This window comes from Branchiostoma belcheri, unplaced genomic scaffold, assembly GCF_001625305.1.
Source record: "Branchiostoma belcheri isolate BF01 breed outbred unplaced genomic scaffold, Haploidv18h27 scaffold183, whole genome shotgun sequence".
In the NCBI taxonomy this organism is placed as follows: Eukaryota; Metazoa; Chordata; class Leptocardii; order Amphioxiformes; family Branchiostomatidae; genus Branchiostoma; species Branchiostoma belcheri.
In genome coordinates, this window is record NW_017803302.1 from 255,623 (window position 1) to 314,028 (window position 58,406).

Here is a 58,406-nt window from a genome sequence, read left to right on the forward strand (position 1 = left end):
AGTGCACTACAGCGGGCGGTCCAGATCCCCCCCCCTAAAAAAAGTAATGGCGGCACCTACACTGTCTACGCAGGTGATTAAATTGTTAGAAGACACACGAACGGAATCGGCTGTTCCAACGACGAACAGCCGGACGCTTCCGTTAGATACGATTATTGTACGAAGATAGTAAGTTCTTAGATTTAAACTTACGACCGTCCGATAGAAATAAATGATGAATGATTCTTACCTCCTTGTCCGCAAATGCCGGATGGCCTTTTCCATCTTCGGAACTTATTACCTTTCTCGTCTCCTCATCCCGTCTTCTCACCTTGAGGGTATGCCTGATGTGACTCCGGTGACTGTCAGGGTGAAGTGTATCTATAAATTGTATTTTTCTTCAGCTGTGATGATTGTGAAGTTGTCCGTTGTGATCGAAGCTTATTTGTATCTACCGTTCGTTAGGCCGGTAGGAATACTTCCTTAATTGTTGAAGCAACATAGTCTCAAACACATCCCTGAGGAAGTTTCTTCTACCTGTCTAAGGTTGGCTTGGCAGTCTTGGAGTCTATATACAAAATGAAGGTAGTAGACGAGGAAGGTATTCGCGCAGATGAAGGGGTATTTTTCCATCTTGCACATTCAGGATTCAGGGTTAGGTAGTAGATTTTATGAATATACCTCGACGAGAAAATAAAAATATTAATCTACTCACAGCTTTAAATATGCCTTTTTTTCTAGTACATTGTGCATTAAGGGATCTCAAAAAGGTGTAAAAAAGGATGGCCGAATTTATTGTATGCCCCATACCGTAGGAGTTTGAACTTGTGACTGATACTATTTACAGACAAACCCCAAGTGAGCCTCGCTAGACCACGCCACCGCACATGCACCTCAGACAGAATGTACACATGTGCCACCAGAAAGTAGTACGTGACAAGTTCGCAGCATCTGGTTATAACAAGGACATGGTTATAAGTGTTCGTTTTTTTTTAACTTTTGGCATAATTTCCCGACATTATCTGCCCATTAACAAGATACTATAACCATGTTTGTTTACAACATTTATGTATAATAGCCCCGTTGGTATACAGCAATTACTTGTCCGGAGCGGATGAATACAGAATATGCCGTCGTACACCGTATCAGCTTCAGTTGGAGAGGAAGGGCGGTGGTGTGAGGTGGGTGCGGCGATGGCTGGTCGATTTGTGTCCCAAAATTGTCCCTTCATTGTTTTCCAACTTACCAAGACGTGGTGGTTACTGAAATGTAGATGTGGATAAGATTCTATAGAGGAAAGACGATTTATTCTGCCTTGTAGTTGAGCCACGCCGTGTTGTGTAAGGCCGGCCGTTGGTGGAATTATTTTTGCCCTGTCAGTTTGTCCAAACCTGTTTCCCTGGTGTCTAGTTCATAATTGTAGGAAACATTCTGTACTCTGCTGAACATAACGCCCCCTTTCTAACAATTCTTGACAGAACTTCCCAAGGTTGAATGTCTTTTGGAGAATCTCACCATTTTTTTTAAATTTTTGTCTGCACCGATTTAAATAAAAGACCAATTTCATACTTATCTGACTTACAGTACAGATCTTTGTGTTTCCTCCACAGTAACTCCTGAAGTGAACATCAAACAACATGGGTTATCTGGGACGACCATCGGACACACATCCCATCCAGAACACCAACAGCCGGACACATGAGACCTTAATATGATCGTTAGAAACAGCATTTTCTGCAACAAAGCAAACACAGGTTGCAAACATTTATCCCCTCCCCCAATCTTTATATTCGCTACATTATATGTAAACATTGGAAACAGAGCTAATGATAAATTGTTTAATTGACTGGCTTGCGGTAGAACATCCAGCATACTCAGGGTTAACGTTAGGTATATGCTTAACAGCTGTCCAGCCTCTTGGAAACTCAGACTTCGGGGACTGTGCCTTGGGCTCAGTGGGGGCTGGTTCAGCATAGGTACGTTCCTGGGATGTAAAAGCCGTTTGTGATTACAACAGATATGAAAACGATTTTTACGGCCTCATATAATGGTTTCTTTCATTATATACGAATAAATAAATAAAAAAAAAAACAAGATTGCTCCCGGGTTTATAAATCGAATTCCCCTGCAATATCAACAACAAAATACCTTATCAGCATGTAGAATCCGTGCTTCCTTCATCCATTTTTCAGTGAGTATTATATATTATAGTTGGGCTACAACTGCGTGGTTATTAACTACAACGTCACATGGCAGTTGTAGTTTATCACCACGTTACTGCAGTTGCAATTCTTCATCAGTTCCTCGAGTTTCTCTTCCCTCCACGGCCCAGCCCGCGGCCGCACCCAGGTCCACGCCCTTGTCCACATGCAGCTCCCCTGCCGTGGGCAGAGTCCGACCCTTGGCTTGAGTCCTGGTTGTAGTTGTGGTTGTTCGCCCCCACGGCCACGCCGTCGCTGCTTGTTCTTGGACACAGTAGCCCCGCTACTCCCGCATCCCTTGTCCCCCATTGCAACATCAACCTAGAGAAAATCATACCTATGTCAACTGTCTAGACATAAAAGACCTGAAAGACCTCACTGTCCGCAGTGCTGTCTGGAATGACCATCAGTACTGATGCCAGCAGCCTCATGTTGGGGTACAGCCGTCCCACAATCTCCACTGTGCAGCTGTGAATCCTACAAAACAAGATTCAGTTTTTGAAGGGATACCAAAGTAAAGGTTACTGGTTACTGTCATGGCATTTACATTGGATCACCAGAGATCTTGAATCTTATCTACATAAGGCTTCAGAAATACATTAATGTGTTTTGTTTATTCCTGTGGACCTGGGATGATTCGAACTACAATAATGTTTTCCTCTTTGAATCGTTGCTCCCTTGGAAGATTCATGACTGCTAGATACATTACGCCAGCCGAATCCTTTTTTTATAGGGCTGGAACCAGCCAACGTTCACCGTTTAAAGCACCAACACCGACAAAAGTTATGTGTTGAAAGAGTGGTACAGAATGAAAACCTGATTAACCCTCAACAGTACACCTTCCCGGACTGATTAATCTGTACACCTGGGGTCCGCGCGGACCCCAGAACAGTTTTTTGCTAATTTTTAGAAATTATTAACATGCTACCAGCTCAATTGTTTTGCAAACTGATGTGGGAACCTCTGTGTCCACATTACATACAAAAATCATACATTTTGAACTTTTTCTATTTTTAGGTGAAGAAAGAAAAGAAGACAAGAAGAAATACCCGATTTTTAAACCCATTTCAGACTGAAGGGGCTTTTGAGGCCCAACTTTGATCTCAGATAGCGGCTAAACGGCTTGAGCTAGAAGTATCAAATTTGGAGACGTTTCCTAAAATGTCTCTGGAAAAAAGTTCATATTAGTTTAATACTAGTGAGTTGATGTTTTTTTTGTGTTGCCATGGCAACGGGCTATTTTTTTTAAAATAGAAGTAATTTTGGTTTAAACATAAAAATTTTCTGAGTTTTATATTAAATTACACTTCTTTTCTAACATTAATAACATCTTACATAATTAAATATAAGTTAAATCATTTAATATGCATAGAATATGCTAATTTGATGACGTCATTGGTCAAAATCCAATACGGCGGACTATATTATTAGCTCTGACATCATATGACGTCGTAATTACACCAAAGTTATTAAAATTTAAATGCATAAAATTTAAGTGCATAAAAACATATAAAAACGGAAATAAGGTAATGTATAAGAACGCCAGTGTATCCATTATGATCGAAAGCAGGCTGGGGTCCGCGCGGACCCCAAAAGAAAATCAGATATAATCTTTTTTATAAATGGTAGAAACGGAGTTTTCTGCACTGTATTGAGAGACAACTTTGTGGGTAACAATTACCTAAAATTTCAGAAAAAATCTTTAGAAACAAAAAAGATATTACAGAATATATAGTGCTGGGGTCCGCGCGGACCCCAGGTGTACTGTTTAGGGTTAACCTGACTCTATATCATCCATCCATGAGCAGAGCTTGTCGAACACATCTTTCTGTACATTCTCTCTGCTCGAGCCTTCAGCTGAAAACTTGCACACCATCACATCGATGTTGTTGGTGACAATCGTCTTCTTTGTAGACTTAGACATCAGAAGTTCTGCAAGGAGTTGAGTGCTAGCACTCCCTGCTGGCTCTGAAGTAAGGTAAAAGATAACTGTTGCTTTTATACGTATGCATTTACAGTTATTCTAACTCACCTTAATGCAAACCAGGCAACTGTCGCGTAGTTCCTTGCTGAACGACCTTCATCACTGGACATCAAATTTTCAAATATTGTCATTAGCTGTGCCATATCGGTCTGGAATACTGAGGTTGTCTTTCCGTTTCTGTCTGCATCTAATTCAATCAAGTCATTGTGGATTGCAATTATCCTTCCGCCTGATTTGCTTGCATTCTTCCTTGCTTCTTTCAGATCGAAGTCGGCTTTTATGCGCTCATCGTTTGGAAGCCTGTGATATACGACTTGTTCGAAAGGCACGACAGCCATTCTGGGAAAAAAACTCTATTTGGAAAAAGGTTATATATTATAAAGTGACGATTACCGAAGGGAATTAACATGAATGTTTATGAACAGTACATGTCAAGCCTGAGACCATGTTAGTCAAAATCTTTGCTGTGTTTGAGAATTACTGTACGCCGAGCTACTCGTATATTCGAAAGGTAAAAAAGTGTTTTTACGCAGGCAAGTTTCATTTCATTGTCAGTACTAAACCTTATGTTGTAGTGATTTTTTATTTCTATAGCATTTATATTGTTAAACAAAAGGTTGATACACTGCCTCACTTTATCGCCTTTCATACTCGACAATAAAATGTCAACAAAATCTCTGGGACTTTTCTCCTCAAAGGCGAAACTTTACAGCATAGACAACCCAAAGCGGGCATGTTGCAACAAGTAATCCTCCTGTAAAATATAATAGTAATGGAACTTACGGTATAGGAAACAAGAATATGGCTCATGGAACCAGGATGGTGCTGATTATGGTTTATTGAAGTCATTTGGATTTTTAGGAGTGTCTCCCACCACTTCTTTTCCCATAATTGAGATGGTCCCTCATTTTTTCAATTGAATATTTCAATTTTTTTATATTCTTCTCTTCGAAATGAGGGTCAACAAAATATGGCTGCCCAGTGGGTGTAACCTGGTGCCCATCTACTTCCCTAAGTATTTCTACATGTGGTCCGTTGCGGTTGGCCTCCAGATGGGGTCTGTGGACCACATCTTGTACTGGAAGGTCACGTGGCCTCTTTTGCCCTTTGTGACCCATGAAAAGGGATGTAATCCTTTTCAGAGGTAGTTGCATGTAACAGGACAGAAAATGGTGCCATTTTAGTAGCTACATACATAAACATTGCTTTCGTTTACACCTACCTTCCCTTCATGTGGTAGTAGTAGTAGTAGGTGAGATGGATACACACAGTATAGGTATGTTTCTTCCTTTTAGGTCTGACGCAATTGAATGCATCACATACTTGTACATGCGAGGCTTGAATGGCCTTTAGTAGGAGTCAAACAGGGTTGCAGCCAGTTCTTAATGTCCCACATGACAACTAACTGATCCACCTTTGACTTAGGGTGCGTGGGAGTGAGAAAGAGATGAAAAATGTTTATGTATATAGTTAACAAAAAAATATCGCTTTCGAGCCCGTATATAATAAGTAATTTTAACTCAAGATTACGTATTTAGTACTCGAATTTCTCAGTTGTGTTAGTACACATAAAACGAAAGTATTGTCATGGGTCATTAGCAATCTTGGCCCGCGAGGTTAGTGAAGGTTGTGGACAGTAGTTTTTTTAATGTATGATATATCAGGTGTAGTTAGTGTATTAAATGAAATTCGGCTCCAATACATGAACTTATAAGAAGAGGCCTCCCTATAGCCAGCTATAAGCACGTATATATGTGGTTAGCACTTTTCAAGTACACAACACAAGTTTTGAAGTTGACAATGAGTTTACATCAATAACGGGATAGAAACTCCTTGGCCCTCTTCTTTGCTGCTGGTCTCTTTGCAGCCTTGTAATAGCCAGCATATACCTACATAGGAAGTCACACAGAAGTAAATTCTATCACTTAAATTCTATCATGATTCTTCTAACTTTCAATTGGCTATTTGGTGCAAATTATCTTGATATTCTGATCCATGATCGACAACACAGGGTTCGAACTTAACTTTTTTTCCCTACTGTCCCAGAACTGTCCCAAAGTGAGGATGGACTGTCCCAAACTGATAGATTGAAACTGGTTTTTAGGAAGTATGTATTACAACAACAATAAAGCTGAGTCAGAGAATAGTATTGCAATCGGGTGAAATTGATGTAGGCCCCCCCTCCCCCCTTCCGTCGGCGCACCGGCCGTACGATCTGGAGGCTGACACTCAGTTGTTGAAACCACGCCGTAAGACTGAGATGATCCTGAATGTCTTTGAGGATCGACAGCATTGACTACATTCGACGCCGGGGCCGCTCGCGGCGAGGAGAAAAAAGAAGAAATTTTCCTCTGTGCCATGCCGGCCATGACTCTCAAATTTTCTGATTTCGGCTGTTTTCGGCATTCCATTCGTCATTTCGCGGGAAACTAGGCGAAGTTTACCGAGAGACACCGTACATTCCCGAGCTTTGCCGGTTCACTATATTTGGCATTGTCAGCTGATCTCCCGAGCATCTCCGGAAATATCCGAACATTAAGCAGTTACAGTTCGCCATATATGGCAGATGACTTGATTGGATGGAAGCTGTGATTGGTTGAATGTTGTTTACATGGATAGAATGTCTGAGAACTGGCGTGGGAAAGTGGCGCCAAGGCGGCGCGCTGCAATAGATCAAAGGCGATGGGCGGGGCGATAAAATAATGGCCTCACGGATGCCACACGCGCTGCTCAGCTGAGCGTATATCGAATTCGGCGGCTTTTGGTGAGGCCCAAAAATGGGTTGCGCGCCTGACAAACGCATGAACGGCTGACATTCTGATTGTGAATGTTCATTATTTTTCCAGTGTCCCAAAAATGTCCCAAAGTGCTTTTTCAGTTGTCCCGACCGAAATTTTAGTGACATCGGGACATCGTTAAGTTCGAGCCCTGCAACAGCCGTCGAAATTTTCATTTTGGCAACTCATCAGGGGCTATCCCAACAGTGTACAAAATGCATTATACATGACTGGCAAGAATGTCCGTAATCATGTCTGTGCGTACATGTAGTTGCACGTTGCACGCTGAAGAGAGTGGCAGAATTACAGTGCGATTGTGCCATTAATCACCACGCAGTCATGCTCCGCTCGGGACGGCATACTGTATACTGCCCACTGCACGTAATGTCACATGGCGGGTAGTCCTTAGCTGTCATATAGACTGGAGTATGGTATTCAAGTTAGTATTGTTTTGAGATTTTTTTTTTATTTTGTGTCTGTACTTCCTTAGAGTCAAGATGACAATGACAAACATCATGCATTAACCTTATACCATTGTCTTGGCAAAGATTTTTCATTGCCACTATTTTTACCTTCGCCAAGAAGGTTATGTTTTCAGTAGCGTTTGTCCGTCTGTTTGTCTGTGAACAGCATAACTCAAGAAGCCTAGTATGCATTGTCATGAAACTTGGTAGGTGGGTAGGTCTTGAAGAGACCTAGAAATGATTAGATTTTGGGCCCCCTGGCGGCTTTTGTTGGTACTGCAGCAGAACTCCCGGTTTTGATATCTCGCGATCTGGACATGCTAGGGTCACGAATTTTGGTTGGTAGATAGCTCTTGGGGTAGGGAAGAAGTGACATGAGTTTGGACCCCCTAGCGGCTTGTTCTGGAACTGCAGGAGCATTTGTTAAAAATTTTTCGATGGACGATAACTCAAGAACCTGTTAACGGATTGTCGTGATTTTTGGTATGTAGGTAGCTGAAGAGATGCTTGACATAATCAAATGACAATTATGCAAATCAGAAGTTAATTTGCATAATTAATGAGGAAATTCTATAAATCTGCTTTGTTCGATAATAAGACTATGAAACACTAGTGACATGTAATTGAGAACAAAAAAAAAACATCTGAGGATATAGATTATGTAAATGAAGACCTGATTTGCATAATTAATGGGAATTTTTTATAATTTCATAGTTGTAACTTTCATACTTGCCACACTTGGAAGTTAAGTGAAGGCGAACATCAATAAACATAATTTATTCAAATCATGCCCTCATTTGCATAATTAATGAGGAAGTGTTATAATAGCTTTTTTGTTAAGATAAGACTGTCATTGGGTGAAGAATATGATCAACTGATAGAATCCATGGAAATGAGGATCTTATTTGCAAAATCGATTAAAATTGTATAATTCGTCAGCCGCCAGGGTAAACATTTGGCGAAGGTATGAGATCGCGGAACTCTTGTTGTAATTATGCTGGCTTCAACACTTAAACAGCAGTGGCCTCTATTACAGGCTTAATTCGTGGATAGGGCTCTAGTTGGTATTACACCTTTAGCTTTTTTTCACTGGTCTTTGGTCCTTCAATGTTCTGATGTTAATACATGTGCTCATTCATTCAGCTATCCTAAAGCAAGGAAAGGTATAATTTACCTCAACCTGTTCAGCTTCCCTCCTGGCTCTTAACAGTTCTGTGGTATGTCTTGGCTGTGTAGCAGGGCCTGGTGTGTTCCTCTTCAGTTCACTAATTCTCTGGTATGTTTAAAAAATCACTGTAAGTACAGTAACTGTTGTAATTTATGTAAAAAGTATGCAATTCAAAAAAGTTGAACTACATTATTTCTTGGGCTTTTTCACATCTGGATAGGCTATGAATGTGTTACAGTAACTGAAAAGTTTACCTTTTTTAGTTGTTTCAAAGGCCATGTTGTCCTTGGCCGCTGTGTCGACCATTTTTCCTCCAGCTCCTCCCTCCTTTTCAAACATTTGCGCCACTCCACATGGTTATCGTGGTCATCCATTTCGAGTTCAGCTGACACTTTACGGAGGTAGGTTTTAAACCCCTCCAGGTCAAATTTGTTGAAATCAGGTCTTAGAAGCTGTAAACAAAGTTACAAAAGATCATTGAAATGCATTGAGATATGAGAAACACCGGAGGTTAATTCTATTGCCCAAGCAAATGTCATAATGTAATAAAATGGTGAGAAAAAAGTCAGAAGGACCAATTGCCTTGTTAAATAGCTGCATAATGACAGCAGAAAGCTTCTTTGTACTTTGGGGGTCATCCCATCCAAATGGCAGACTTGATGCAACTCTGTGTCCTCCTCCGACAAAGTGCCTGTACAACAGTGGGATGTAGTCCTGAAGGTGCAGGCCCTAAGTGTACCAAAGGCATTGCAACAAGCTTGCCAACAGGTTAGCATACTGCTCTTTGCAGATTGACAGTGGGCCACCTGTGAGTAAATACCGGCCATCTGTTTCTACGAACAGGGCCGAATTATTCATTTGCTGGAGTGCAAGATGGACGCGGGTTATAAAGTAGGCATACACGGCTGCAAGCTTAAACAATGGCAGCTGCCTCATGTCAGTGCTCCATATCGAAGCCCTGGTCTCCTGCTCCAGAGTCCTGACATCACACTCGGAAGTTGATATCGTGACAGGACCAGCCCGGAAACCTGTCTCTAACTAACTAGGTGATCATAGGCCCTTAGGACCAAGACTGCCTTATTTCCGCTCACCCCAAGCTTAAAGGATCTAAGTAGGGATTTTTTCTCCGCTACTTTCAAACTCTCAATGTCCTGGAGTCCTGTCTCCAAAAACCAGACCTGAATATGAAATAAAGGTTGATCTGACATTACTTGGTGTATGTTGTATTTAACTAAGCATGTTTGCAAGACATTGTGGGGGAGATGAGAAAAAGGTCCAACTTGGAGAACGGGTGGAAAAGACCAAGGACTGTACCAGAAGGAATTAGGAGGGACTCAAGTTGCTCGTTAACTATGGAAGCCCTAGGGACGTTTTTCTAGGCGTGTGTATAATGGTTTCCCCTGAAAGACCGAAACGACCAAGGGGGAATATAAGGCACGTTGTACGAAACCGGCGTCGTCTGGCTTTAAGGCCTTTGGGGCCCACGACCTTGCTGTGACTAGATAAATAGTCCTGCCGGTGATAAAGATCTTCCCGGAAGACATCCTGCCCCATAAGCCTTTGCAACTTTTCTTTATAATCTTTGTACTCGTAACATTTGCTCATTTTCATGGATGTGTGGACTGGACAGAGCATCCATCATTTTGGCGAAAGGCCTTTCTTGCCCAGTGCCCTATCCATTAAGGAAAACCTCGGGGTGACGTTGTACCTTGAACACCAACTGGTCTCGTATCCTGTTTATGGTATTATGTGAACAAGAAGAGATAACAACAATTAAGGCGGAAGTGTAGCTTCTATTCTTGTTACTAGCAAAGACAATCTTTCTTAGTTGGTTCGGGGACATGTTGTTTGCAGTTCTTACAAGATGGTAATTGAAATGTGATCTAAATCTTTCCAAGGCAGAATTTATGATTGGCAAAAAAACAAAATTCAGAGCAAAAATATTTAACGGTGAATTTGGGTCCAATATGCCTTCACGTTCAAATGTAGCGAAAAGGTCAATGAATCTCTGGGTGGCATGCCAGAGTAGAAGGTATTCCACATGTTCAGAAATGACGTAGGCAGCAGTATGTTTCCATACGCTCTTCGCATTCGCTTTTGTATATTGTATATGTCCACTTTCCGTGTGTTGTATGGTATCCACATTTCTTCCTTGTGTGCCATGTTCGCCGTGGCCTGCGACGTAATACCCAAACCATACAGAGGCATCCATACACTTGCTGGACAAAGACCCTCCACGCCGTAATCCAGCCCCCCCCAGCCCTATCCTGATTTTTTTTCAACTCACGGTTATAAGTGATTTTATCGATGCCGTAGATCCTACACCACGCTTTCAAGCACAATGGGTTCTAACGACATTCGATTTATAGAAGCGACTTTGTGTATGTTGACGACTTGATTCAAACCAGAACAAGCTATTTTGATACGAACATGCCATGCCAGGACATGGTCTCGTATAAGTAGCGTTAGACAGTACATTAAAATGACGCACCGTATATTCCAGAAACAAGCTCGCTGAATTCACCGCTGACGGAAATGGAGCCAACTGTAAGTGAGGAAAGAGCAGGAAAGTCTAACGTTAGTAAACACATTCCACAGCCATTTGTACGAAATGAGGTATTTTGTATTCAAATAGTGAAGGAAATATGTGTCAATAAAGCACGTATTCCTCTTTTGTTTGCTTTCGCCTCAGATTCCAATTGGTCTGTTGATTTTGCCATTGTTGCCATTTATGTAATAAGTCGATGATTTGGCGTTCCTTGTGCAGCCCAATTAGATATATCTAAAAATTGTCTGCGTTACCGTTACATTCCTTCCCTGCCCAAGGCACAGATCACAAGACCATTTTTGCATTATACCTTTAGCCTCCAGGAAGTGATGTTGAGGGCCATGTTGCTGTGTATCTTGCGTAACTGTAAAATGACAAAGGGAATGGCACTTTTGCAATCTGATTACGATTTACTCCGGTTGACAAAAAAAGCAGTGTGGATAACATTGGAAATTGGTTTTCTTCGAATACGAATACCTTGAACGGAATCTGACTCTCCCTGTTCTGGGGGATCTCTTCTCCATTGAGGGTAAAGGCACAGGTTGAGATTTCATTTCCCTGTTTGGATGTTGCATCTCGCAAGTGTTCCAGATTCCCTTCCATTGTTTTCATGCCAACAATGCCATATGTCTTGTTGTCAACAAAGATGTACAAGACATCAGTTGCCATAACGACCTAGTGCATCAAAAACAAGATAGTGAAATCAGTGAAAGTGTCACATTGGGGTTCAGTGACGACGCTGCGTCGAGAAAGTTGTATAAGATATCCTTTATTGCGGCACAACACAACCTTCCCTGACGGGCAAATGCCAGGATTACGCGCATGATCGTAAAGCATTTTAACGAGTCGTATATTTTGTCCAAAAAAAATGCTAATTAGCCAGTTATTTCACTTACGTCTCCGGCCCGATCATCGACTTCAATGTCACTGCCATATCCCTCGTCAGGATCCATATTGTTGATGAAGATTGTAGTGCAGTCTGTAGTTTTGTGGTGTCGTCAAGATAGCGTTCAGAACGGTGAATGGCGATTTCAGCGGAAAACGGGGTCCGCATAGCCACTAATCGTTTAATTGTATTTGTTCAGGGTGGAAAGTCACATGCTTTAGCTAAAATTTGTGGGGGTGGGGGTGGTGGTGTCCAGCTGGGTGCCATCCTCCGTAGTTTCCGTCCGCTCCTAATGTCGCTACCCTCCGTGGTATCTGCATCTACAGTACAGGGTAGACTAGGTCTGGTGCTGTTCTGGGAACGAAGGCCTGACCAAAAGCCCTTACTTCCCCCTTATCTAAACTCTTTGCCAATGAGTCGGCCCGGTATTGGGCTTCGTTCCGACGGCATTGTCGGAGAGTATTTAAATTTTTGCCCTTGTAGTAGGCATAAGTTCCCAGATGACACCATGTTTAGGTCGACCATTCTCACACCACAAAGTAAATACCTTTCTGACTTATCATTCCAACCGGGAACCGAATGAGACGTAGTAGATTTTCTGCTAGGAATGGAATCTTTGGCAGCTTCTTGCAGAGCTGTAATAATCACATTACAGAATTGATCTAAAGAGTATCTGGTTCTCGTTGTTACAGTTGGAGTCAGAACATCGCATTGCCTCAGTAGGCAACATAATTCTGGACAGCAAGTGATCAGTACAAGTATGGTAATACAATAAGTCGCCCTGTGACGCACGATCCCAATTTATTCTGCAGCTAATGAGATAGTGACCCCTTATCTTATTAATTCACTAGAAGAAGAATAAGATTTCTCTATCTAGTGAATTAATGAGATAGCGACCTCTTATCTCATTAATTAACTAGATGAAATCTATAAGAAAAATAAGATTCCTGTTTTCTTTTCCTTGTAGCGAAATAATGTGATATGCTTCACACAACCGTTATCACGTCTAAAAGTAGTTATCACGGGTTTCGGCTGAAATTGTTTTTTCAAGTAAAACAAGAGTTTAACGATCTCATAACTTCGCCAAATGAAGTTCACCCTAGCAATTAACGATTTATACAATTTTAATCATTGATTTCGCAAATAAGTGCCTCATTTACATGGAATATATCAGTTGATCATATCGTCCACCCAATGACAGCCTCATCTTAACAAAAAGGCTATAATAGCACTTCCACATAAATTATGCAAATGAGGTCATGATCTAGATAAATTATGTTTATTTAAGTTCACCTTCACTTAACTTATAAATGAGGCAAGTATGAAATTCCCAGCAGTTACAAGTTTGAAAGTTTTAAAAATTGCCATTAATTATGCAAATTAGGTCATAATTTACATAATCTATATCCTCAGATGTTAATTCTCGTTCTCAATTACATGTCACATGTGTTTCAAAGTCCTAATATCGAACAAAGCAGATTCATAGAAGTTCCTCATTAATTATGCAAATTACTCCTGATTTCCATTATTGTCATCTCATCATGTCAAGCATCACTTCAGCTACCCACATACCAAAAATCACGATAATCCGTCAACCGGTTTCTGAGTTATCATCCTTCGAAAAATTTTCAACGAACGCTCCTGCAGTTCCAGAACAAGCCGCTAGGGACCCAAACTCATGTCACGTCTTCCCCACCTCAATAGCTATCTACCAACCAAAATTCGTGACCCTAGCATGTCCAGATCGCGAGATATCAAAACCTGAAGTTCTGCTGCAGTACCAACAAAAGCCGCCAGGGGGCCCAGAATCTAATCATTTCTAGGTCTCATCAAGACCTACCCACCTACCAAGTTTCATGGCAATGCATATTAAGCTTCTAGAGTTATGCTGAACATGCAACTGACGGAGGAATGCTCACGCCCATGGACGTTTGACTCCAACCCAGGAGTGTTGTGTTGTATCCTTGAAGACAGACAGACAACAACTGTGCAGTGTGCAATAAACAAATGTAAGTAGAAATGTTAACAACAACAAATTACAACTTGCTTAAGTCAACAAACAACATAGCATTTAGGCAGTCAAAATTTCTACATACCGTCAGGCTGTATGGAGGGTCATTTTTCTTCATCGAGGGGTAGGCTCTAGCTCTTATTTTGCAGCTGTCAGTGGCTTTAGCCTGGACTTGCACTGCATAAAGCAAAATTCAATTTTTTTTTAAATTTATTCAGTGTGTTATTTACAAGCAGTTTATTCACCCAAACATGCTACAATAAATACATATTCTATGTAACTATTCACTATTGTATTTACTGCCAGCTGAATGTATGTATGTATTATATTATGTGCACAAATCTCTGGAAAAAAAGGACAAGAAAAAACAAACAAGCTGTGTACAGCGGCTTGGAATATTAGAGCTTTGCCGGCGATATGCATAATTTGACGTCCATGTGCGATACACGCGGAAGATCGCGTAGTTTCCAACTACTCCGATTTCCCCCCCAAAAGAAGGACAATATTTCGTTTTCTTGCTGCCCTGGTGTTACTATCACGTCAGCATTGTTCAGAGGTAACACGGCGGCGTGCGTGTGGCATTTGTGTGCCGGAACTGCATGCTATGAGCGGTGCAAGTAAGCATGCATTAAAGATTTTTCTACGAAGCAACAACGAAGCCACGTACCTTCAACGTCATGAATGTACCCCTCGATAAAATTCGAGTATCCCTTAGTTTGTTTAGCCCTTTGGATTTTGGCTGTTTCATTGGCCCAGTCATCAATTTGCTGAGTTAGTTGCGGCACGTGCGCCAGGTTTCTACTCCACGTAGTGGAAGCGGACGGAGCGGCTATTTTCTGTTTCCCCATCCAGCCTCGTTTTCGATTCAAGATGGCGGCGGCGTGAATAGGGAGTATAGCCACAACAAGTAGGCAAGATGTATAACTAGTACCACTTCTGACAGAGTCATGTTGCAATTTACAAATTTGACACACTTTGATACCTGTGAGCATCAGATCATTTGAAGTGATGGTGTACATTGTTCTTGTTCAGTGGTGTTATGTGTCTACCTTAGTGTTACAGTGTGGAAGATATAAACCATGTTCTCTACTCATCATTTTGTACAGGCAAGGCGAGAAATCTTTCAATGAATATTTTTTTTCAATATACATGAGGAATTGTGGAATGTACTTATGTCGTGATAGAATATCTTGCATCTCGTGACTTTGAAAGAAATTCACTTGTACACAATCACCAAGCACCTACCACACAATGAAGCCATTGGCTGTTTTGTATTGACTGTTGTGGAACGAGGCTTTGCTGGTATCAATGAGTTGCAGTGTGGTGTTTTCGGGTAGCAGTTCCCTCGATGTATAATACCAGCACCTGTCATGTGTACATTACATGCCCAAGTCGCACTTACTGTACTCAGCCAAGTCCATTGCACTATTTAAGTAGTTACTGTTACTTCTTAAACTACTCTGCACTTTCAACACTCTAAAGTGTACCAATCATGCTGCTTATGACACCCTTTAAAAAAAGCCAACACATGATTTGGGACACTTGTAATAGATTATATCCTAGGATAAAAGTTGGTGTAAAAAGTCATCACAAGAGGTCCAGAAGTGAACAGTGTTTTGTGAAGGCAAAACTGCTATTAGAAAGGTACTATTGTCTTCGATGTGCTATCAATGATGTTTCCTATATATCTCATGTGACTACACTTGTACATGCACTGTGTCTGTAAAGAACAGTAAAGAATGTCCTAATAGTTGCACCAGAGTTTGTAACAAGTTGACAACATTCTACAAATTTGGTTCACATTGCTGATGACAGTAGATGTAAAAAGGTGTGTTAGTCCCAGCCTGTGTGGTATGTACCTTGATTATACTAATACATTGTACACAGGTAATACTGCTAAGGTTATAGGTGTAACATTCTGTGTGAAGGTATATAATGTGCGAATGTATTAAAACAGTTTGAGCAGATTTCTCACTACTTAAAACATTAATATGGGCAGTCTTGAAGTAAGGAAACGATCCTTAATCCCCAAAACAAAAGTGTTACAATGTTGAGAACTCTCGATGTGGGCTGATGACATGTCTCTCGATGTGGGCTGATTTTGATATACCCTAGCCTAGGGAGCCGGGACATGGACATCATACTTGGCTGAATGGGAAGGAGGAGGAGAAAATATGTAAGGACTCGTGAGGTGTATGCATAAATCATATCGGGTAAGGGGAAAGACCAGTACCCGTATGCATTCACGAATATGATGAATTCTTCCAGGGAGACAGAGCCTTCATCTAAACATTGACAAAACATTGAAAAATGCTGACTCAACATTAAATTTAGCAGATTTAAAAAAGTTGGACATTTGTCATATCTTTGATGAAGTAGTAAATTACTATTTGAACGACGTTCTTAGAATTTTTTGTAAACGAAAGTACTCTTCTAATAGAGATAGATAATGTTGTCATCTTTGAAGTCTTGTGGTACTGCCTGCTGACGGTTGGTTGTTCATGGGCACCACTGAGGAGGCTCAGAAGAATGATTGTTACATATTAGCTTAATGATTGTGTACATGTTGGGTAAAACAGACACCATTCCCACATTTAACAGATGTAGATCACTTATCATCTCCATTGTTTCTGTAGCCGTGGCTGTCAGCATGAGCACTGACCATGGACAGTTCAGCACACTCCTGACGCTTGGTACCTTACGGTACTCCTCACGGAATGATATACCCTTGTAAAGTAACTATATAAGCTCTAGATTTAGCTTTATTTCAATGTGGAGTAACGTGTAACGTTGAAGATAGCATTGTTTGGTTTTCTAGTACATGCATTTCAGCCACTGATTTTTCTGTGATTTTGCATCATATTTTATGTATGTAATGCAGCGTTAGCTTATATATAAGCTGTTTATATTCTAACGACAGCTGAAGTAAGCTCTAAGTTGTTTGTAATGTAACAACACACGGCGGTCGGTTGCTAGGCTAAAAGTCGCATTACTAGGGAGGTATCGGGTTACAGAACGTGTTCGAACGTGGCCGCGCGGGAGTCCCAGGCCGGCCCGGGGGCAACGGGTAAAATTTGAAAATAAACAAAAGTAATTGGAGGGTAAATACTCGTCAAAATAAAATGTAATAAGTGATTTTGTTTACCTCAAATGTTATTCTTGCACTGCCTTTGCTCCACTTTGTGTACATTTGCTTCCAAATGAGATCAATTTCGGATTTCAAATAGGGTTCACGAGAACCAAACAACTGATTTTAAGAGGCCCCGCAAATTAAAAATAAGGTTAGATTTTTGGATTTTTAGAAATATTACAGTAAATTTAAACTTTTTGTCTTAGGATTTTTTAATTTTTTAACTAAAACTCGACTTACAGTCAATAGAAGAGCTAAAAACGCAGTTTTTTAACTTTAAATACCGATAATTCATAATCGCGGCCATATTTAAAAAATCCCTAAGACAGAAATCTGCGGAAATCGTTCCTCTTCCAAACAAGCCCTCAATGAGGTAATTTGAGCAATTTTTGGGAGTGGTTAAAATACCATGTTTGCACGCGTGCTATGACACTTGGATATGGGGACCTGGATTTTATAACAGCGTCAACAAGAATTCTGACCTTGAAGGTCACCCACGATGACGGCAGTAGCTTCGTTACATGTTACATATCCACAATAAAATCACGGCATACATGTAATGTTTTGAAAACGGTTCATATTTGTGGAAAGGTGGATTTTTCCTGTTCCGTGGTTCCCAAGTAAAAAAGGGCTTGAAGTAGCCGGTTGTAGCGGCTTTACTGTAAATGACCGCGGGTAACCCCAGATCGAACGCCCGCTCTATTCGAATGACGTCATATCGAACAAGATTCGCGGGTTCGGGGGATTCGATCTCCATAGTAGCGGATTGGGACTTTTGGGCCCAAATCTGACCATCGTGACAGCTGAAGTAAGACGCACTTGGACGAGCTAGAATGCAGTGTCAGCGCGTTAGGATTTTCCTGTGCACTTTGAGCAGACACTGAAGACATGCTTCTTGCATACTGCTGATCCTCAGCGCTGACACAGCGTTCTGGCTCGTCCAAGTGCGTCTTTCTTCTTCTTCCCCTCTCTACCCACAATTGCTGTGAGGCATTCAGCGCATCGCCTTCGTACCTGCGACCTCGAGGGCAGTGTTGCAGCCACTTCTCGCACTTCTTAGCTGTCTTCCTTGGTTTGTGGTGGACCAGCGACCAATCTGATCTTCTGTTGGACGCCCGAGGCCATTGAAAGACTGCGCATGGATTTGTGGAAGAGTTAGCTCCATACCTAGAGTCCAGCCATACTCTAAGGAATCTATCCTCCTCGGGTCCATCTCCTTGTTCATGGCATCCATGGAGCAGGAGTTGACTCTACATGTATCCAACAGGTAGGCAAATGCCACCATAGTCCATCTTGCGGTTATGGTTTTACACGTGTAGAATCCAATTCTCTGATCTACAATATCAGTCGTCAAGTCGTACCGAGTCACGGATGCCAGCCCCATTAGCAACTCTCAGAATGAAGTCTTGCAGTTCTTATGTAGAAATCCACAGAACGGAGAATTTTTCGCCAGTGTTCCAAGGAAGACGTTCAGTTTGTTTGGGCATGTCTTTCCCATAGTTCTCCTTTCCAAACTGAGTGTACAGATGACTGAAATCTTCTTGGTGTGATGTCGCGATCTATGTAATATTTTTAGTGCACTATGCAGGTTCCGCCACATCCACTCAAACAACATTAAGATAGTGTCAGGCTTTCCTCTCCCACCACCACGAGGGGTGTGTGAATAATAAAAACATATGTGCATGTAATGGACGTGTTCTGGGCCTTCAGTGGAGAATCTCATCATTGATCTGCAGGGTAGTTTTTGTAAGAGTAGTGGCACGACGTCAATCATCTTCACCATGTAGGGGGTTAGTTCTGTTCCACCATACAGATGGCAGAAGGGTCCGTGGAAGGCTTCAGCATGTTTTTGATAGTCAGCGACCGCCTCGTCAGAGAAGCCAACTTTTGGGTTACCATTATTTTCTTCCAATGGCTGATTCTCATGTGTCTTTCTTGGAAGTGAGTCATTTCGTAGGAGGATTTACATCATGCCCATGTGATAGTAAAGCTTAGTTTCTAATTCAAATTCATTTGTCATGGGTGATAAAATTTGTGTTGCTTCTCTTAGCTGTGTTGGTAGGGTATTTGCTATTGCTTCAGTTGAAGAAGATACCCCCTGCTGCGGGGGCACAAATGGGTATTCAACGTAATCTGGAGGACATATGCGCATCTGTTTTGTTGAAAGATATTGGATATCTCAAGGAACCGCTAGACTCAAGTACTATGTCAAAGTGCCCTGACTTAACTCCCCGCGCATTAAAAGTGTGACAAACTGGAATTGCGGCGTTGGATTCCTTCATCCCCCTTTATCATACTTTGTAACTGAACAGACTTCATTATGCGCAAAGTTATGAGCTTTTCAACAATACTTGTAATTGCATGGTCAACATCAAAAACAACCCTTTCAATTGGAATTGAAGGTAACAGTGATGTGGGATGTACTCTGTCAATCCTTTTTGTAAGACCTGACCGTAACCCTGTGTGAGCACAAACCTCACCTTTACTGTCTTTTTTATCATACATATAAATGTTGTATCCGTCTTCTGTGGTCCCCCCGAGACCTTTATCTGCCAAAACAGAATCCAAAAATGACCAGTGAGATAAAAGTGATATTGGTACAACTCAGAAATAATCTTGTCCAGATAACCTGGACTACCATGTCCATCGCCAACATTAGTTTCTAAATTTAGTCTGTTATCGTTGCCAAAAAATATCTAAAAAGGCCAGAAATGTTTTGTGCTGTGATATTTGATACCTTGAAGCATCTGTTCATTGTCAACATTGCTCATTCCCAACATCGCTGTCGCCTTCCACCCATACGTTCTTGCATCCCCATAAAGCTTCCAGTTCTGAGAAGTCTTCGGCAACCAGTGGTTATAAAAATGACAGACACTGAAAAGCCCTAGGCTATCTGTTTTAATTTAAGGCATTTTCTCTCAAATTTAAGTCAAATAATACTCATACTATATTGTTCGTGTGTGTGTGCTATAATTTATTACAGATATATTACAGATATATGTTATATTTTATATATTATAATTTTACTTACTCTGGCAGCGTCATGACAATGACTGGGTACGGGGCTTTCCTGATCACAGCTTCGGGTTCTGACAGAAAATGACAGACGATAACAGCGCCTTTGGAATTGCCCGCGAAATACCACAACATAAACTGATTGAATAAGCTGATTGGTTTACGGTCACGTGATATAGACATTTCTTTGGGGATCAGAATTGTTAAGTTGTTTTTTTCTTTAACGTGATCACTTAAGAAGAAGAACTTAATATCGACGATTTTGCAGATTTATGAAGAAACCATGTTAGTAATTCTGATGGTGGCATTATTTACCTGTTTTAAAATGCAACTCTTGAAATTCAGCACATTAGATTACCTGACTGATGTCCGCTACAGTACTTTGACAGTGATTCTGGTAACAAGCTAGATCTACTTACGCTCCTTCCGAAACAAAGGATGCCTATCGCAAGGTGTTCTGAAATCAGAGGTGAAGAAACGTGGGCTTTTTGTGCTGTTCTTGTCAGGATATTGTTCCATTTGATGTTATCTCGATGAAGTATTTGACAGTGTTATGCTTCTTATAGTCACTCCAGGTGATCTGTTGTAACTCCAGCCGTCTTGGTGTTTGGATGGAGATACCCGTACAGTCAATTGTACACCTTAACTGTGGGTATTTCTTGCCAAGGGCTTGGGTCATGTGTTGCATGATTGCTTCTTTGGCCGGCCAGAAAATAAGTGATTTGAGATGTTGTGCTAGCAGGGGTACCCAGGTGTTGATGATGTTTGAGCAGAGTCCTTCGGAAATGCCAAAAATGTCACATAGCAGTGTGTTTGTAACCCCAAGCCTCAGCTTCATCAACACTTAAAGACAAGCTCTTCTCGACTTTCCAGCTTTCGTGCTGGTCCAAACTTTTTGGGGCTTTTTGTGAACTTTCTTGTTACTTTTAGCTATAGTTTGAGCAGCAGTTGTGCTTCTCCAGTATCTGTTTACCTTCTTCTCCACAGATTTGTGTAGACTGTCTAGAGTTGCTTTGGTTTGGAGGCCTATGTTCCGGCATACTTTAAAATCTGTGCTTGTGAAACGATGGACAATTTTGGTTTTGTCCCTTTCTCAACTGTTAAATTCTTAGGGAGTCAAACATTTCCTAAGCTGAGACATACTGTTATTAGTGTTAAGTAAAAATCATCATCAGACAATGTACTATAACATAACTAGAAATCTTGCCTCTTTACAACCCATATGCTGCACTCATCATCATCATATAGACAAAACTGCCAAAGACTAGAGTTCAGCAGTATATAAACCAGCCTATAAACCAGAAATAAGGAACATGTAAATGTATTACTTATATAGGTATTTAGGGTGTTTGTATATACATTTTACGATGCATCATCATGGTGAGCTTCACGATAGCAACCATAAGCCTACAAACATGTGTCTAACATATATAATATTGACATCAGTTAAAGCTGGCCTTGTATGGTTTCCATCCCCCCTCTCGTACAATGTCTTCCCCCTCTTCACCCTTTCTGTCAACAGTTCAGGCAGAATGGCCATAATATAAAAATAATCCAGTTTTGGCAGGTTGTCTGACTGCCACTGTTTATCTACATGGACTCTCTGAACAAAGAGGTCAGTTGTTTCACCTAGGTACACAGCAAACTCTACCCAGGGCAATCGAGAACAGTACTATCAGTATCATCAAGTTGCCCCTGAACTTGATGATAGTACTTGTGGCTGGCCTTAAGAGGTTACATTGCCACCCACCTTGCCCAGACAGAAGGTTTTGTCGCGTACAGTGTCATTGACAGTCATACCCTGTTTTGATACAGGACATTTAACTTCTAACCCCCCTTCCTCTGAGCTATCTACTACTAATCTATCTAGAGACGCCCCAAGCCAGGGTCTTTCTATGGACAAAAGCAGTCCGACTTCTCTGCACGATGTCTGGGGCTCTGTGACCCTCTTTGGTGCTATGTACTTCTTGACTGCTTTTTCTCTTCAGTTTGTCCTGGAGTGTTGCAAACTGTTCGGGGTCCAGCTGCCTGTGTTGCTCTGCCCTCGGGTCGTAGCGCTCACATGTTGGATGTCTTGTTGTTTTTCAATCTTTCAATTTTTCAATGGTGATCTTACTTGTAAGTTCCTTTCCTGCAACAAACCAACAAATTCGCTCAACAATAGAATATGGGCAATATGTAACATATGCATGCCATACACTGCTCCCACTGACAATCAAGCTGGAATCTGCAAAAAAAAAATTATTAAAATTTTAATAACAGGTTCTAACTTCAGCATGGATCATGTTCATAGGCTGGACTGACAAGACAAAGTGACCATGGATTGAAAGCATTACACAAGAAACTAGTAAGTAGTACGAACTGGAAAAAGCCTTGGGCTTGTATGAAGAGATTTGTCACCCTGCAGGACAGTCACATGCGGCAGCCTTGACATCACCATCACCATCCCCGATCGCAAGCATAGTCTTGTACTTTTTCTGCTTCATGCTTGCCAGTATTTTGGTCTACACAAAAACATCATTTTTCTTGGCTACTTCCATGCTTTTGATGTGGCCTTCCACGAAATACTGGAAGGTCTTCGTTGTTTTGAGTACTTCATGGTTGTACTTTTTTTTGTACGATGGATTAAATCATCATCATCATCATCTGTCGTCCCTGTCGGGCGGGGTAAGTTGCTGCACAACCGTACTTCACAGTGATCTGTCCGCCATGGTTGATGGATTAAATATGGATTAAATACTCGTACAACGAAGCAAAGTTTAGTACAGGCAGGTTTCGAAGGTCTCGACCAGACAGAACGAAAATAGTGTCTGGCTTTCCTCTCCCACCACCACCAGGGGTGTGTGAATAATAAAAACACATGTGCATGTAATGGACGTGTTCTGGACCTTCAGTGGAGAATCTCATCATTGATCTGCAGGGTAGTTTTGGTAAGAGTAGTGGCACGACGTCAATCATCTTCACCATGTAGGGGGTTAGTTCTGTTCCACCATACAGATGGCAGAAGAAGGCATCAGCATGTTTTTGATAGTCAGCGACCGCCTCATCGGAGAAGCCAACTTTTGGGTTACCCTTATTTTCTTCCAATGGCTGATTCTCATGTGTCTTTCTTGGAAGTGAGTCATTTCGTAGGAGGATATACATCATGCCCATGTGATAGTAAAGCTTAGTTCAATTTCTAATTCAAATTCATTTGTCGTATGTGATAAAATTTGTGTTGATTCTTTAGCTTCCTAGTGGCGGAACGTATGAAGAAAGTATGTTACGTGGGGGATTGTGTGATTGTTGGTGAGGAATGTTGCACACGGGAACGATGCTGTGCCTTTCTTGTCGTTGCGGACAACAACTTCATATACATAAAACTGTCCTTCACGCCTCCTCTTTCTTAAAACACTACCAGTTGCATCCAGGTACGCGACGTCATCGCTGGTGCGTTTATGCCAGATCTTTATTGTTTCTTCTGTCCAGAGCATAACTGTCGGTGGCACGAGCATTACCCTTTGTAGGGCGCCATGGACTTTCGTCGTCCCTTTGATTGTAGCCTTCTGTTTGTCATGCATTTCCACTCGGTGGGACTCTCCATTCCTAGGTGTTGAAGCAGGGTCGCAGATGACAGGCACGGTGGAGGAACTCGTCCATCTGGTTCAACTTCTTGCCTACAAAGAAGAAAGCAAAATGAAAACATTGACATGTAAATGCATAACCTCTATCCGTGAGTGAATCACTACATCTTGTTCCATAGTCTTAAAACAAAGATATGTATAACATATACATTATCTAATTCCGTGATGTAAAACTGAGTGACAAAAGTAAGGCCAAAAAACTAAAGAGTCAACAATCCGCCTGTCTACCACATCCTTCAGATGGGCGATCCTATGTTCTTTGTTGATGACCGGTAGGCCAGTGTGGAAATCACCTGTTAAAAGCATTCCTTGGTAAGCACTTCTATTTCAGGTGACATTGCATAGGCAAACAATGATGTGATGGCAATGAAAGTATTAATTTTTTTACTAGAAATTTGGAGAGTAACAATAATTAAAGACTTGTAACCTTATAAAACTGTAATCTACTAAACAACTCACCCGGACATTCATTTGCCCACGTCAGCTTCTCGAGATCGTCTACGTCGTCCTGCCGGAACCTCCTCACACCCCTGATGTTTTTACATGTGGCTTGGTCGCCAATTACTCCCTTAAGATAACAATTACAACAGACATTTTAGCATCCAATAGTAACACATGGCACTAAAACAGATCAACATCCATTCAGTCATTAGCACTGACTATTAATAAGTTGGTCATGACGTCTTAAATATCGTTAGAATATCATAGTTTGTATTAGAAATCCTGGCCAGTAATTTTGTTTTAAACAACTGTCATTCATGGAATCAGTCACATTTTTTATTTATTGAAAATGCAACAAGACATTACACTGACTCTCAAGGCAGCAAAGCTGATGTTAGAGAGTCAACATATAAGGACAAAACATATAGGGCACAAATATCAACAGTGTGAAATTAAAAAAAAAAATGATCATAAGAACCTATATCATTCCAATTAGCCGAGTAAATATATGTACACATCTAAAATAACAGATTTGGAGGTCAGAGGTCGATAAAATAAGTCACAGTCAGACTACCTTATATGAGAAAAAAAAGGATACTAAGTAACAAGGTTAGAAAGGAACAGCTGGAAGTGCCTAGAAACGGTTTGTTGAAGTGATGTAAGTGTGGAAGGAGTGTGAGAGGCTTTCGTTTAATGTGATGTCATTGCCCGGGGACCCGTTGAGTAGAACGCTGGTGGAGAGGGGCCGTCTCACGAGGCGGTACACGGCAGTGGCAAGGTCTTGTCGTGCCGCTGCGTGCAGTGGGCAGTGCAGGAGGAAATGTGTGACTGTCTCCGAGGTTGCACCACAGGCGCATCCCCGGCCGGTAAGGTTAAACTTGGCCAGCGTGGAGTTTAGCTGGCACCAGCCGATGCGGAGTCTCGTGGCAAGTATGTTGCTGCGGCGGTCACCGAGCCTACGGTACCCCTGGTGGTGACGGGATGACAACATGTGGGCTCTACACCTCTGTTTGAACTGGAGGAGAGATGTAGCTTCCTTCACTTCCTTCGGAAGATTGTTCCATAGACGTGTGGTAACATCCATTGACCTTTATCCGTCACATATATCAGCAATAGTGAAGTGTTGCCACTTTATAAAAAGATCAAACAGCATTCTTCCCCCGCTATATGTTGACACTATAGAGTACCTTTGCCCCTTTTGTTGAATGCGTTTTGCTGTCTCCTTGATGCCTCTGTAAGAAAATTATCGCACTGAATAAAACACGACTGAATTGCGTTGGAGACAGGCATGTTCTAAAAAAGATGAACCTTTATCCGTCACGAAGATACTCGTCATAACTCTCTCTTTGTTATTTACCTTTTAGACAAGGACTGTTATTTCTTTTTCCGTGGTTTGAGAGTGTCTGAAACTCAAGCTGTCTGGATAAGGCAAAACGAAAGTTCAGCGTTGAAAAATGTCCGTTTTTTTCTGTTCTCTGTCAATGTCCCGAAAAACATCGTCCTGCGACAGATTCGTTCTTACGTTCCACTGCCGAGTCGTGGCTGTTGTAAATCCTTTGGTTAAATCCTTGGGGGCCTGCGACAGCTATTAAAATGCGAGTAACTGACGATGGTTTGCACTACAGTCGGTAAAAGTCATGCTAACAAGCAGGCGGAAGCGGAGACCCGGAAACTGTAACATGATAACACAGGTCATCGGCCTGTACCAAGAGCAAATAGCTGCGGCGGGAGCGACTACAACTCCAATGCTTGTTCCAGGAAAGAATTAAGAAGACTTCATTGTGTTAATACTATAAAACGCTTTATTTTTTAACACTTGTGCTTGATAATCTTACTTGTGTAAAAGTGTGCTGACTTGCCACACCTACACACAGACTAGTGGGATCGTCGGCTGAGTCGCTTGCCGCTTGATGTTTCCATTTTCATAACGGGGGTCCTGAATGGAGGAACGTCAACCTACCAGGCGAATACTCCTCCATAGTTTGCAGCTACTATTAAGATCAACTATAAAGTATAGGTACTTTTATTTTTATCAACATATGCAGAGTTTCAACATGCTGTTTTAAGATCAAAGGGACACACATAAAAATAAAGTAACTCGCGACAATGGTTCACCCCATTTTCCCGCCACTTGCGCTTGCCACAATCACAGTGACAGAACGATTCTGACAGAATTTTTTTGATGTGCAAGCTACGCTATCAAGGTCTTATCTACCAGAATGGTAAGTGGATGTGTTTTAGTTGTTTTAGGTAAGTTTGTTTAGCTTCTAGATCAATTCCCATGGCAAAAATATTGAAGGTCTATACAAACTTGATCTCCTAAGGAGGCCAGTATATCGAGACAAAGTCATACTTAAGAGGCTTGACCTTAACCGAAGGTTTGACGTTGATATTTTGTTTTGTTTATAGAAACTGACTTTGCAGACATTCCATTACTGCTCTAACGCAGAGAAGCTGATTGACATGTTTGAGTGCGGGGAGACCCCGCCCCTCCGGGTACGGCCGTACCACCGCCCAGGTGCACCGAGGGCTGGGATCATGACCTCGGCATTGGTCGACGGAGACTGGATGCAAGTGGGGTGGGTCCGGGAAACCGACCGGCTGGCAGTTGAAGAGTTGTGCTCTGGAGCCGCTATTGAAGACCTGGTTGTGAAGCTGAGGGAAGCTTACGTGAAGAGGGGGTTCTGCGTCCTGAAGCTTGACGTTTCCCTTCAGTAATACCTAGTAATATACATTGCATTTCGTTTGTATAAATATGTTCCCAATAAAATGGTTCTGTCAGTCTAGTAGCCTTATTGCGTTTTTCCAAGCTTGTTTCTACATTCCAGTAATGATGTTACTGATTTCGCACATAGACAAATATACAAGGAATACACGTGTAATTACATTATTACATTACCAATAGACGACTGGTATCTATTTACCGTACTACGAAGTTATTTTCCTTCCAAACCCCCAGTCTAATATCTTTAAACTTTAGTCGCACAGATACAAATGGGAGAAGTAATAAATTCATTACTTCTTTTTACAGGCAATACCGATCGATAAACCAAAAATTATAGAAGGTTGTTGATGGTTTTATCCCATAGTATCCTGACTGACGCTTCTTACTCAAGAACAAATTTGCCGTATACTAAACCCTAACACCACATTCAAGCCCGGTCGGGACTTTAAACGCTAAAACAACTTCATAAAACGACACATTTCCCAATGTAAACATGGCATTTCATACTAACCTTGAGAATCTTGTGTAATATGTAATAATGTCACCTAACTTTTAACTATTGATAACTAATTAACGATTGAAAATATAACACTAAAATGGTTTGAGAAGTGAAATTCGCCCATTCTTGCATGGCGGCGCGGATGAAGCACGAATAGCAATCTCGTAAGCATAAACAACGATGTTGGTGCAGACGGAAGGAACCACATTTTCATCTTGCTCGACAGATACCAGTCCGCATTAACACACCCACACCGTGGTAGCACCGTGAGTGGTGAGTCTCCTGGGACGTAGTTGCGCGATCCCGCTTAGCCTTCATCCTAAGAACAGAAATTGGAGGGGGGGGGGTTTAAATTGGTTCTTTAACGTCGGGCGAAAGTCATTAAAAACACAAGTCCTATTACAGACGCTGATATATTCGTGTGTACAAACCTCTGTCGACTCTGTTGTGAAATCCTCCATCCACAATGGCCGCTTTGCCACACGGCGGGGTCTAGCGGCTGCTTCAGCTGGGCTGGTGCTCTGAGCGAGGATCAAGGTAAGGTTATTAAAGACAATGTCAAAATGACAGAAGTCATGTGTACGTTCGTAGGATCAATGAATATGAATTGAGCAATCTTCAAGCGACTGATCAGAAATGTTCAACGTCAATGTATTCCTTACCGACAAAGATGTTCCTGCGGATGGCTTGTTTGATTTTTTCTGCTGCTTCTGTTTCTTTTGGAGCCTTTCCGCTCGCTTCATTTCCATTTCTTCAGTCTTCTTCCTTTTTTTCTCCTCCCTCTCTTCTTTTCTCTTCATCTGTTCTTTTACCTTGCGTTCCTTTTTCTCCTCCCTCTCTTCTTTTCTCTTCATCTGTTCTTTTACCTTGCGTTCCTCTTTCTCCTCTGCCTCTTTTCTCAGGTCTGCTATGTACTTCTCATCAAAGACAATAGCCCTAGGCTTCACCCTCCTCACTTTGCGCTGACGCGACTCCTGTATGGGTGTTAGTAGGTCAGCAACATACGACGGGACAATTCCGGCCTTTACAAACGGGTTCTCATTGGCACTATACACCTCAGATGTTGGTGATGTCACGTGCACGGGCAGAACTTTCTTTGTTGTTTCGTTGCTGACAACTTCTTCCTGATCAGCCAACTCCTTCGCCATCTGGAGTATCTCCTCCTCTTCGGGGAGTAGCTGGTAGGTACATGTATCTTGTGATTCTTCTACTTCTTCTTCTACCATGTTGTCTGCACTGTTCTCTTCTCCTACGGCGACTTCAAGGCTGTTCAGTGTCAGCCAACGGTTGTTTATCTGAGACTGGTCGATGGGGAACACTCCTGTTTTTCGGAAGCCTGTCTTTACTACTGCCATTGACAAGCTTTTCTCCCGAACAACTTTGTAGACTCTTGGGAAAGTTGATTTGGTCATGAAGAAGTTCGGTCTCACCAGGCGCATTTCGTTCACTACATCCTCAAACGTACTCTTCATTGTGTTGAAGGGTCCTCCAGGTGCGTCTAAAGGCTGAAGAAAATGACTTGTGTGGGGGGGTAGACCCATCAGTATGATATCGTTGGCGATGGCGCAGTCGATGGCCTTGGGGGTTACATGCGCGCTATGCTGGTCCATGAGTAGAAGCACTGGCTTCTCCTGTGAGGAGAACCTGCAGAAACATCTCTCCAGCCACTGGACGAAGATGTCTCCTTCAATGAACCCAGATGACGTTGTAGCGTATACCGCGTTGTCCGGCCCCTCCAACCGGTATGCTGAACTTGGATAGGCCTTTGAAAAGATTATCAAAGGCGGGATGACTCCTCCGTCTGCTGAGACACATTCCATAGTGGAAATATGATCTCTCGTGCCCTTTCTTACCGAAGCAGCCGGCGCCCCCATCTTTTTGAACGTTACCACGTTCTTCTTTTGTGGATCAAGATCGAAACCCGTCTCGTCTACGTTATATACTCGGTGGGCTTGGCCTGTCAAGCCATTGTCGCTGATCCTTGTTCTGTACAACTCGAAGAACTCTTTCACCACTTTCTCGTCAACAGCATCTTTCCTCCCGCGGTCGAGCGGAGAAGGCTTCCTTATGGTCAGGTTGTTACGGCATTTGAACCCTTTCCACCATTTTTGAGACAGCCCCTTTTTCCGATTAACCTTGGGTGTCATTCCCATCTCTTCACAACGCCGCAAGTGGGTTGCCAGGGCCAGTGAGAGAATCGCCTTCTTACTAATGGGGAATCCCCTGTCAACGCGGTATTTGATGTAAAACACCAGACTTTCCTCCTCTTCCTTGGAGAGGATGTGTGGCCTTCCGTTTCGTGCGTTCACTTGACTTTTACCCTTTATTTTGTCAGTAAGGGTTGTCCGGGGAATTCCATGTTTTTTGGCAGCCTGCGTTGGCGTTAGGTGATTTTCATTAACATCGTCTAACACGCTCTGCATTAAGTTTGCGTCCCAGGTTTTCCGTTTTTTTCTCGAATTTTCCATGTTCTGAAAATTTTATTGTAAGTCATTATATGGTAACATTGGTGGAATGCAGTGCCATTCTTTTATTCATTTATCCGACCATTCATTCATTTATTCTGTTATACTAACAAATCAGCCATCTTAACTTACTAGTATCTTAATTATGAGTAATCTTCGTTCAACGTAAAGGTTCTATGGCTCTCAAAGTCCTTGAATGGTAACCAACTTGCTATTCATTCATTTTCAAAAATCTACCAGTTTGTTATCACTTCTGTATTACATTAAACAGAGCACACGGAAAAGTTATGGAGCGATACTGTGTGGCGTCAACAGTCCGAAATTGGACAATACCTCACCTAACCTTGAAATACACCGTCCTCTTAATTCAAAATGGAGCCATCTAGCGATCCATATCGAAATCGCAACAAGAATCCACATTATTCCTTTTATAGTTACATATTAAGCGTCTCTCTGAGTCCCTGAATGCGTTTAGAGCATAATGTAACGAAATTGTCACCTTATTCATCCCTTTATACAATAAAATAAGGCAAAAAAATGTTTACTACAAACCTTTGTCGTCCGAAGTTCTAAGTCTAGACCCGCCCAAAGCCTTCTGGGTAAGAAACATGGCGGCGTTCCATTTGCGTCGGAAATAACGAAATGTAGTCGCAATAAGAGCACGTTTTTTATTGATAAATCACAGCACGCCAGCAGATTAAGGTTAGGAAAGGAAACTTTATTAAGCTTTCTTGTTCACCAGTATGTTAAACTGAAGGTACGAGCGATATTTGTCTGCTATTCCTGTAAACAAGGGCACGATGTCTCCCTCCCACGGCGTAGTTCGGCCGTCGTAATAAAGGCCAATAATTGTCTGACCTCGTCCTCTTCGTATGCATGAGTGCCAAGTCCCACGCGGCACGGTACTGAACTCCTGGGTGTTCAACCTGTGCATACCTAAAGGGATAACTGATAGTGCATTGGTATATCTCTCGCTGTACACCGTTTTCTAGCGTGACGGATAAAGGTACTTTGACGGATAAAGGTCAATGGATGTTATATGGAACGAAGCTGCTTCCGTAGGTGTTTGTTCTACAGTAAGGAACATGCAGATGTGTATCGTTCCGTAGGCGGAGATTCAGTTGTCTTCGGCTGTCTCTGGTGGTGGGAATTAAGAGCTGGAGGTGGGATGGGACAGAACCTGATACCAGTTTGTACATGATCAGGAGTCGGTTGAAGTCTCTCCTGGTTGCGAGACTATCCCACTCCAGTTCTTCCAGGAGCTTGCCATGAGGCGTGCGTGCCATTGCACCTGAGACGAGGCGCCCCGCATGGTACTGGACTTGCTCAAGGGATTTAGCTGCCGTGGAGCTGATGTTGCTGAGGAGGACGGACGCGTATTCCAGCTTGGTGCGGACGAGAGTGTTGTACGCAATCTCCATGGCATCACGAGGTAGCTTGCTTTGGAGTTTGCCCAGCAGCCCTAGTACTTGCCTCGACTTGCGGCAGACCACTTCTGAGTATTCCTTCCAGCGAAGTGTATAGTGTATTGTAACACCTAGGTGTGTGTAGCAGGTCACCTCTTCAACGCGCTGGCCTGCTATGTAGATAGGTGGTAGTTTCACTTTACTTTGGAGTGTCCTGATACACATGACTTTGCATTTGTCGGGGTGCAGCTGCAACCCCCAGTCATGGAACCAGTTGGAGACAATACACAGGTCAGCGTTGGTCGTGTTGGCCACTTCAACGGCTGTGCGTCCGGAGTTATACAAAGAAGTATCGACCGCAGTCACATTTTGAAATCATGATTTGGAATGGAACAGCGTAGTAGTTCACTTGTCTGTTCGCTCGCGCCTGATATTTGAAAACATGTACAGACAAACCCCAAGTGAGCCTCGCTAGATCACGCCACCGCACATCCTCCTCAGACAGGATGTACACATGTGCCGCCAGAAAGTAGTACGTGACAAGTTCGCAGCATCTGGTTTTAAGTGTTCGTTTTTGAACTTTTGTCATAAATCCCGACTCTGACCAGTAGCAAAGTACTATAACCATGCTTGTTTATACAACTTGATGTATGATATCCCCGCCTTGGTATACAGCAATTAGTACTAGTCCGGAGCGGATGGATACACATACAGAATATCCCGTCGCACACCGATCCAGCTTCAGTTGGAGAGGAAGGGCGGTGGTGTGAGGTGTCTGCTGAATTGTCTGGTTGTTTTGTGTTTGTGTTCTTCATTGTTTTCCAACTTACCAAGACTGAATCTTAAAGATGTGAAAGTTACTCGTATGTAGATGTGGACAAGTTCCTGTAGAGGAAATTTTTCCACACTATGTTTGTAGTCACAACAAATTCTCATTACTTCTTTCTCATGTTGACAATTACAGATATGAGATCTGTGATGGAAGACATAGTCATACACAAATCATAGGGAACTAACAAAAAATATCAAACATTTATGTCCAAAGTTACCCCCTACATGGTCATGCATGCAAATCATGGTGAATCACTGTCACTGGAGGATGAGGTTTCCACAGATGACTCACCAGAAAGCCTTTCTATCCCACTAACGTTTTCACTCATGCTGGTCTCGTCACCATGTTTCATTGTTTCATTTTCTACATTACTCTGCATGACTCCCTGAGGCTCACTCGTCATCTCTTGTGTGGCCTGATCGTCATCTATCCAGTACTCTCTTCTCACACTAGTAGGTTCTGACCTGCTACTTGGCAGGTTTGACGGTATGCGTTTGGTAGTATTTGAACTTGGCTTGATATTCTTATCAATATACTTCTGACACTTGCAAATGATGTTGCTTAGGCGCCGGCTGCGCCAGGGTGGCTATCTGACCAGAAACATCTTTTCACCTTCCTCGTATGTTAACTCTTCGTCAGACGTATTCTCTCGGTCGTTGGCCATTGCATCTAGCTGTACAGCACACCTTACTTATACTGTCTTGTTCGAGCAACTCATTGCACACTTCATAGTACAGGTCAATCATATCCTCTTTCTTTCCAGATCTTTCTAAAGGAGAGAGTTTATCATGTTAATATGAATTCACATCCTGCACTACAAACTGGGTCAACATGATCTTTGTTACAATACTGGGCTTAAGTCTGCCTAGTGATGTCTTCTGTCCTACATCTCTCCTCCTCAGTTACATGAACAATTGTCTGACTCACTTAAGATCTTTTCTGGCTTAGCAAGAGTGATTCGTCAAACATCTTTATTTTTATTTGCCCGTGCGATCCTTTCAAAGTACACTAGGTTTGTAGTCAGCGGTTGAACTGTAATAGACGTGAATGGTTCGCTGAGCATGTGGGATACTTCTCTGCTCGGAGTCGGGTACTCCACACATCGACTTCTGTCTCCAGGCTGTACCGGTTGTAGGATGATGTAGTAGCGCTGTCAGCAACACCGATAACTCAGGAGAAGTGGACCCTCAGCTGTAGGACACAGGCAAGCAAAATGTTTAGAAACTAACTTCAGATCAGGTCAGAGTTTACTATTACAACCCGCAGTCTCTCCAATTAATTTCAAACATGCAAGCACGCTCAATTTAACATGGCCTTTTATTGTTTTTCATGTAATGTCCTGCACACAAACATCTCAACACAAGGGTGGAAATAAGTAACTGCAGGTGTTACTCAGCTGCGAGTGGTACCCCCTTATTCCACGCCTTTGATGCCTTGGTTTTCTCCTCTAATTTGGCGTCCATGCCATCACTAAGGGACTTATTTCCGCCTGTAACCGACTCTGTTTTCTCGATGAGTCGGGAGGGAACATACACAGGTGTCCATGGAATCCAGCATGTCTAAGAGTTGGTATTTGGGGTAATATCTTCCATTGAAAAGTGGGAAGAAAACGTCGATGCCTGCTTGGATGTATTTGGTGTTGTTTCCTCTGGTGCCAATGCGGAAGTTCTGGACGGGTAAGGCATACAGGAAAAACTTTTCCTTTAATAGGAAAAGTGTTAGGAAAAAAGCTTAGGAAAAGAAGAACTTACACCCGGCCCTTGTCCACCGCTGCACGGATTCCTGTTCGCTCCCAGCCCCGGAGGATGGACTCTGTGTTGTTCGCGATACTGTCCATTGCTCCCAGCACTTCATCTTGGACAGCTTCAAGTCCACGGTTACGGATTCCAGGTCGCGGTCTTCCCTGTGCTCGGCGGTGAAGCTCTCGGCGTAGTAGGTGATGAATCTCTGCCGGAGTTCTTTCTTCAGGACGTAGTTTACTCCCCCATCGCAGTCCAGGGGCTGCAACTCGCCAGTGCAGCTGGCTGGCACGAAGACCGCGAGGATGTTGTGCTGCTTGAGCTTCTCCAGTAGTGCTTGGTTCCGATGGGCCTTGAACACGTCGAAGATCGCGAGCCCGGGCTGTTCGGCGTCTAGTCCGAGGGCCTCCCTCTGTGCTTCCATGTACGGGATCAGGATGGTGTCAGCATACCAGTGCATGGTGTCCACGTTTGAACAGTGACTCTCACTGTGGTAGATGTCCCACTCGCTGGGAAAGCTGAACTTCGGGTGACACGCGTCTGTCTTCCCTTGGTAGAGTAGCTGCGGTGGTAGTAGCTGTTCCGACAAGGAGATGGAGGCGAAAACATTCATGACTGTCTCCACCGCCTCGAGTGTGTCTTCCGATCTGTCGCTTATGGCCTTAAGCTAGCAGACCCGGAGAAACCTGCGTGACTTTTTAACCGTATGCCCTGTTACTCAACTGGTACATGTCATCTGTTTTGATCCCTACAACTCGATATTATATCACCCATACAGGTACATCGTGTCTGACTGGAAGGCTTTATTAGCAGAGATGATGGGAATTGTAGGCACAACTGGTAATACAGAATACTCGGTTGGGTTAAGGCGGCCTAGGCTGATATTCATGTTTGAGTTCGGGCGTGTGCCTGCGCGATGGCCACAGACATGTTTTGAACCCGAATTATGTTCCGCCATATATATTGCGATATGACGTCATTCTAATAGAACGCGTGTTCGAATTCGGGGTTACCGGCGGTCATTTGTATGTTTCGCCTGTAAACCCGCGTTGTTACGCATTTTATTCACGGAGTATGACTAAACGGCTTTACGCGCAGCTGAAAACAGCATAATTGATCTTAAGAGTCATCCATGTTTACGTATTATCACTTTTTTATCAAAATTGTCCGAGGCTATTTTGCATATAAGTCGATATTTTTTAACTGTGGCGATTGTTTAACGAAAAATGACAGAAAATAGCTGTTTCTGTCCCTTTTGGCCCAAATAAACAATGTAACTGTCATTTAAAACGAAATAGCCTCGGACAAAAATAATAAATAGGGGGTTGGCTTTCTACTTGTAAAATAGCATGATGAAAGGTGTTGTTACCGCTTGCGCGTAAAGCCATGAAGTAAACAGCTTTTTTTAACCAAAATGCTGATTTTTAACCCAAAACTCCAGAAGTAGTAAAAACAAAACCTTTATTCAATGTGTTTCAAGTACTACTAGAACTGTGTGAAGTTTAGTTGTGGTACGACCAAGCTATCAAAAGTTACAGGCATATGTATTAAATAATACTCATAGTATGCCATAGGCTGCCTTAACCCAACCGAGTATAGTTAAATTTTGTTTAAAAACACTAAGTAGTCCTCATGTTTATATCACCAAGGAGGTTTAAATTCTGATATCACTAACAGGTAATGTTACATGACAAGTAATAGTCATCTTGTACACCTTTTCCTCTGGCTGCTACTATTTGGGACAGGCCTGATCAGATCAGCTGTTTCCATCAAATTCCTCTGGACCGTTATCACATAGGTTCAACTCTTATTTTAAATGTCAACTCAAGTCTCAATATACATGTTAAATTTTACAATTAATTCTTTTACCATCTCATTTTCAGGAAACTACTTCTGCATACAATGCTACTGTACAAACGTAGGGTTGCCACAGTTCAGACACGGTATTACATTTTCCTATTTTGGGCGTGAGTGACATGCCAACAAGGCTTGTTGTGAGGAATGAGGGACTTCCCTGCATTCTACATAATCTGTTCAATAAATTAGTGATTTAGAGTTAGTGTACAAATCGATGACAGGTGTGTATATCAAACATTAATGATTTATTTACATGTAACCATGTTATCTGTTCAGATTACCCCCGTAGAACACATGAAACAGCTGTCAGATACATGACGGAAAGGAGACCAGAGACCATCAGAACCTCCCAGTGATGAAGATCCCCTGGAAGAACATCATCATTGACACCTTGCATATGTAAGTGATATTACCTAAAATAGGATGAAGCTTGAAACTAATTCGAATTTCATTGCATTTATCACATTGTGGGCAATTATATGCGCTGTAAGGCCACACTGATTTAATTTTGGATGACATCCTCTGGGGACCACAAAACTAATGCGAGAGGGCGAAAAAAAAATCCAGCAAAAAAAAAGACTGCTTAACCGCAGGAATACAAAGTCGATATTGCGGATTGAACCACAGGACACAGTGACTGGATCAAACAAACAAGTTTTTATTTGCAGGAGGTAGATGTAGATAGTATTATTCTGGTCTCATCCTCCTTCACAGCTTCCTCCTTCACAGCTTCCTCCGGAGCTCCTTCACAGCATCCTCCTTCACAGCATCCTCCTTCACAGCATCCTCCTTCACAGCATCCTCCTTCACAGCATCCTCCTTCACAGCATCCTCCTTCACAGCATCCTCCTTCGCAGCTTCCTTCTTCGCAGCTTCCTTCTTCGCAGCTTCCTCCTTTGCAGTTTTCTCTCCCTACAGAAAAAACGTAAAACGTATTGCTTGACCTACATTGTAGGTAGATATATACATTAATTATAACTTATATACAGTATATAGTTTATACTTTATACCCTGTAGAAGTGCATACAACAAGGGGATTGAATACATGTGAATTTTATTTCAGATAAAAAGTTTGAGATCAATATTTTGGGCAAAATGTAAAAGGTAGAGCAGAAATAATAACCACCTGAAAGTTAGTGGTCCATCTTCTTCCTCTCTAGATCTCTTCCTCTTCTGCTTTCTCTTCACTCTTGTACGCTCTCCAACACCAGCTTTGCACACCTACAAAGGACATGGTATGCAAAAATGATTTACTTGGAATGTATGTTTCCAAATAAAATTGAAATAAAGTGTATTGTAAGTTACAACATTACTAATGCAGGTGAGAATGAATGTACAATTAAAACATGAGGTACACAATAATATCTAACCTACCTGGCACACTGGGTGAATGCACTGAAACTCTTGCAGTTTCTCTGGAGGGATGGGAAGCGTGTTTGTTTCCCCACACATCCAGCAGACCAGTGGCAGAATGGTCAGCGCCCTAGACTTGACTTGCGCAGAGTAGTAATACACCTGGTGCACTACATGAAAGAGCCCTGCACAAAACGGATGTGAAACAGAGAAATAAAAATCATTTTTCAAAGAGGAAATTTTGTGAAAATTTGCGAGAGCTCAATATTAAAAGAACACCCAACAGAAAACCAACAAAAACTTGCATTAAGAAATGCATCTTGTTGGAAATTTGCATTATGATTACAATATTATAATCAACATACAACTACTGTACATCATTGACAACTTTATTTTGTCTGTATCATAACACGTGTACGCGCCCCTCCCCATAAATTTTGCTGCGTTCCCAGATTGTCGATCAAAATCAGAAAAACAAAACAAACAAAAAAATAACTGAACTATTCTTACCTCAAAAGCTGACTTCTGCTGACAATCTTCGGCTTTAGTAGTTGCAGTTTTGTCAACAACAATACGGACAAAACAGCCGAAACTGAGAAGTGGCCTGACCCACTTTAAGGCCACCTCAACTCTCCCGGCCATTTCTCTCATCGTTGTGGCCGCTCTGGCATGTCTGGAAAGGACGTCTGTCCGGGCGATACTCGCTGGCTACCACGAGTCGCTCGTAAAGCTGGGCAAACGTTAAAATCCCCCTCGCCAATGTCGATGGCATACCAGTCGACAACAACGCCTCCAGTTTTCCTCTGTACTTTGACGTATTTTGAGGAGAACGCTGCCGCCATCTTGCTAAACTTCGTTCTTGTGGCTAGTACGCAAAAGGTTCATTTACGACAAAATTGACGTTTTGCGGTAGTACAAAAGAAGTTTTACGATAAGCCGCCCTTTTGCGGCATTCATGAGTCGGCAGTCTGTACCGAGTTGCAGCGGAGTTCCATGAAGCCTCAAAAGACATGATTTTTTTACAACAAGCTAAAATCAATGCGCGCGCGAATGTCATCCAAAAAATTAAATCGGTGTGGCCTAAACTGACATGAGATATCAATATTTATGAAAATGCTGGAACATCAATAAAACTCACTGATACGCAAACATGACATGACGTTGCGTATGAGAGACTCCAATTTGTTTATTCTTTAGTACTCATACATAACAGAAACTACAAACATCAAAATCAAGAAGCATACACGTCAGGAATGCATTTTATTCCTTAGACCCTCCTTCGTTTACTGTTTTTATACAACATAGATTGTACCCGTGGCAATCGTTGTGCAATAAACTTTTTTTTTAAATCTTTCTTTATTTGAGTTTTATAAATGAACAAAAAAGCATGGCAATATATAACTGATACATGTCGTACCGCAAAACAAATAATAATACACCTGGGAACAGAAATATTAACTGTTTAGTAACCCCAATGCCGAAAACATATCATTTATCCTTTAGAGTAGATCACAAATGTATCCTCTAGAATAGATCACAAATTACCTATAATAATATATTATCTATTAGTTGCCTACTACATGTGCCTCTTTAAACAGAAAATACAGTATTAAAATTTCCCCATTTTCCCTTATGTTTATGTACTTTATCTTGTCTATATGCAATGTTCAATTCCAGTTTGTAAATATAGGAAACAAAGGATTCAAAGGCAGACAAATTTAAAGAATAATTCTTGTGTCTAAAAACAAATATCTTCCCAAGAAGAAGAATAACATTGGACAGAACAGGGCAACGGTCACCTGAGGTACCAAAAATTATATTGAGTGCATTAATATGCAAATGATTATTTGTTATTTCAAAGAACCAGTTGTCCACCTGACCCCAAAAATTTGCAGTTATTGGACAGTCCCAGAACAGGTGGACTACTGTTTCTTCTTCCTCTTTACAAAGGCTACATAAGGGGGAGTCTATCAAACCCCATATATACAATATTTTGTTACATGGTAGAAATTTAAACAGCAATTTATATTGAAACATGCGGATATTAGAATCAATAGAAATTTTATAAGGCAGACTGTATATCTTATTCCATGGGAGCGGAGTATCAAAGTATTCTTCCCATGAAAGCTTTATTTTTTCAGAGGAATCCCATAGGCTAGCTTCGTTCATATAAAATCGGTACAAAATTTTGTTAATATTTCTATTCTGAAGCCAGCCTATGTATCTACATATAGGGAGACAGACGCCCAATGTTGGAGGCTTCTGTTTCAACATTTTCTTCCAAGCAAGTGGAATGGCAGAAGTTAGTTGGTTGTATTCAAACTCAGAGCATACTTCCCCAAATTTTTGGCTGAGATCGTTATATGTAAGAAATCTATTTTCGGAGTCCAGAATGTCATTTACAAAGATAATCCCCCTACTAAACAATATTTGTGAAAAAGAAAGGTTTTCTATTCGAATGAAAGCTCATCTGTGTTGGTAGAATCCATAGTTAAAGAGTTTGACTTGTTCCAACACAAGAAGAAGAACTCACCATAAATTTTCGGCTGATCCCGTCAACCTTCGTCAGATTTGTGATGCAGTCGCTGACTTTCCGGAAGTCGGAAACGTGATGACGTCAGGAGTGCATCAAAAGTGGCGGGAAGACGGTATCTCCCACCATCACGGTTCAGAGAGGGTTGGTGGGCCCTGATGTAAACTGCCTCCTTCACGCCTCTCACAAAGTAATCCTGCTCTACTGCTCCGTATATAGAATGCGCACCTTGTCCAATGTAACTGTATGTCCGGGGGACTCGATGTGTGTGTGTTGCGACACTTCCGATGTGTTTGAACTAGCTATAGGGCGCCTGTGTTCCAAAAATCTAGTCATGAGAGACCGTTCTGTTTCCCCTATGTATGTCTCTGGGCAAGGTCCTCTGATATTTTGACCTGCGCACCGAATGTGATAAATCACGCCACACTTTTGTTCTTTGGGGGTTCTGTCTTTGGGGGCCACTAATAGCTGTCTTAACGTACGGGTCGGTTTGAAACACGTTTTTAAGAAAGGTTTTCTATTAATAGTTATGTTCGAATTCAGACATAAAAGTTGCTGTTTGACCTCTACAACCCCCTCAGGCGGCCGAAGTTGGAACTTCAACCAAGCCTGAATAACGTGAGAAAAGAACGTACTTATTGGTGATCGTCTTCCCATAAGTGATTCAAAATCCACAGTTTTCAGTTGACAAAAGGGAAACAAATTCGTTCGAAATATGGTACTTGATCAGAAAATTAACTTGGACAAAACCACTCCTTATTCAAATACAATTTTGGTAACCAGGAACCTTTCAAAGTGAAATCTACAGCCCGCAAATTTCTAAGTTTCAGCCCCCCCCCCCCATTTTCGTAAAGAGCATACAATGTTTTCCTTTTAACCCTCTCAGGACCATCTCCCCATAGAAACCTAAATATCTTTTTCTCATATCGATTAAAAAAGTCAGGGGGACGGGAGAGAGGTTAATAAGAAAATGAACTGTGGGACAATTACTGTATTGACTAGAATAATTTTGCCCATAAGGGTTAGACCTTTGGATTTCCAAAGCATTAATAATTTATCTATTTTGTCAAATTTTCTACAATATCACACAAAAGTTTTGGAATATGAATTTCTAAAATATCAACCGAGCCATCTGTCTAGTGGATTGGAAGTGGACACGGTAGATTTGTGCCCTTAAGAGAGCCAATCCGTAATATTATACACTTATCAAAATTTGGACATAAACCTGATAATAAAGCAAAATGTTCCAGGTCCTTAACCATAGCATACAAAGAAGCCAGTTCTGGGGCGAGGGGGAAATTTGAATCGTCCGCATACTGCGAAACTTTAGATATAATACCAAACGTATGCAAGCCCTTTATTTCTATATTATTCCTAATTTTACTGGCAAGCAACTCGACTCCAAGAATGAAAAGATAAGGGGATAGGGGGCAGCCTTGTCGGACCCCACGGGGCAGGTTAAAGGATTTAGAAATAAAGCCATTATTTATAATTTTGCTAGAGATGTCATTATAAAGAATTTTTATCCACGTAATAAAAGAATCACCAAAGCCAAACTATTTTAGTACTTTAAAGATAAAATCTAATCCAATCGTGTCGAATGCCTTTTCAAAATCGGCAATAAATATAAGACCGGTCATTTCATTTTTCTCATAATACTCTATGATTTCTAAAAATCTTCGTATATTATCGCTAATGCAGCGCCCGTGCAAGAATCCAGTTTGGTCGTACGATATCAAGTTCGAAATAACATTTCTCATGCGACGGGCGAGGCATTTTGATAATATACGTGTGTCACAATTAAGAAGTGTGATTGGGCGCCAATTTTTAATATATGAAGGATCTTTATCCTGTCCCGTGGGATCCTGCTTAAGTATCAATGAAATGAGACCTACTTTTTGTGTATCTGATAAATGATGTTCTTTAAAAGAAAAATTGAAACACTTCAAGCATAGGCTGCTTCAAACAATTGAAGAAGGTTTTGTAAAAATCAACTGGTAGGCCGTCTAAACCTGGGGCTTTCCCGGAGGAAAAAGAATTAATTGCTTCCTTCAGTTCCATTTCTGTTATTAAACCGTCACATTCCCCCCTCCCCTCAGCTGACAAAGGCTCACTTTTAAATTTCGGAAAAAAAGGCTCAAATATCTCCTCATCTAATAACATAGGCGGCTCCTTAAAAGAATAAAGGTTATGGTAAAATTTGATTTGTTCCTCAAGAATTTCTAATGGGTTGGTTATGGTATGATTATCTTCGGCAATAAATTTCGACATATTTTTTCTAGATTTGTCTCTTGTGACTAAGTTCATAAAAATTTGGTACATTTTTCACCTTGTTCCATCCACTTGGCTCTCTTATTGGCGATCAAAGTGTTTGATTTAACCTGGTAAAACAATTCTAATTCGTTTTTCTTTTTCTGTAACGTATTAAATATGTTGGAATCAGATATAGTATCTAATTTCTCCTGCAGGCTGCAGATTTCTCTTGTTAGAAAGATTTCAGTTTTCCTATGCTGTTTGTATTTCCAAGAAGAATATTTGATAATATGCCCACGAACACAACATTTAAATGTTGAAGAAGATCCCCCCCCCCATTCTGATTGCCATTCTGTTTCCACAGATTAACGAGTGGGTTTCCTGTACGCAGTAGATTTGAAAAGATTTATCCTTTAACCAAGTAAATACTTCATTTGCGCCATGCAAAAAGAAAATGCTAATAAATGTTATATATAAACAAGGGAAGGGCGTCCGCAGAAAGCGAAGGTTAAAGTTCAACAACCGAATGTTTGTATCACATCTTCCGGTCAAATTTGGGTTACTAGCATCATAGTCAACACTACAATAAAGAACATATTTACATTTAAGTACACAAAAACAAGTGACGTGCCATGCATACATATAATGAAACATGATCCAACTTACTACAAAAGAGGCAACTCTACAATGGTCAACTATTTTCGTTGAATGAAAGAAAAGATCAGGATTTTCAATTTTCTAGTTTCTATTTCCAACATCTCGTTTCCATTACATCAATACACCGGACCGAAAATCAGATTTTCCATTCAAAGAAAAGAAATTTTAGCATTTATGTAACATTTCTATCTTTTGACATCATTACACAAAGAAACAAGCCAACTTTTCCAGTCGACAGTCAGGATTTTCTCAGTCAATTCATCAACAAAAAAAGGAAATCTTCCATCCGCTTATCTCAAGGGCATTCTACTTCTTTGGCCAGGGGTTCAAAAACATTGGTCTTTTTAACGTCTGGTTGTAGCTCTGGTGACTGTGAAGCTTGTCGTTTGGCGAAAGACTTCCTGCGCTGCGACACAAACTCCGGATCCCCCGGTATGTCTGCCACGCCCTGCTGCAAATCCTCCTGGCTGGTCAGCAGCACCCGCTGGTCACCACGTGTAGCCCAGATTCTCCCCTCAATAGTCACTCACACAGCTGACAAGACTGATCCATTTGCAACCAATTTCTTAGCTTGGTACAAGAGTGCCCTGCTCGCAGGGGATAGGTCTGGACGGACTGAGATGAAAGACCCTGCTTCGTTCTTCTTCCCTTTCAGGGCCTTCCTCGCATCGTAGACCTTTCGTTTAGCCAAGAAGGTTTGAGAATTTAACAATAATGTGTCGCCCTGATCCTTTGGCACCCAAGTAATGAATGTTGTCTATTTCCCCCAGCATGATGGTCACCTGTAGGTACTCTTGAGCAAATTCTACGAATTTTGCAGGGAGATCTTTTTGGTCGTAGTTATCTGGGAAGCCCCACACACGCAGACAATTCTTCCTAGAATACTGATCGCTATGGAACTGGCCTGCTTCCAGTGATTTAATCTTTTCCTGGAGGGTCTTTATCAAATCATCTTGGGTCAATAAACTTTGACTTGACCATAAAATACAGCCATCACCCTTAATGTCCAAAGCATTATTTAGAAATCAGCCATGATTGGATGGAATGATTCTGTCTCTCTTCTCTGATTATGCAAATAGGATCCTCATTTGCATGAATTATATCAGTTGATCATATTCTCCATCAAAAGACAGCCTTATCTTAACAAAGAAAGCCATTCAATCATTTCCTCATAAATTATTCAAATGATGTCCTTATTTTAATAAGTTATGTTTAATAATGTTCACCTTCACTTAACTTTCAAATACCCAAGTATGAAATTCCAGGCAGTTAGCATTATGGAATTATAACAAATATGCAAATTAAGTGTTAATTTACATATCAATATCTGCCTGTGTTTCTCTCGTTCTCAATTACATGTCACAAGCTTGAATAGTCCTATGATGTAATGCATGTGATTTATATAATGCCATTAATTATGCAAATTGCATCCAGATTTGCATAATTGTCGCATAATTCTGTCAAGCGTCACTTAAGCTACCTACATACCAAATATCAAGATCCGCCCACCGGTTCTTGAGTTATCCTCTTTTGAATCTTTTCAAACAGATAGCCCTGCAGTTCTTGAGCAAGCCGCTAGGGGGGCTCACGCCACTTATTTATTCCCCAGCAAAAGAGCTACATACCATCCAAATTTCGTCACCCTGGCATGTCTAGGTCATGAGATATCAAAACCAAAAGTTCAGGTGCAGTACCGCAACAAGCCGGTAGGGGGTTCAAAATCTAATCATTTTCAGCTGTCATGAAGACCTACCCACCTACCAAATATCAAGATAATCCATCCAAGCTTTCTCAAGTTATGGTGTTGACAGACACAGAGACACACGGCCAGAAAAACATAACCCTCGTCAAATAGCGCAGGTCTAGCAAGAATGGAACGTTTACTTAAAACAAGTTTTTCAAAGTCTAATTCATTTTACAATTTTTTTTATTATTTCATACTCACATGACCTTTTATGTAAAGACAGAAAAATACCACACCTTTCCTTGCAGCTTTTTCTACAACATCACCAGCTGCCTAAATTTACCTACACAATGACATGTTGCTTTCTTGCTTTCTTTCTAACTTCATACACCTATCACCCATGATGTAGAGACAAAAAACACCACAGCCTTTTCTATTATAATACCGAGCACAAAAATCCCCACAGCTTCCTTGCAGCTTTATCTATTTATATCACCAGCTGCCTACAATTACGTAAGTAATCACATGTACCATTACCAATAAATGCAAAATACAACAGTAAAAGTTGTCATATAATTATTGTTAAGTTTCTGTATTTTCTTATATTAGTGTTGCTAAACGTTTCCCATCCCAAACTAGATCACGTAACCAAAAGTCACAAAAAAAAGTAGAATAGAAAGTACCAGTAAAAACCTTACAAATTTAAAAGGCTTGTTTAGAGCAGGTATGCTGGACTGAATTTATCGTTGAATTTTACACCTTACAGGTGCCAATATTATTCTGAGAAAAACATGATATAATCAGAGTTTTAAGACACATTTTGTGATTCATGAACCCATACAAGTGTTATTTTTCATAATGCCATCAGATATCACGTGGGTAGTGCAGGTAATATGTTGTTTATGACACCACCACGTGTAATTGTTATTCTGATACAGCTTGAGTTAATCAGAAGGGCGATATTACCGATTGTTTTTTTTTTTATTCTTACTGATATATAAATTCATTGAAAATGCTGACACATGTCACGGGTAGTGCAATGCCATACGCGTGTTAATATGGCCTAATCTTCATAGATACAAACTTCAGGGAGTAATTAAGGCTTCTCCAGTAGTACCACAGCACACCTTGAAAGTGTGGACAGGAGTACCCACAGTTGCCAAGGTAGCGACCGTTGAGGAAGGAGGCACCGCAGCTATCAAACCACCAGCCGCCCTGTCCGCGCTCCAGAGAACAGTGGCCACTGCTTTGGCGATCGTTGTCCCTGTCCACAGTGGAGAACATCTCCATGTTGTTATAAAGCATGCCGTCTCTCATCCCGTCTGTGCCTGAATACCCAGAAATGTGCAGCCGGTACTGGTCTGACTCACCGGACACCCTGGATGGGGACAATAAACAATCTATAAAAACACCACTTCGGCCCTGTTTTGCCACACATCCGCGCATGGTCATACACATTCACACATACTTATACACACACACACACACACACACACACACACACATATCCATATAAATTAACACGATAACACACATACGTACTTGTACGTACGTAGAAACAAACATTTTAGCACACAGGCACATAAACACGCACAAGCAGGTATACGGAAATACTACCGCGCACACCAATGCACACACACATACATACATACATACATACATACATAAACACTCACAGACGCACACACACACACACTGACGCTTCATTGTCTATATTGCAACACAAATGCCCACATTGCACAAAACAAAAAAACATGCAACGGCAAGCTTCACTTAGTTAAGTACATTAACTTACCAAATTAATGCATTAACGTACCAAATTAATACATTTTAATTACCTGAAAGTGTTTTACTCACCTGAAGGTGGTATAACGTGCATACCGGGTCTCTCCGTCCCAACCCTGCATGTCCACCCTGAGGGTATAGTTCTTCTGACTGGTCAGAAGGTGGATGTTCTCGTTCCCAAGCCAGTATTCCCCGCTCTTGTTCCCAAACCCGCGTTTATACTCCTCCCAAGTCCGGTTAAAGGGAACCGACCCGTCCTGCCGCCGTTGGATCACGGTCCAACCACCCCCTGGGGAAGGCACCACAAAGAAAATTGTACTCTTGCTTGCATTATATACATGTATTACTAGTAGGACAATAAGACACGACACGAACGTCCAGACAATCGAATTCAAAAGAACTGATCAACGTATATAGTCTTACTTTCCCACCACAGAGATAACTTATTGAAGTGGTTACAATAAAAAATAAAGAAAGTGAACTTATTGAATTAAAATAAAGTAATTTAACTTTCAAAATTAGCGATACAAAAGTATATTAGATTTTCACGTTGCCTCGTGCAGTACCTGCGATATCCATGTCACAGTAGGCCTCTATGTTAGAGGAGCCGATTCTAATGTTGTAGACTCCGCTTACTGTATTTCCTGCCGCATAGAGATCCGCGCAGTCTGACGCTGTGTGGTGAAAAATAATAATAATAATATGCAAAAATTTGCATATTTATACGCAGTCATGCACCTAAAGACACAAAATTCTGACTAGTTCACGTTGCACTGCAGCACAGGTGTCGCTGCTATAGATGCATCTCCAAGTGTACAATATTTATAGCATCTATAGCAGCGACACCTGCTCAATGTGAACCAGTTAGAATTGCCCTGAAGAAGGTGACAGACAATCACCGAAACGTCGACTTGGTTGTGTAGAAAGAATCTCTTTACTCAGTGACTTACCGACCTGATGAAACTATTCACGGATGCCTGACATTCCTTTTGCTGACAAAAGCTCAATGACATATAGTCGAATGTCGTGATCTGAAGTAACAGTGTAAATTTCTCACCGGTTATCAGGCCATCAGCGGTGGACACTGGCTCAGTGGGCAGCGTGGCTGCAGTTGAAGAGACGATGTCACCTGGCTCCAGCCTCTCACAAGTACACTGACATGGGAGATAGAGAATACAGATCTATTACTTTTTAGGAGATTTAGAGGAACATGCACTTAAAAGTATACAATTATATCGAAGTGCAGAGGATTCGTGTTCATCCTTTTTTATTTTATTTACAATTCAACATGGACAATACAAGACATGGTAGTGAGGTACTCTACCTCTAGCTAATTTTAAACTCACCACCAAACATACAAGTATACAGTGACAAAATACATGGCAAAAAACCAACAGAGAACAGCAAATGGATGGAAATGAACCGAGAGTGAACTTTATGGGATTTGACTTGCTAGAAAAGCGTGTAGAACCTGCGCCTATTGACCTGTTGGACGCTTGAGTGGACCTGAAAAGCTACTGCAAAGTTTGTGGTTCTGGATACGGTAAACAAAAGGTTCCTGAATAATTGAGAACTGTTGAGAATCAGAGACAAAGCCTCAAAGACAAATGTAAGTGCCTGATGGAAAAAGCACTGTAACTGTGTGTAAGGTCTTATGCTTTTCAATTAAAGACACGAAGAGATTCTGAAGAAATTTGAAAGTTGTGCTGACTATTACTTACTGCTAACTTATCAACTCTTACTCCCTTTTAAAATTTGCTTATTTTTCCTTCAGGCACATCTGATTATTTTATTTTGATCATCATCAAAATTTATGTTCACTTTATTTTGTTTCATTATCACTGTTCCCATAAGTTATATGATTAACGTTACTTTTATGTTATCATTTATTATCATCATTATTGTTATTATTTGTATTATTTCATTGTATATGTATTTTGTTTTACACTTTTGCTATTGTAAATCTAAATCAATCAAAATCAAAGGGAATAGTCAAAGCAAGGTTTTAACCCATACTAAATGACAAATCTTAGAATAACTCTCATAACATTAAATGTAAGAGGAATCAATAACTACTTCAAAAGAAGGAAAATATTCAGGTGGCTTCATGGTAAAAATGCAGACATAGTCTTTCTACAAGAAACCTTTTCAACAAAAGAAAATGAGAAGCAATGGGCTACAGAATGGGGAGGGAATATACTCTATAGCCATGGCACACCACACAGCAAGGGGGCTATGATACTATTTAATTCAAAATTAGACATAAAAGTTGAAAACACAAAAGTAGATAAAAATGGGAGATACATAATTGCAAACACCAAAATAAATGACACAGATTTATGTTTAATGAATTTATACTCACCAAACAAGGGGAAAGATCAAGAAATCTTCTTTAAAGAAGTAAACAACCTACTACAAGAACATGGAAGTGGAACAATCATAGTTGGTGGTGACTGCAATATATCTCTGACAGAGTTAGACAAAACAGGCGGAAGACCGATCAGTTATAAAGATACTGCAATCAAAGAAATAACTTCAACACTTAATACTCTGAACCTCACTGATATATGGAGACAAAAAAATCCAAACACTAGACAGTACACATGGCAAAATGAGTCAGCAGCTGTAAAGTGTAGATTAGACTACTGGTTTATACCAAGCAACCTTGTACAAACAAGTGAATGTAAAATTTGCACAGCACCAGTACCAGACCACAGAGCAGTATGCATGACTATTATGACTCCAAAGTACCAAAAAAGAGGACCAGGTTTTTGGCGTTTTAACAACAGTTTAATTTCAGATGAAAACTTCACGAGAGCTATGACAGAAACTATAACAAAGGCAATAGAAAAGCTAAAAGACATACAAGATCCTGGTCTTCGATGGGAACTCATAAAAATGGAGATAAGAACCTTCAGTATAGCATACTCTAAGAAGAAAGCACGAATGCGCAGAGATGAAGAGCAAGAACTAGAAAATAAACTCAACAAGTTAGTTGCAGAAAATGATGAAAACAATGATCCAAGTAAACAAGTTTTAATACATGACATACAACAGAAATTAGATGACATACAAAATCTTAAAACTAGGGGCGCCATAATTAGAAGCCGTAGCAAATGGTATGAAGATGGGGAAAAAAAGCACAAAATATTTTTTTAACTTAGAAAAGAGAAACTATCAAGAAAAAGTAATTACTTCAATAGTACAAAACGATGGAACTCTGGTAACAGACCCCAAAGAAATTCTAGATATAGAAGCTGAGTACTATCAAAATCTTTATACCTCCAGTAAATGTGATCCAACAAGAAAAGAATTTAATTGTTTCTTTGAAAATGAAGGGATTAAAAGATTAAATGAAGAAGATAAGATTAAATGTGAAGGAAAGATCACTAAACTTGAATTAGATAAAGCTCTCAAACAACTACACAAAAACAAAAATAAAGCGCCCGGTTGCGACGAACTCACAGTAGAATTTTATGTCAAGTTTTGGGATTTGCTTAAAGATCAACTTGTTGATGCCACAAATCATGCTTTTGAATTAGGTACACTACCAATATCCCAAAGACGTGGAGTTATTAGACTTATCCCCAAAAAGATTCAAACCTTAGTACTCTAGACAACTGGCGCCCAATTAGTCTCCTAAATGTTGACTATAAAATCATCAGTAAAGCCCTAACTATGCGAATAGAACCTTTACTCCCCTCCATAATCCATGAAGATCAAACCGGTTTCATAAAACAAAGATACATAGGAAGCAATATTAGACGCATATGGGATACCATAGAATACTGTGATAAAGAAAACACCCCTGGAGTAATTTTGTTTTTAGATTTTAAAAAAGCATATAATAGTGTAGAACCATCCTTTATAATTAAAGCTTTAGAAACCATGAACTTTGGAGAAGACATGATCAAATGGGTAAAATTAATGTACAATAATATAAACAGCTGTGTTATCAACAATGGTTACAGCTCGCCATGGTTTAATGTACAAAGAGGAGTCAGACAAGGGGATCCTCTATCCTCCAGCTTGTTCATAATTGGCCTAGAAATAGTAGCAACTAAAATTAGAACAGATACAAACATTAGAGGACTAGAAGTATATAATAAAACTCACAAATTATCCATGTATGCAGATGATATGACATCCCTGTTACTAGACATAACCTCTGCAACCAAAGTACTAGATACACTAAACCTGTTCAGGAAATGCAGTGGTTTAGAACTAAATAAAGGAAAAACTGAAGCTATGTGGATAGGATCAGACACCTGTACAGTGGCCCCAAACCCCATCAAGGCAATAGGTACACACTTTGGACACAACCATTTTAAATGTTATAAAGAGAACTTTGACAAAAACTTTGAAAACATGAAAAAGTTATGTGATGTATGGAGAAGTAGAAATTTAACCATGATAGGAAGAATTTTAATAATTAAAACCCTGGGTATTTCTAAGATGGTATATAACTGCTCAGTACTACATGCCCCATCATATCTTCTGAAACAAGTAAATGACTATATATTCCAATACGTTTGGCAAAAGAAACCTCCCAAGGTAAAAATGAAAACTTTGATTGGCCAAAAATCCCAAGGAGGCCTTAAAATGGTTGATTTCACAATAATGAACAAGGCATTGAAAGCCACATGGATAAAAAGACTTATTATTGATCCACTAAAGGAAAAAGAATTATTATTTTCCAAATGGGGAGGCTATCTTCTGTTCAAATGTAATTACTCTACCAAGTTATTGAATATGGAAAACCTTCCCCTATTTTATAGAGACATCATAATAGCCTGGGAAGAAGTCATACAACATGAACCATTATCACACAGGCAGATTGTTTCTCAAGTGTTGTGGAATAATAGATTTATTGTGATTGGGAATACTTCTGTGTACTTCAAATCTTGGGCCGTGGCTGGCATTACTTACATCGATGACCTATTACATGAAGATGGCACCTTTATGACAATGAATGACCTGTACAATGAATATGGTATAGAGATTAGTCCATGTCAAGTAATGAAGTACAACTCACTCAAGACAGCAATACCTAGGAAATGGAAACAAATAGTTAAAAATGAAAGACGAAAATGTACACCCGAAAACATCATACAGTACTCAGATAAGATAGACCCAAACAAATTAACATGCAAATTAATATATGATATAATAATGAAAAAACAATTTGTAATACCATGTCAACAGAATAATATCATACAAAAAATAGGTAACAACAATGTTAAAAACGTATACACTACTGCTTTTACAATAACAAAAGACACAAAGTTACAATGTTTTCAATTTAAAATTATTCATCGATACCTTGCTACAAACAACTGGCTAAAAAAAGTGAAAATGGTACAAAGTGACAAGTGTAACAATTGTAATGAAAAACACACTATTGAACATCTGTTAATACACTGCCATTATGTCACATATTTCTGGAAAGATTTTACAAGATGGTGGAAAAACGAAACACAGCAGGACCTAACATTAACTGAGAAGCTAATTATATATTGTATACCAGAAACTTCACACACAGATCCTTTTCTATTGCAATGTATCCTAATAGCTAAATATGTCATATACAGCTGCTTCATTAAAAATATAAAACCTGACATGAAATACTTCCAATGTAAACTAAAACATCACATGACAATAATGAATGCTACCCAGTAATTTGTTTACATGATATATATACACACCTTTCTTTTGTTGTGAAATTATGAATGATTACCCGATGTTATTTTATCTTCCCTTACTTTATCTCTGTTTATTATGTACACTGCATATGATTTGTTTGTATGATTTCATGTATACTGAATAAAGGTGTTTAAAAAATTTAAAAAAAAAAAAAAACATACAAGTATACAGTGACAAAATACATGGCAAAAAACCAACAGAGAAGAGCAAATGGATGGAAATGAACCGAGAGTGAACTTTATGGGATTTGACTTGCTAGAAAAGCGTGTAGAACCTGCGCCTATTGACCTGTTGGACGCTTGAGTGGACCTGAAAAGCTACTGCAAAGTTTGTGGTTCTGGATACGGTAAACAAAAGGTTCCTGAATAATTCTGTTTTTGACCGTTAGTGAACCAGTAGCTCTCGATATATGATGTTGTTGTCAGGAGAGTGTTTATAAATTGTTTTCAAACTCATTCTCAGTGATTTATGAAATATAGTTGGTGCTATCAGAAACTTCTCACTTTTCAAATAATTTTTCCGGAGTTGCTTGTTCATTTCCTATTACGTAATATTCTACATGGATGTCTCCATTACCCCATGTTTATGTAATATTTGTTCAGAATAGCCGACAAAATACATGTATGAAGAAAGAATGTCATAAATAAGTTAAAAGTTTCTCACTTACCTGCTGACGTTGTTTGATGGCCATGTCATGCTCGTACAAGGTCGTATTCAGATTCTGTACCCTGGTCTCTTGTTCTTGTATCTTCTTCGTCAGACGTGTTTCTTGTTCGTGTAGCTCCCGTGTCAGGTTCTGTTCCCGCTGTGCACTCCTGGCTCTTTCCTCTGACAGTTGGTTGGCCAGATCGGACTGCTGACTCAGCAAGGTTTCCACCAGAGACGACAGGCGATCAACTTGATTTTTCAAGCGGCCCGTTTCCTCCTTGGTCTCGGCGAGCTGGCTCTCGAGGCCCGGCGGTGCACAGCCCCCTGTACGGGACCCGGGCGGAACCACATAGGTGTAGGTACAGTAGCCCTTGTCTACATACTCCCTCAGGACGGACCCGGCCTGGTCGGTCCTGGTGTCCTGGGCGCCGACAGGGAAACTGCCGCACAGAAGGAAGGCAGCGAGCAGTAACACACTCGCCATCTTGAAGGAAGTAAACTAAAGCACCTGCGTCACACCTGATTTTGAAGCTTCTCACGGAAGCTCTGTTTACGCTGCGAGACTGGTATATCTTAGGAATGCCAGGGGCAGAACTGTGGAACGGACTGGGGAGGGCTAGTGTTGTAAAGTTCCCTTTACATTAACATCATCCTTGTAACTTAATCATCATAATTATAACCCTAACTGACTCCTACCTTAATTATCTTAAGAGGGCAGACGGTTGACTTTAAGACGACAAATGTCTTGGAAAAAGTTGATTTAAGGAACTGCGTCACACCTGCCTTAGAACGACCTGACGGACGTTTGACTCCTCTCCAGCTCAGGTGTGTCTGAAGATGACCTGAGTGTTACAAGCACCACTATGGGTCTGACTGGTGTAGGGAAGGGAGTTAACCATTGTGGCTATGAAATGGAGGACTGAGGCAGGGGTTATCAAATAAGGGCTAAGGCAGGGGGTTAGCAATTGTGGTTATCGAACGGGGCTATAAGGCAGGGGGTAAACCATTGTGGCTATTGTTGTGTCCCAAACCGTGCATTGTCCCAAACCATGCCCGGGCACGATCTGGGACACTCAGCGCGTGTCCCGAACCGTGCCTGGGGACTGAGCACAGCTTGGGACACGCGGATGCCTTGTCCAAAACCGTGCTTGGGCATGGTTTGAGACACTCGGCGCGTGTCCCAAACCGTGCCTGGGGAAAATCTACATTCTGAGACACGCGGGGGACTATCCAGAACCGTGCCTGACCGCACACAGTCCTGGACACGTATTATTTAAGCTTGCGTGCTAGGGGAGTGAACACAGTTCTCATAACATGTGTCCCAAGCGAGTTTTTTTCTTGTATTAACTAGTCTCTGCATATATTATCTAAGTTCATGTCGACCAAACATAAGACTAAGTTGTGAGAAAACTGCGTTTTAAAGGCACATGCTGTACACAGACTCGCAAAATCTCAAGTAATCTAGCCATATGAGAAATCGTGGGCGTGAATAATTATGCTTAGGTTCCCGCCAATCACTATGATTGACAGCGTTTCCGGGCACGGTTCTGGACAGTCAGGCCGTGTCCCGTTCTCATCCTCCCATGGCAGGGTCAGCGGCTCCGAGTTCCTTCTCCACCCCTAACCTTGCCGTATCAGCCTGCCTTTTCTACTCCGCGACCCGATTCCAGGGACACGCTCTCAGCCAATCACGTATCACAGAGAAAATCTTCAACGCACTTTATATGAAATATTTATGAGCTGCGCTAGCTATCGGAACCAATCATATCGGCTCTTACATCGGCTGTTCAGTGACAAATAAAAACAAACATGGCGTCGTCTTGGGAAGAGAACTTTTGCGAGTTCTTTGGATTGAAGCCTATGTTTCATGGGCTTTCCAGTCGCAGCAAGACTCGCAAGAACCAGAAAGAGTCGCGCGCTAGCAGCTGTGCAACTGAGAGCTGTTAGAGCGCAACTGGAGAGAAGTTCGTCTTAGTTGTGAGCCCGCTGAATGCGATAATGAAGGAGCATTGTGAGTTCTTGAACGGTCTTGGGCTGACCGCAGTTTGCCTCGGGATGGACAGTAGAGATACGGCGGGCATTCTCGCTGGGAAGTTCCAGTTTGTATTCACCTCCCCCGAGACTATCCTCGGCGATGAAAAATTCCGAGAGATGTTGCGGTCGGATGTTTACAAGGCACACATACATCGACAAACCTTTCCGGCTCCATACTTGTCTGTCAGGCCACACTTTGACGACCTGGTGAATCTGAGGGTACAGCGGTACCATGCTGTCGCCAAAAACAGTTCTGTAGTTTGTCCACTTGACGGCATTATTGCAAAGCAAACACGTTTTGGTCGCCAAAACCTCTGTACTCCCGAGCATATTCCCCCCATATTGAATCTGTATGGTGGCGGCCATGGGCGGAGCAAATTGAAACATGGGCGCTGATTGGTTAGAAATGGGGTCATACCAAATAAGGCAAGCTCATGAATATTAATATTCCTGGGGTCGCGGAGTAGAAAAGGCGGGCTGACACGGCAGGGTTAGCGGTGTAGAAGGAACTCGGAGCCGCTGACCCTGCCATGGGAGGATGCCCGTTCTGTGCCCGCTCAGGCACGGAATGGGATGGGCACAGTTTGGGACACAACACTACCTGACAAGCACAATTTTTGAGGAGATTTATTGAAGACAGTGGCGGATCTTTTTTGGTATTAGCGAAGGGTCAGTTAGTAATATTGTGTATGAGGTTTGCACTGCAATAGTGAACATCCTTGTTACCACAGTACTTGACTATTCCCCGAGGATAAAGGTTGAGAGAAACAGTAAAAGGATATGAAGAAATATGGGGATTTCCCTATAGTGCGGAGGCGCGATAGATGGCTCACATATTGAAGTCAGAGCCCCATCAGAAAGTCGAACGGACTTCTACAATTGGAAGGGATGGTACTTCATCACCTACTACGCCGAGAGCTTCACCGCCGAGCACAGGGAAGACCGCGACCTGGAATCCGTAACCGTGGACTTGAAGCTGTCCAAGTTGAAGTGCTGGGAGCAGTGGACAGTATCGCTAACAACACAGAGTCCATCCTCCGGGGCTGGGAGCGAACAGGAATCCGTGCAGCGGTGGACAAGGCCCGGGTGTAAGTTCTTCTTTTTCCAAGCTTTTTTCCTAAGATTTTCCTAAGGACTGCTTATTAGTACCAGTAATTTTTTTAACCTTAAGTAGTAGTACTGTACTTTACATATCTATTTGTGACATAGTATACCAACAACATAGCACCCCGTTCGCTACGAGAGCTGATTGCGCACCTCCTCCAACAATGAAGTGTGAGAATGTCGGGGGATGGACAGCAAGTCACCAGAAACCATCGGATCGGTGCTGTCATGGGCACCATCCGTATCATCCCTAACAGAGGCACCATCAACAACACCACTGACAGTGCACATCTCCACCATACCATTGATGAGGAAGCAGCTGTCTACATCTACGAAGGTAATTATAGAAGTGATTAGTACTTTATATAGGCATTGCAGGTATATGTACTTCTACTATCCATTCTAGTTACTAACTACCAGATGCAAATTCCTTTTTTTATATAACTTGACATTTGTAAAGGGTCAAACATTGAGGTTCGAGCATCATGTAACATGTAGATGGAAAGAAGTATGTTAAAGGTCTTTCCTTTCTTCAATCCCAAGGAGGGGAGGAATATGACACCCAGAAAACATCAGCAGCCAGTGTGTACAGAGAGAATGGGTTGCACTTTGAGGGCAGACATATCAAAGTGCAATGGTATGTCACAACATTCTCAATCCTAATAATGAAACCTTTTGGTATAATTGTGTGACGCTTGTTAGTTTACTAGTATATTATGCTATGTTGTTTATTGTGATCTCCTTTGTTTTAATTTAATCATAAAAGTACATTAAAAGTTATTGCCAGTAATGTTAACTACAACTATTTAGTTCCTTTATTAAGCAACAATGACTTAATTTTATGGTTGACGTCATCTGAGGTTTCCCAAACTAGTGCATGCAAACAAACAGTTTTCGTCAAAAATAAAAAGTTTACTACATCACAAAAATACAAGACTGGGTCTGTACAATTGTGTCATTACAACGCAATGTACACGACAAGCTGGCACATGCTGGCTTCATCCATAATTTATGAATCGTTACTGTACCTATTAATATCTTGAGTCATGGATATTCGAACGCCTGAGTGGCTCCCATGCCCGTAGGCAGGATTTTGAATGAGGGGGGGGGGGGTTCTTCACAGTGCTTGAAGGATCAGCACAATACGCGTGTGGATATCATCCATAATAATTACTCGGTGTTGTCTACTGCAGATCCATTGATTACAAAATACTATAACGTATTTTTAAAGGCACCATTTTCACGCCCGAAAACACATATAAACTAAAAATAAAAGAACGTGCGTCATCTACAGCCCGATAGCAAAACGTATACCGAGTCTCAAAAGAATCCGTCCACCCAAACGCGAGAAACATCTATGAACATGAAAATCTAAATCTCTCACAAAACCCTTCCGCGGAAGGATGTCTCCTTCCCCGGAGGGAATAAACGATTCCACCAGAGTAACCATCAAGTCCTGTACAAATCAAAGAAATGCATTTTGTAATGGCTATTTCATCATCACCATGTTACTATTTGCATTTATTCAGGTCATGGAGTATGAGAACTGAGATCGTCCTGGATTTAGCTAAAGCCCCGTCTCACCTTAACCATGCCCTGCTGATTCCGGTGCTGAGGAGGTTAGAGGAGAAAGCCAGGGCGGCCGGTCATCCGGATTACCCAATGATTACTCTCCACTAGTATGTTGGGGGAGATGGTGCTTAAGGCTATAGGTTCTGATGTTGATGACAGGATAGGATCAAAATTTGCTAAATTAAAGTCGTTAAACAATCGGGCGCGGGATATCACACTCAGCCAGTGTGGCCGCCACCTCCCCCTCCGCCCCAATGGTTTCCTCTGGCCCGGGCGGGGTTCTCTACTGTGTTTAGAGGTGAATGTTACACGTGTCATGCACATGGGCACTCGCAGAAGTACTGCCCATACCGTAGAGGGGCATCCCGGGGCAGGAGAGGGGGGAGAAGGCCAAGAAACTGAATATTAGTAACTAAATTGGTCATGTATTATTGAACAAAACGTGCTCTTATATGGTTTTTGTCGTGACATAGGAAATTAATACGCAAGATTTGACATTAGTAAAGAATAGTGTCCTGTTATTGTTCTTGAATAGACAATGTTGTTCATGTTTACCTATCTTGTTCCATATAAATTAGAGATACCTTAATCTATGTAATGTGATAATCATTACATATCATATTAACACTTTGGAGGGCGATATTTTCAACTGTATGGTTTGATAATAACCAATGTCATAAAATTTTCATAACCTCTAAGGATGCAAAATATAGAAATACACATTGTTACATGGCGCTATACAGTATTATCATTACAGATGAACTGGATGACATGGAAAATAATAATGACTCCAGCAGTACGGACCTCAACTCCAACCCAAGCACACTGTTGACAAATGTTGCTTTTATATTTATGTCACGTCAGAACTTTATTGTTGTACTCGTACACCACATGTTTTTTAAAGTAAGACACTCCTTTTAATGTACCATTAATTATTTTATAATGTATATAATGTATTTTAAGATGTATAATGTTTTTAAACGAATGTTACAATTGGCGATATTCAGCCTGGTGCTGCGAAGTCGGTTGAGAATAAACCATTTGATTGATTGATTGATTGATTGATTGAACTCACCTGGACTCATATATTCCTATCTTAATTTCTTTTTGCGATCAAAACAGGTTCATGTACATGTACCAATAGATGTTCATATACAAATGTAGTTTCATATACGCAAAAACATATTCAGATTTTATATGTATGATAATATCAGTTTTCATCGTTATGTTTCTATATTGCTTGACATTCTTGAAAGTGGTTAACATGCTGTTAATCAGATTTTTCACAGTTTATCAACTTTTTTTCATACTTTATTTCCCCACCCGAGGT

The 58,406-nt window shown here is 41.1% G+C and overlaps 3 protein-coding genes and 1 long non-coding RNA gene across 4 annotated transcripts; all 4 read right to left on the reverse strand.

Annotated features, from left to right (window-relative positions):
- Positions 1-27,040: 27,040 nt before the first annotated feature.
- On the reverse strand, positions 27,041-30,536 carry LOC109467607. The gene is made up of 4 exons (XM_019765623.1): positions 30,469-30,536; positions 28,114-29,922; positions 27,883-27,972; positions 27,041-27,770 (listed from the first exon to the last, which is right to left on the reverse strand). The coding sequence occupies exons 2-4, from the start codon at positions 29,917-29,919 to the stop codon at positions 27,759-27,761; spliced, it is 1,908 nt and encodes a 635-aa protein (XP_019621182.1). The 5' UTR covers positions 29,920-29,922; positions 30,469-30,536; the 3' UTR covers positions 27,041-27,758.
- A 3,349-nt stretch (positions 30,537-33,885) lies between these two features.
- LOC109467604 lies at positions 33,886-34,506 on the reverse strand. The gene has a single exon (XM_019765622.1). It carries the CDS (start codon positions 34,504-34,506, stop codon positions 33,886-33,888), a length of 621 nt encoding a protein of 206 aa, XP_019621181.1.
- Positions 34,507-36,925: 2,419 nt separating this feature from the next.
- LOC109467606 lies at positions 36,926-37,657 on the reverse strand. Its single transcript, XR_002140092.1, has 3 exons — positions 37,614-37,657; positions 37,125-37,288; positions 36,926-36,971 (listed from the first exon to the last, which is right to left on the reverse strand). It is a non-coding gene; the product is annotated as an uncharacterized LOC109467606 (long non-coding RNA).
- Positions 37,658-44,559: 6,902 nt separating this feature from the next.
- Positions 44,560-52,850, reverse strand: LOC109467609 (angiopoietin-related protein 7-like). The gene is made up of 5 exons (XM_019765625.1): positions 52,386-52,850; positions 47,073-47,169; positions 46,582-46,689; positions 46,088-46,304; positions 44,560-45,608 (listed from the first exon to the last, which is right to left on the reverse strand). Exons 1-5 carry the CDS (start codon positions 52,848-52,850, stop codon positions 45,284-45,286), a joined length of 1,212 nt encoding a protein of 403 aa, XP_019621184.1. The 3' UTR covers positions 44,560-45,283.
- Between the last annotated feature and the right edge of the window lie 5,556 nt (positions 52,851-58,406).

Excerpts from the sequence above, each read along its gene's own strand:
- LOC109467607 (XM_019765623.1), bottom strand. The coding sequence starts at position 29,919 with ATGGAAAATTCGAGAAAAAAACGGAAAACCTGGGACGCAAACTTAATG. Across the intron at positions 27,973-28,113 it reads CCGCAGGAACATCTTTGTCG|AGCACCAGCCCAGCTGAAGC; the intron begins GTAAGGAATACA and ends ATCCTCGCTCAG.
- LOC109467609 (XM_019765625.1), bottom strand. The coding sequence starts at position 52,850 with ATGGCGAGTGTGTTACTGCTCGCTGCCTTCCTTCTGTGCGGCAGTTTC. Across the intron at positions 47,170-52,385 it reads CCATCAAACAACGTCAGCAG|TGTACTTGTGAGAGGCTGGA; the intron begins GTAAGTGAGAAA and ends CTCCCATGTCAG. Across the intron at positions 45,609-46,087 it reads GCACGTTATACCACCTTCAG|GGTGTCCGGTGAGTCAGACC; the intron begins GTGAGTAAAACA and ends GTCCCCATCCAG.
- LOC109467604 (XM_019765622.1), bottom strand. The coding sequence starts at position 34,506 with ATGAATGTTTTCGCCTCCATCTCCTTGTCGGAACAGCTACTACCACCG.